This window comes from Anabrus simplex, chromosome 1 (genome assembly GCF_040414725.1).
Source record: "Anabrus simplex isolate iqAnaSimp1 chromosome 1, ASM4041472v1, whole genome shotgun sequence".
Lineage (NCBI taxonomy): Eukaryota > Metazoa > Arthropoda > Insecta > Orthoptera > Tettigoniidae > Anabrus > Anabrus simplex.
Window position 1 is genome coordinate 580328619 of NC_090265.1, and position 72089 is coordinate 580400707.

Consider the following 72089-nt stretch of genomic DNA (forward strand, 5'->3'; position numbering starts at 1 on the left):
TGTAGTACTTGTGGATAGGACCATTAATGGTATACATTTTTGAAAAATCAATTGAATGTTAGGCCTTCCCATAAACTACAATTCCTCTCAGCGTGAATAACATTATTTTTAGCCTGGATTATAGGGTCCTATTCCCCGACTTTACATACCGATTTTCATTAAATTCTCTTCAGCTATTTGATGCGCCTACATACATACAGACAGACAGACACATAGGGTTGACGGACAATTAAACAATGCATTTCCTTTTTACTGTGAGCATGACAGATACAGAAATACCACTCATTATTAATTATGTGCAATGTACAAACAAAACTATTACTTTATACAAAAAGACAATGCCGGAACTTCACTGAAGAAACGATATCTTCGGTCGCCAATTTTAAATTCCTACCTGGAAACTATATTTTATGGAATGAGAAGGTACTCGGATATTTTTCTGCAGTGTGAAGGTGGTGAGAGATCTTAGCCGCCCTCACACACGCGGATTATACCGAGAGTCGGTACATTTTATCGTCCCCACAATCCTTTTGGTTGCGCATTTGGATATTAAGATTTCAGTCATCACCGGGACTCGGTTGTAGTCTCGATTCGAATTCAAGAACACATATGATGGCACATATTCATTTATCGGAAGCGAAATTAGGGATTGGATTATTTACAAAGAAATATGTTCGACAAATTTTCAAATAATTCAAATAATTGACAGGGAATCTTCCAACTGGGTAAGAGTCCGCATATCAGTGTTGATTGATTGATTGATTGATTGATTGATTGATTGATTGATTGATTGATTGATTGATTGATTGATTGATTGATTGATTGATTGATTGATTGATTGATTGATTGATTGATTGATTGATTGATTGATTGATTGACAGTTAAAAATCCCCGACCATGCGGAGAATTGCTGTACTGCGCCGCTGACCATTCACCGAAGTAGTCAGACGTTGTGTTCAGCAATTGATTTATTGAAGTCTAGTTCCTCGATTCTATCGTGAAACAGGATTACTTACACCTCCATAGTGTGACTGTAGCACTATTATCTGCCTTCCTCGTGGTCCGTGTTCGATTCACGGTACTGTGAGAAATAATTAAATGTTGGCAGAAAATCTGGTATGTGGTTAATTAGGCACCTGCATCTCACCTCCATAACGGGTGCCCTCGAAAAATCCTGCACCACGTCGGAACACGGATATGAATTTACATTTGCATCTGGAAAAGGTTCGTATGTTACAAGAACGTCCTTTCGTAGCAAAATTATCTAGCATAGAACACAAAAAAAAATCTGAAAAGGCTTTCTGAGAACTTCTACTTCTCAGGGAAATTGAACTGACGCCTACAATTCTACTCTACAACAACATGATGAACGTGTGGGTTTTGTCCGTGCGATGTTGGAATATTACTTGATCACATTCTAACCTCATGTTTTGTTAGTAACAGCAGCACGTGACACGGCTCACCCATGCGAGCCCACATGCGAGAAGAAACCTGTAAACAAGTCAAGTGCACAAATGTTAGTAAGCGATTGGATAAAAAATATACTGTCCTTTTGTTAACGAGACAAAGAGAAGCTACATCACTCTGTTTCAACAATTTCTGTGTATAGTCTTACATAACTCTATTTGATGTTCAAGATTTACAGAGCTAGGAACTTTTTTAATTGAGATATTACGAAATTTTAAAGAAAATGAAATACCTGGAAAAATATAATTTCTACTAGATATACACGCCACTACTGGTTTGAACGTAACTGCGCAGTAAATATAACATGGTTCTTTCAGGAGCTATGCCATATTTTTAAATTAGTACTTTTCTGATAAGGTGCACATCTGATTATATTTCATCAAATTTACGTTTTGTTAAAGACCACACTACAGTAAATTTATCTAGATAAAAATTAGTTTAATAAAGGAATTTTGTTGAGTGTGAGTTGGGCACGCAGTTAGGGTCATGTAGGTTACATTAGGGAGATCGTGGGTTCAAACCCCGCTGTCGGCAGCCCCGGATAGGTTTTCCGTAGTTTCTCGTTTTCGCATCAAATAAAATCTGAAGTTGTACGTTAATTAAGGCTACGGCTGCTGCCTTCCCAACCGTACCCCTTTCCATCCTTGCGTCACCGAAGACCTTCGGTGTGTTAGCGTGATGTGAAACCACTAGCAAAAGAGGAATTATGAAAGAGTGAGAGAGGAAAGGGAGTGCGTCCGTCAGCCTTATTTTCTTCAATTCGCAATTAGAATGCTGATTGGATACACAAAGCCTCCTATCAGATGCCATGGAAGGAGCGAGCTGGGAAAGTGAGAAGTGACATACTTTCCCATTCTTCTCCTCACATACGCACGTTATCTGCAGTCACTTAAGTGCGGCCAGTATTCAGTATTCGGGAGATAGTGGGTTCGAACCCTACTGTTGAGAGCCCTGAAGATGGGTTTCCGTAGTTTCCCATTTTCACACCAGGAAAATTATGGGACTGTACCTTAATTAAGGCCACAGCCGTTTCCTTCCCACTCCTAGCCTTTTCCTGTCCCATCGTCGCCATAAGACATATCTGTGTCGGTGCGAACGTGTGTAGTTTAAAAATGAGCTTTCGAATAGAAGAAGTATGGCACATTTTCAATTATTACAACTATTTTAATGACAAGTATAATCCTTTAATCAGTACCCGTGTAATATTTTAATTACACAGCCAGGGTTTAATGTATTTTAAGTGAAATTTGGTAATATAGAGTGGAAAGGTTCTTTGATATGTTATGTTGATATTGTATAATTAACTGATGAATGGACTGGAAAAGTCCCGAAACATGTACCTAAAATAAATGTGTAAATAATAATTAATTGTTACATATGTGAGTATTGATAATGCGGACCATTGTATATATATAACATAGTTTTCAATCAACAAATTTCATTAATTTCTACGATTATAGGTCCGATGAACTTCAAATGTATGAAATTAAATAGCAATATTAATAACGAGTGGAAAAATATCATTGATTAAATAGTACATAATCAATGTCTGGCCTGATAGAGAAGAACACGTACGATTTACAGGGTTAGTCATTTCTACGAAAATCCAGAGGATCCCGCAGACTACACATTCAGATAGAAATGAATTAATCATAGGTCAGTAAGTCATGTTGAACTACGTGCAAACTCAATGAGGTTTCGATCTTAACTGTAGTGGAGGCTGACAATTTGAACAACTACTGGGTCTCTCATATTATCTCAGACCGTCCAGCGGCGTTTTTGCTCTCCGAGACTTAAGCGGCAGTCCGGGAGGCGCGCGCATACTTATTGACCTTGCAAGAAGCATGCACATGTTCGACCTAGCAGTCGCCAGTCTGAATCTTAGCTGTTAACATGGTGAAACAGTTATTTTCGTATATAAAACTTATTTTAAGTTCGAGTCAGCTCGACGGGTACGCAATGCATTTGTTCAGCAATTTCCTGGTGAAGTGCCACCTTCGCGAGCACAGATTCACATAGTTCTAAATAAATGGATTGCGAATAAATTTGAAACTAGAGGTAAGTGCTCAATCAGAAAACCTTCGCGCAAAAGAACAGTTTTAACATTGTTTAAAATCTGCTCATCATCATCATCATCATCATCATCATCATCATCATCATCATCTGTTTACCCTCCAGGTTCGGCTTTTCCCTCGGACTCAGAGAGGGAACCCACCTCTACCGCCTCAAGGGCAGTGTCCTGGAGCTTCAGACTCTTGGTCGGGGATACAACTGGGGAGTATGACCAGTAACTCGCCCAGGCGGCCTCACCTGCTATGGTGAACAGAGGCCTTGTAGGGCGATGGGAAGATTGGAAGGGATAGGCAAGGATGAGGGAAGGAAGCGGCCGTGGTCTTAAGTTAGGTACCATCCCGGCATTCGCCTGGAGGAGAAGTGGGAAACCACAGAAAACCACTTCGAGGATGGCTGAGGTGGGAATCGAACCCACCTCTACTCAGTTGACCTCCCGAGGCTGAGTGGACCCCGTTCCAGCCCTCGTACCACTTTTCAAATTTCGTGGCAGAGCCGGGAATCGAACCCGGACCTCCTGGGGTGGCAGCTAATCACGCTAACCACTACACCACAGAGGCGGACTAAAATCTGCTGATACAGCCACAATAGTGAGATATTGTGAGCGGTATATTGCATCATTGAGTGATCGTTTATTCGACCCACAGCCTTTTTTTTTTTTTTGGCTGGGGGCTGGTTTCATCTTAATTCTCGTGTGAACAGTCATTCTAGGTATTGGTGTGCAGAATATCCTTTTTTGTTATTATTGCTAGTTGCTTTACGTCGCTCCGACACAGATATATCTTATGGCGACGATAGGACAGGAAAGGGCTAGGAGTGGGAAGGAAGCGGCCGTGGCCTTAATTAAGGTACAGCCCCAGAATTTGCCTGGTGTGAAAATGGGAAACCACGGAAAACCATTTTCAGGGCTGCCGACAGTGGGATTCGAACCTACTATCTCCCGAATACTGGATACTGGCTGCACTTAAGTGACTGCAGCTATCGAGCTCGGTCAGAATATCCTAATGGTGTTTATGAAGTCCCTCATTATGATAGGAAGATTGATGTATAGTGTGCTGTTAGTGCAAGACGAATAATTCGGCCTAATTTTTCGAGACAACAGTAAATGATTTTTACTTGTGGGGTAAACTGAAAGAAAAATTGTCTCCAACAAATCCTCACACATTGGAGGAACTGAAATAAAACATTACGAATGAAATAGAAACATTACAGCGGCAGAACTCACTCGCATTAGCCAGAATGTGGTTACCGGATACAATGCCTGTATAACTCAGGAAGGACGACATTCCCAGCATGTTTTATAAGGTAAGACTTCATATAAGATTGTACACACGCTTAAAGCGGGCGGCCACGCACGACATAAGCTCGGCTGAGGCAGCTGCTGTAGCGCAGAGTACAAACACCGTGCGTTCGGTCTGGTTTTATATGAGAGACCCTGTAAGTCAGTAGCAACACACAGCATAAACACAAAAACATTGTTTATTTTCCCTCACACCGGTACAGGCAGGTCATATGGTGGCGATGGGACAAGACAGGATGGCAGCGACCGTGGCCTAACATGTGCCCAATGTGAAACAATCCCTCGTGATGTAAGCCAAACTGCGTAGCCAACTCACTCGGTATTTCGAAAACACATTAAGATGATTGAAAATACTGGCGTTATAATTTTAATGAAACTGAAACTATCCCATGAAATATTCGTTTTTTAACCACCCTGAATATGCATAGCTTATCTACAAAACATGTTATGTTGTGAAATTATGTCCAGTATGACTTTGCTTACACAGACTATTCCTACACCGGCAAGTCATTGAGTCCAATTTTTGAGACTATCTGATCGTCTTGTCTCTCTTAAACTGTATGTTAAACGTGCCCATTAAATTCAATTGGTCAGCTACTTGTGAAATACTGTCTATTACTTGCTACTTGATCATTAAGTGTGAGAAAGATATGAAAGTGTACATGATCAGTAAGGACCCCTGCACATCTGTAGACAAGAGTCCACCAGAATAGACGGGATAACTTGGTGTAATTTTCACTTCATCTGCCATAATTATATTTCACGGTCGTCGGAGAGAGAAAGAGAGAGAGTGAAAGAATTCGTTTCCAGCGACCCGAAGACATCACGTGTTCTTGTCGGTTGCTGAGGACGGCCGGTCGAAATTCACTGAATGCAACCAAATTTACCTTTAAAAGAAAGTAGTGAATACGATGTAATTGCCTGTAATGTGCCTTTAATTACAATCGTCTTCATTCAGCGAGTTACAAACCCGACGGCCGTCCAAGATTGGTTTTTCATTCGGACTCAGCGAGGGATTCCGCCTCTGACGCCTCAAGAGCAGTGTCCTGGAGCGTGAGACTTTGGATCTGGGGGATACACCTGAGGAAGGGGATCAGTACCTCGCCCAAGTGGCTTCACCTGCTATGCTCAATAGAGGCTTTGCAGGGGGATGGGAAGATCGGAAGGGATAGACGAGGAAGAGGAAGGAAGCGGCCGTAGCCGTTAGTTAGGTATTATCCCGGCATTTGCCTGGAGAAGAATATTGGGAAACAACGGAATAGCACTTCGAGGGTGGTTGAGGTGGTAATGGAAACCCCTCTAGTCAGTTGACCGCTCGAGGCTAAGTGGACCCCGTTCCAGCCGTCATACCGCTTTTCAAATTTCGTGGCAGAACCGGAAATCGAGCCCGGGCCTGTGGGGGTGGCAGCTAATCATACTAACCACTACACCACAGAGGCGGACTACTTGATTATCCCCAGATAAAATTAGTTCCTGTTGGAGAGACCTAAATTTTAAATCGTCTCCTTATAAAAAATTAAACACACCCTATATTTTAGTCAGAGTGTATTGTATGACTAATCGTACCAACTTTGCGACCTTAATTACCAACGTGCCACAGTACCTTTAAAATCTCCTTTAGGCCACTTCACAAACTCTGCGAGCGGTTTAGAGTTTGGGCTGACAGTTCTCAGTTGGCGAGAAGGCATAAGGTGTTCTTTATCTTGTAGAGAATGCTGTAAAGGGCACACGGTTACGGGAAAACTACAGATTTCATTTCAGAAATGTGAATTTGTAAGTTTTCTAAAATGATAATATTGCTTCTTATTTTGCAAAATAAAGCTTTTAATACGATATCGAATATTACAAAAATTTGAGGTGTTGAAGCAAAGAACAGTATAACAAATTATGAAGTAAATAATAGTACAGCTAATATTTTTTGTGGAGCCGTAGTAGTATGTATGTTTTCCTATATCTCGAATTTTCGATAACTCGAACTATTTTCAGCCTTCGCAGACACTTCGAGATATCGAAGTTCGACTGTATATTCATATATTCAATGCTTTAGTAAAATATATTTGTGGAGTACGAAATTCTCCTCGTGCTGTCATTCTACATTATATTAAAAATCATTTTCAATAATAATAATAATAATAATAATAATAATAATAATAATAAAACTGTACCTGCATATGGAAAGGATTCGGTATCAAGAATGTTAGGTAATTTTAAAATAGAACTGTCCGTATATTTATTCAGTGCATACGCAGGATCGATCTATATCATCCTCAGCAAACTTCTCCAAGTTGCTTAATTATGTTTCAGCAACCTATATTATAACGCGATCGTTCATTTTAGGGCAAAATGATTATCGTCATTAGGATATGCTAATTGACTATTCCGTGGTTTGGGTTACGAGCTTGCATTCGTGAGACAGTGGATTCGAACCCCATTGTCTGCAGCCCTGAAAGTGGGTTCTCCGTCATTTCCCATTTTCACAACATGCAAATGCTAGGGTTGTACCTTAATCGAGGCCACGGCCCCTCCTATCCACTCCTAGCCATTTCCTATCCCGTCATTACCATAAATCTATCTCTGTAGCCCATAGCACAGCCGTTCTAAGCCTATCCTTAAACAAAAATAAATATGCAGGTATCAAATGTCCTTGGGACATATCTAGAAGTATGAGGATACATAAAATAGTATCAACGTACATCTTGAACTACTTCTGTATTTGAATACGTCGCGATGATAGTGGCAATATAATGCGAAATGCTTTGAAAATTAATTAGTCTAGACCAAGTTAGTTCGAAGATTAGCTGTTTAAATCCGTCAGCTTAATATTATTGGTAATAGCTGTGTTTGATGCGTTTGATGTGTTTTGATGCGTGAATGTGACAATACGTTAGAGATAGACTGTGATCAAAGGCAAGAGGGATAATTTTCTTCTCACTTTTTGTCTGACACGATATTGACAGAGATTACCAGATGTTTCAGCACTTGATGTCACTGAAGAACAGTTTATAAAAACTCATCTTCCTCTTCCGCGCTCTTCTCTCAACCTGGTTGGGTCGTGCATGCGAACTGCATCGCACGTGTGGACTCGGCCCTTTTTACGACTAAATGCTTCTGCTAACTCCAAACCTATGTGGAGGGACATATTCACTATTGAGTGTTTCTGCGGTGGTTGGTAGTAGGCTATGATGTGTTGTGTATTCCCAGCTGGGAATCGAATTCGGAATACTCTGAACCAAATATGTCGACGCTGGCCACTACCCGAGAAACCGTACAATTAAAAATGATGAGCACTGAATACTTGTACACGTTCTTGTGTATATAGATCGACTTAACTGTACGGGAGTGAAAGCTGGATAGAACCAGGTTGTCGTATTCGTAAGGAGTAATTCGTCGCTGTTCGGGCAAAAGGTCACATCTGCCAACGCTCTTCCTGTCCATTATTTTCCTTAAGACTGGTCACGCCTCACCCCCATATATAGATATGCAGTCCATCAGAACAATTATTTTCGTCGTGTTAATTTTCGTATGCTCATGTGCAAAGGAAAGTGAATCTAAAGTACATTATACTGTAGGAGTGTGTAAATAAGCCGGCCCCGTGGTGTAGGGGTAGCGTGCCTGCCTCTCACCCGGAGGCCCCGGGTTCGATTCCCGGCCAGGTCAGGGATTTTTACCTGGACCTGAGGGCTGGTTCGAGGTCCACTCAGCCTACGTGATTAGAATTGAGGAGCTATCTGACGGTGAGATAGCGGCCCCGGTCTAGAAAGCCAAGAATAACGACCGAGAGGATTCGTCGTGCTGACCACACGACACCTCGTAATCTGCAGGCCTCCGGGCTGAGCAGCGGTCGCTTGGTAGGCCAAGGCCCTTCAAGGGCTGTAGTGCCATGGGGTTTGGTTTGGTTTTAGTGTGTAAATAAGTCATCCAAACATACATTCCTAGAGTGCGGTACGGTAAGGTTCATTTTCTTTTACACGTAAGCATGTCCGACTCGTTAGCTGGATGGTCAGAGTCCTGGCCTTTGGTTCAGAGGGTTCCGGGTTCGATTCCCAGCCGAGTCGGGGATTTTAACCTTCATTGATTAATTCCAATGGCCCGGGGGCTGGGTGTTTGTGCCGTCTCCAACATCCCTGCAACTCACACACCACACATAATACTATCCTCCAGTACAATAACACACAGTTACCTACGCATGGCAGATGCCGCCCACCCTCATTGGAGGGTCTGCTTTACAAGGGCTGCACTCGGCTAGAAATAGCATAGGAAAATGAACACAACGAATATTGTTCTGATGGACAAAATATACATATGTGGCTGAGAGGTATGACCAGTCTAAAGGAAAATAATAGAGAGATCATTGGGACATATGTCCTTTTGTCCGAATAGCGTCGAACTAACAGACGTGAAGACAACTAGAACAATTGTTGGTGAACGTCCCGTAGATGGAATAAATGACAAGAGAGCTCTGTTGGCTAAGGTAAGCTGATGCTGCGTGTCGGCATAACATAGAGTCCTCAATATCGAAAGTGGATTCCAGTTCAGCACCCTTAATCTGAATGTACATACATCGTTACAAAATGCAATTCCGCCGGGCGAGTTGGCCGTGCGGTTAGAGGCACGTGACTGTGAGTTTGAATCCGAGAGATAGTGGGTTCGAATCACACTGTCGGCAGCCCTGGAGATGGTTTTCCGTGGTTCCCATTTTCACACCAGACAAATGCTGGGGCTACCCTTTAATTAATGCCACGGCCGCTTCCTTCCCACTCCTAGGCCTTTCCTATCCTATCGTCGCCATAAAACCTATCTGTGTCGGTGCAACGTAAAGCCACAAGCAAAACATGCAAATTCTCTGCTTTTTCCTGTGGCACATTGACTAGATTGACAGTGGAATAACAGATCTCTTTCTCGGTCAGGCGTTTGCTAATATTACGTTCCCACATCGACACTGAAATTCGCTCTCTGGGTTGTTTGGAATTTGCCTGAGGCTGTGAGAAGAGCGCTAAGTCAACATAAAACACGCAAAAAGGAAGTCGATTGGGAACGTTCAGATCATTAAATTCTTGAAGGGGAACTTCTACATTAAATTAAAAACTTCATATTGAGTAATAATAAGACTGGGCTCCAAATATCGTATGAAGAAACATAGTAGATGGGAAATCTCTAAAGACTACATTCGGAAAAAATATTCAAGTGAATAAGTTCAAGTACCGGTACCTAGGAGAAGTAATTCAGCCATCAGGCACGAATCATGAAGAAAATTAGGAGAGGATCTCTAAATTACAGAAGCCCTATAGACTCACCTGGAACAGATATGCTATAAGAAAAACCCCATAACCAGGAACCGCAAAATTAAAACATTACAACTCAGTTATCAAACCTGAAGCACTATACGCCTAGGAAACCTTGATCATTGGAGGCAGATCACTTATTAAAGACAGAGAGAACCAGGAGAGGAAAATATTAAGGAAAATCTTCGGTCCAGTCTCCCCAGAAGGAATGTGAATGAAACGGAGGTATCGGGAGATTTATAAGCATTCTGAAAAGATCACCGGCACCATCAGGAAAAGGCGATTAATGTTCTATGGCCACATTCTCAGAATGATCAATGAGACCCTCATCCAAAGGATTCTCAACCTTGCTCTCTCAACGAAAGTCAAGAACAACTGGCTTAGTGCAATATAAAAAGACCTTCAGGAAATGAGCATCCCTCTGGAAATTATTCACATCAATTCCAGTTCCAAAAGCAGTCAACAACTATAATTTTTCTGAGAAAATGAATACCAGGACAAATAAATCATGGACTGAAGAACGGAAGAAAATGTTTCTGTGCCCAGGTGAAAAGATTTTGCAAGAAGAAAAAATCAGCACCAGCTAAATAAGTTCTATTGAGCTCCACAGATTGGCATAACGCTGTAAAAATTATAAAAAATATCATATGGAATATAAGCCTAAAACAGACGGCATTCGGAAAAAGAAGATTAATTTTTATGGCCTCATAACACGTATGAGCTCGCAGAGACTGACCTACCGGATCATTTCCTAATTGGTGAACAAGAAAACTAAGGGACACTGGTTCACCGAAGTGGAAAAATACCTCCGAGAAATAGGGATCTCACATGAAAACATCCAGGAACGTGTTTGTCTCCAGAAAATTACTTCAAACATACCGACATTTCCAAGAAAAGCCAACGTTGAAAACAGGCAAGAAGTGGACTGATAAAATAAATGAGGCTCACAGAAAGCGAATGCGGGAGTACTGGGGAAGAATTAAAGCTCAAGGATGCAAACAGTTGAAGTAAAGTGGGCCACAGCAGGCCGAAACGGATACTACTATTTACGTCTCACCGACTGAGGTACGTCTTATGGCGACGATGGGATAGGAAAAACCTAGGAGTGGGAAGAAAGCAGCCGTGGCCTTAATTAATGTACAGCCCCAGCATCTGCCTGGTGTAAAAATAGGGAAACCACGGAAAACCATATTCAGGGCTGTCGATAGTGGGTTTCGAACCCACTATCTTCCGAATACAATCTCACAGCTGCGCGACCCTAGCCGTACGGCCAACTCCTGCGGTACTACTACTACTAATACTAAATTGTCTACGTTCTTTCAATTGCTGTAGGTTTTAGGGCACATCAGCCTGTCGTAATATGTTTCCCGCAAGAGTTCTACAATGTTCTGGTAGGTAACGAAACGGAGTTGTTGCACAGTAATGACCTTTTTATTAAGGATCTATATCACTATACTAGGGAACAGAAGTAGACGACTAGTCAACTATACCATGAAGTCAAAAAGAGAGGAAGTTTGTAGGAATGGCAAGTTTTGTCGCCTGATCTACATATCTAACAATTTTCACCATCGATCTCTACAAAATCGTTGTAACATCACTTGGAGCTTCTGAAATACATATTCACTGTGAAGGATAAAAGTACTCACTGAGGAACATAAACGACTAACCACTATGTAGGCAATTTTCACACGGCACTGTCAACAAATGTAATACGTGGCGTCTTGGCGGAATGGTCTGTGTAGCACTCTTCAGTTCAGAGGACTCTTGGCTGGATTCCCAGACGGATCGACTTTTAGCCATGTCAAGTTAATTTCTCCGACTCGGAGACTGAATATTTCTGTCCGTATAAAACACAATTCTTCATTTACTAACATCAACCGTACTAAAACACGTACTAGCGCAATACATTGCTGGACACATTAAGTTACCGTCACCGAGCTCGATAACTGAAGTCGCTTAAGTGTGGCCAGTATCCAGTAATCGGGAGATAGTGGGTTCGAGTCCCACTGTCGGCAATCCTGAAGATGGTTTTCCGTGGTTTCCCATTTTCACACCAGGCAAATGCCGGGGCTGTACCTTAAGGCCATGGCCGCTTCCTTCCACTTCCTAGGCCATTCCTCTCCCATCGTCGCCATAAGACATATCTGTGTCGGTGCGACGTAAAACAAAATAGCAAAAAAAGAAAAGAGCGTCAAGAACATCCGGTTCCATACGTGTGACGCAGACTGCACCTGGAACCGCGTCGCAGTGTATTAAAAAAGGAAGGAAACAAAAAAAAAGGAACTTGTCCCTTTGCGAAAGATAATGATCATGAATATGTCAGTAAATGAAACTCAAATATTGACAACGAACGATTTATTTGCATCATTTCACAGAGCATCCTTGGCGAACAAGGCCTACGGTAACGACTAATGTGACGTCAGTTCCTTCACATACGAGGGCCAGCCAGAAATTAAGAGTCCCTATTTACAAAAAAAAAAAAAAAAAAGACAAGATAGTCACATGAAAAATATATTGGCACTCGATACAGCAATGTTGGAGCTATTTTTCGACATAATAACCACCACAATTGAGACACTTGTCATATCGTGCGATCAACTTTTGTGTGCCGGTGTCGTAGAAGTCTGTCGTCTGGGAATAGAACCAGCGTGTGTCATTCACCTTCACCTCTTCGTCCGTATGAAAATGCAGGAATTTCTTTAGGTGCAAGAAATGATGAAACTCACCGGGAGCAAGATCAGGACTATACGGTGGAGACAATGATATGCAACCATTTTGCTACAGAGAAACTGTTTATATTTTTCAGTTCCCCGCCGCCCATTATGGGTAGTTATAAAACCCATATATAGTTTCGTTCCATCACGTCCCTTTTTTAAAACAGCTTTTTTTGAAATTCATGCTCATGTCTAAATAGTAAAATTGATATGCATCTTTGCATCAATTATACTATCATTATTGCGTTAAATCTGGTACGGTAATTTAGAAATAATGAAATCATTAAAATTTAATAAAACAACTGAAATTATAATTTATGAACAAATTGTCCTATAATTAGTTTTTCCTTGCTTAATATTGCAAGGACACTCGAAAAAAACTCAATTCGTTTCTGCATTTGTATGCATGCCATTTCTTGCAACTTAATTGTGTTTCTGTTTAGTGCGCCATGTATCCAGCGTAGTAAACCAGTGTAATTCCACATTTAAAATGGGAATTTCCGGATAAAAGTGAAGCAAAACTTAAAGCTGGTGTGTTTCATAGACCAAGAGATACTGCGACCTAATGAGGGATACACATTCAGTCATCAATGAATGAAACACAAAAATCTGCATGACGTCCATTTAGAAGCTCGACAGAAAACTTCCTAGGTAACAGGAAATCTGATAATTACAAGGAAATTACCAAGGAGATGTTAGCTAACTTCAAATCTCTACGTTGTAACATGAGTGTGAAACTTCATATTCTACACAACCATACTGACTACTTTCCCAAAAATCTTGGTACAGTTAATGAGGAGCAGAGTGAAAAAAAGTAATCAGGATATTAACACTATAGAAGTAAGATACCAAGGCAAGTGGAATGAAGCAATGTTAGCGGATTATTGCTGGAGGTTACAGACAAGTATATCTAAAACTCACAGCAGAGCATCAAAAGGGCGCAACATTTCGACTGACAAATTGAACATCTGAATGGCTGTAAGTGCTTTTTGTTAATATACTTCAATGTTTCATATTTAATTTTATATTGCGGTTTAAAAAATGATATAATTAATTTGATGTTATTGAAATTCTTGTTCAAATTTTTGAAGTTTTCGTTCTTATGTCAAAATATTACATAAAACGGAGCACGATAGCGAAAATCTGAATACAGACTTGGATTCCACATCTCTCAATACCTAAACAGTCATTTCAGGTATATTGTCTTATTCAATTGTACGTATTTTTTAAATGATGAACTTTGCCGATGAGATGTTTTTCGATTTTATTTTCAAAATCACGAAAAAAACTAACGTGATACAGAAAATATGAACAAAGATATGGATTGAAGGTATTTTAGTTAACAAGAACCAGTAAAAGTTTCCCTTGTAGCAGAAAAATAATGCATATCAGTGTGACCAAACACTCCTGCAGAACGGATGCCATATCTGGGCGAGCATTACCATGGATCAGCTCAACACCTCCACTGAGCATTCCGCGCCTCTTGTTTTGAATGGCCCAATGCAATTTCTGTAGAAACTTTATCACAGACCGAATCTCGCAAGCGCCGGGAGAAATAATACGGGCCATTGCTGCTGCGCTACTGACACTAGGCGGGAATTGTCCGTCCGGTATATGACTGCTACGTCATAGATCTGTCACGCATGCTCATATTTCCTGGTTAAATACGTTTAATTTACAAGAAAAGTTTGTCACGTTACACATATTTTGGGATGACCCACAGCCTCAGCCTCAGTCCGTACTGAGTCAATATAGTAAATACCGAATAAATGTTATGTATTGAAAAATTTGTCAATCGTGCACCGGTGGGATCCGAACTCATAACCTTTCGATTTCGCGTAGGATGCTCTACCGATTGAGCTATGGTGATCTAGGTCATATTTGTTCTGTTGGAAGGGATTTGATCTAAAGTTCTAGCACTACTATTAGCACAGCTGCAGAGTGCGCGCTTATAGCCCACTGTGTGTCACTTTATTTATATTTCAAGACCCCACTGTATTTGAGAGCCTCCGTGGCTTAGGCGGCAGCGTGCCAGCCTCTCACCGGTGAGTTCCGTGGTTCAAATCCCGGTCACTCCACGTGAGATTTGTGCTGGACAAACCGGAGGCGGGACAGGTTTTTCTCCGGGTACTCAGGTCTTCTCTGTCATCTTTCATTCCAGGAACACTCTCCAATATCATTTCATTCATTAATCATTGCCCCAGAGGAGTGCAACAGGCTTAGGAAGCCGGGACAATTTCTATCCTCGCCGCTAGAAGGGGGCTTTATTCATTCCATTCTTGACCCGGTCAAATGACCGGAAACAGGCTGTGCATTTTCACTGTATTTGAATTTGACTTTAGCTTATTAGGTCGTGTTGAGTACCTATTATAGTACACGCCCAAGAGATGTTAAGTATAGAACAAAAATGACCAACCTGATACCAGTGGGATCTGAATCCACCACTTCCGAATTCGCTTCGGATACTCTAGCGGTTGAGCTGTGGTGGCCTAGGTCATGATGTCATTTCGAACTACACCGCAACAGATGAGAATACATGTGTGTTTTATTTGACTCCAGGATTGGAAACGTGTTTAATAATGTTCACACACATTATTGGCAATACAGTCGAACTGAATTACGATCTTTCACTGTCCTCACTTGGTGAAAGAAGCCTTCTATCTTATTTTCTACTCCCTGAAATTGACGATACAAGTACCAAATACGTACTTGTCATTCGCCTATAGTTCTCCGTCCGTGTGAAAATGCAGGAATTTCTTGAGGTGCAAGAAAAGATGAACCTCACTGGGAGCAAGATCAGGACTATACGGTGGATGGCAATGATATGCAACCATCTTGCTACAGAGAAACTGTTTATATTTTTCAGGCCCCACGCTATGGACAGTTATAAAACCCATAAATAGTTTCGTTTCATCGCGTCCAATTTTTTAAAACTGATTTTTTGAAATTCATAAAAAATATGTAAATAGTAAAATTACATCAGAAGTACATCTCAAAGTCACAACAGGGCATCAAAACGACGTAACATTTCGACTGAAAAATTGAAGACAGCTAGACGAATATAACTACTACTTAAAATGAGTATTATGGAGCGAGTTTGGGTCTTGCATTTTTAGCTTGCCTTCTCGAGATTGTGTACTCGAACCCCATCATTGGCAACCTTGAATATGATTTTCCGTGCTTTCTCATTTTCACACCAGGCTGTACTATAAATAAAGCCACGGCCGCTACGTTCCCATTCTTGGCTCTTTCCCATCCTTGTGTCACCGGAAGCCTTTGGTTTGTTAGTGCGAAGTTAAATCATAAAAAAATCGTTAGTACACATTATTAGTACAGAAAAGCAGTCTTGCATGTTAATTTATTTTCTACCGAGCTCGATAGCTGCAGTCGCTTAAGTGCGGCCAGTATCCAGTATTCGGGAGATAGTAGGTTCGAACCCCACTGTCGGCAGCCCTAAAAATGGTTTTCCGTGGTTTCCCATTTTCACACCAGGCAAATGCTGGGGGTGTACCTTAATTAAGGCCACGGCCGCTTCCTTCCCACTCCTAGCCCTTTCCTGTCCCATCGTCGCTATAAGACCTATCTGTGTCAGTGCGACGTAAAGCAACTAGCAAAAAAAAAAAAAAAAAAAATTCTTTTGCGGTCTTTAACAATCAAATGAGACATTCATTTTCAGACAGAAAAATCTTTAACGAGCTATTTAGTGCAAAAAACGCAGCTTGATTGTTCGAGATATTGTGTTTCTTCATAACAATACCCTACCACTCACTGAAGTTACAGCTCAAGCTTCATTAAGACATTTGGCTGGGAGCACGTTGACCACCCACCATAGAGCCAAGTAATTATTGTGTGCTTCTGCACATGAAAGGGTGCTTTAATTTTCAGGAAGAGGACGATGTCAAAGAAGCCTTAACACAAGTTTTTAATCACAGGTGCTCTATTTTTAAAGAGGGACAATATCAAAGGAAGTAACTCATCGTGATAAATGTTTTAATAATGGACGAGAACTTTCTAAAGTGCTAATCTTGTCAGAAACCAGATTAAACGTTTAAAAATATCAGTGCTAATATCAACATACAGTATGGCCCTAAGAGTACAGTACTATTTGTCATTCCCGGTATAAGTAACTTATTATATAGCATTTAAGAACTAACTAACCGTTGAGCTACTTCAAGACTTATTCCAGAGTTTTGCTTATTTTTAGAACATTAGTGTCGCTACGACAGATTCTATGAGTTAAACAATCAAATTACCTGCAGTAATTTTAAAGCCTTCTTAAGCATGCCACTCCAGCCTATAATAATGGTGCAAAATCCTCAAACGAATTCAAAGAAATTAAGATTTAAAATTTGCCAAAAGTACGAAATTATTTGAAAATCTTATGATTTAATTCCGGTCCTCGCTGCATAGATACAGGTGACCAGAAAGAAACATTACATCCCGTTGAAACTGGCAGTGCTATGAGCAATCACTCTTACATGACAGCTGACTTATCATGCCATTTTTAGATGCTCCCGAAGACGAATAACCTATAAAAATCCATATCCTGGTAGGATTTAAAATTTCTAAATGGGAAAATAATGGCGTGTTTCCTTCGGAGGGACCTGGTGCAAATCTTTCGAGTTGACGCCGATGGGCGAGCTACGAATCTGTGAAACTGGCGCCTCACCTACAGTGAGATCGAACATTGAAAACGGTACAAATCGCAGTCCCCGAGCCAGATGAAATAACCAATGAATGCTAAAATTCCCGACCCTGCAGGAAATCGGACGCTGGACACCGTTAGACCAGAGGTCAGCATGCTTGCGAATAGCTACGGAACAGGGCTCTGGGAACAATGACATACGTAGCTGAAGGAGGCCTGGATTAAAGACAGGAAGTTACGCAAATCTGTTTTTCACTGCTTTTAGTAACCTCAAAATTATGTCTTATTTATAAATATGTTCAGAAATATTTGTTGAATCTGTCGAAGTTTCCTGGACTAGAATTGGAAATAAAGTTAACACAGTTATATTAAAATACCTAATTTGACACTTTGCTCATATAGTAATGTGGATTCTTCAGTAATGAAAAGTACACCGGAATTCAGTTTAAGGTGCAGGGAATCCAACTGATATATTCAGATAATACAAATATGCTCACTTATGTAGCCAATTCGACCTAACGGATAGGATGACTTGGTCGATAGCCCTATCACCTTCCTCATTTATAACTCAGACCTGAGGCCAGCTAGCGAAATAAGCCACAATTTGTGAACTCCGCCTTTACAAACAGTTACTATATTCTGATTTCCTGCCCATAATCAAATAAAAGGCCTATAGGGAATGGTCTGAGTACTGGAAAATGTCACAGTTTACAGGAGGAAAGCACTATACTAAAATTCAGCCCACCATACCAACGCAAATATGGTTGAAGGAATTAAAACTAACTCGCAGAAAACTTCCATCTTTAATCTGGGGCGTGGGTGCTATCCGAGTCATCTACACGGGATCAAGGTCTTCGACAGCCCTCCCTGCCCAGAAGACCTTGAGAAATAGCCGAATTCTCACGTAAGAAGTACTCCCAACAACAGAACCATCTGTACTCTACTTTGGTGAAGTTAAATACCCCACTGCCAACTTCAGTTGCCATCCTGTTATCAAACCTAACTTCACAATTATGCGCTGTACTTTGCCAATATATATCAGAATGTAGTATTCATTTATAAGATATGCTTATTTTTTCAACCATGAAATGTATGTATCGTAAATGAATGCTCATTCTGTAAATGCTTGCCGCATGGTCTTCCGAGGCCTAACGCCATTAATAATTAAAAAACATACCTCTTAATTATCAGCTACAAAAAGTCGTCTATTGAAAGCGGTCACGAGGTGATCAATCGTTGCAGTGAGAATAACAAGACAAACGGAAATTGAAATTTAAAGTATTCGTTATAACGTACTATTATCTCGATAAAGAACAAGTTAAGTAGTTGTTCGTTGTTAAGTTAATATTGTATATTATCCTTTATTGAAGATGTCCACTGTCATATATAAACACTGTTACTTTCTCTTTTTTTGCTATTGGCTTTACGTCGCACCGACACAGATAGGTCTTATGGCGACGATGGGATAGAAAAGGGCTAGGAGTGGGAACGAAGCGTCCGAGGCTTTAATTAAGGTGCAGCCCCAGCATTTTCCTGGTGTGAAAATAGTAAACCACGGAATACCATCTTCAGGGCTGCCGACAGTGGGATTCGAACGCACTATCTCTCGGATGCAATCTTCCAGCTGCGCGCCTCTAACCGCACAGCCAACTCGCCCGGTACTCTTACTATTAGACATCAGATTTGTATACAAATGCATATTTCGTTTGCCGTTAAGTAGACCTCCAAAACAAGACAAGGAAGTACGTTTGAAGGGGAAACTGGATGAATTATTAAGTTTGATAGTGCATATATAAGCATATTTGTATGCATTTCAGATTAGTGAATACATTTCCAATTTCGGATTTATTGTGTATGTTTTAGAGTTTGATTTTGCACATTTTAACATGTTTTACAAGCAGTCTTCAAGAAAATGTAAATTAATTAATGCCGTGAACACTTTCGGCGATGAAACGATTCCAAGCGATCTGGCACTTATCAATGCACACTTCCAAATCATACCATAATCAATCAAGAATTTAGAAACACGTGGAGTGCTTCTTGGCGATTCACTGTACATTATGGAGTACGTGAAGCTTGAAATGGAAAATATCCCAGGAGATCTCTGACATGTCCTTAAAGGAAATCCTGGCTACGAAATCATGGTAGCTATATACAAAATTTTGGTTAGTACTGATAATATGGATCTACTATAATGTTTAACACCCTCACTCGCTCTCGAATTCGAGTACTATCCTGTCACATCTGTAGATGTAGAGGGATCATTCTCTGCATTGAAGCGAGTTTTAACAGACATACGCCATAGATTTACACTATAAAAATGGAGAACACTGCCGTAGTGTACTGCAAAATAAGTTATGGACAGGAAAAGTAGGAACTGGAAGAGGAATGTGTATTTAATTTTGTTTCTTCATGCTTGCGCTTTTCACGTAATAATAATAATAATCGTATGGCCTTAGCTACCGTGTGCAGACATTTCAATTTGACGCCATTTGGCTGTCTGCTCGTCAATTTCGACGTTCCGTTTTACTCTAGGCCCCCACTAGATGGCAGACCGAGTAAACCGAAACTCTCTTGGGCGTCTATGGCTGAGATTTAATAAATTTTGTCGGGTAGACACCAAATGTGTCACCAGAGATCTTTTACATGCCGACATCGTAAGACATGGAGTGTCGAATGGACTTTTTCCGCCCTTCAAAAATCCGACTACCTCTGCCGGGTTTGAACCCGCTATCTTGGGATCCGGAGGCCGACACTCTACCGCTGATCCACAGAGGCAGCTGCTTTTCACGTTTTTTACGACCTTACTAATTGATTTATCATGTGTATTAATACACTATATCTTATCTAGGAGACGTGCGCATATTGTTTGAGCAGTGAACACTGATACACTGATACTTCTCAAAAAATATGCACGGATTGTTTGTACTTGTAGAACAGCCACAGCTGTTAGCAGTATGGCTTTTTTGTTTCCCATTCACTTGTTTATTCATTACAATGATTTTATGTACTGGTGAGGGTGAATTCCACGACTCTAGTAAAGGAATCTTACGTTGGCATTTCATACAAGTGTTTAAAATCAGAAAATACGTGCATAATTAAATGCATATTTCACCATTTTTGCAGATAGTTGCATTCTTATATTGGTGATTTATACAGCATATAAATCCGATGTCAAGTTATTATTAAGGATAATTGAGGAATGTATGTTCAAAAGGCGCTATTTTCATCCTAAGAAAGGTGTGGGAAAACCCAAGGAAACGTATAATACAAGGCACATGGAATGTGCCCATGATCGGGTATTGTGCTACTTTCAAGGAATTGCACCTTTCTAGTCTGGATTGCTCAATGCACTCGGTAGTATTCAACTACTGCCATGAATGTGGACAAAATACTGAACATATTTTTGAAGTGGAAATAGTATCTTTTGAACTAGCACTCCTAAATTATTAAGGTTAATTTTTAAGGATTGTGTACATCATCATAATTATCTTTTCTAAGTTCTTATTCTCATTTTTAAATCATAGTACTGTATTGCTTAGTAGCTATAAGATGTCTCGTTTGTAGTCAATTTAATTTAATTGTGTGTGTGTTTTTGAGTCATCAGTCCATAGACTGGTTTGATGCAGCTTTCCATGCCACCCTATCCTGTGCTAACCTTTTCATTTCTACGTAACTATTGCATCCTACATCTGCTCTAATCTGCTTGTCATATTCATACCTTGGTCTACCCCTACCGTTCTTACCACCTACATTTCCTTCAAAAACCAACTGAAGAAGTCCTGGGTGTCTTAAGATGTGTCCTATCATTCTATCTCTTCTTCTCGTCAAAGTTAGCCAAATCGATCTCCTCTCACCAATTCGATTCAGTATATCTTTATTCGTGATTCGATCTATCCATCTCACCTTCAGCATTCTTCTGTAACACCACATTTCAAAAGCTTCTATTCTCTTTCTTTCTGACCTAATTATCGTCCATGTTTCACTTCTATACAATGCCACGCTCCACACTGAAGTCTTCAAAAACATCTTTCTAATTCCGATATCAATGTTTGAAGTGAGCAAATTTCTTTTCTTAGGAAAGTTCTTCCTTTCTTGTGCTAGTCTGCATTTTATGTCCTCCTTACTTCTGCCATCGTTAGTTATTTTACTACCCAAGTAACAATATTCATCTACTTCCTTTAAGACTTCATTTCCTAATCTAATATTTCCTACATCACCTGCCTTCGTTCGACTGCACTCCATTACTTTTGTTTTGGACTTATTTATTTTCATCTTGTACTCCTTACCCAAGACTTCACCCATACCATTCAGCAACTTCTGGAGATCTTCTGCAGTCTCAGATAAAATAACAATATCATCAGCAAATCTCAAGGTTTTGATTTCCTCTCCTTGGACTGTGATTCCCTTTCCAAATTTCTCTTTGATTTCCTTTACTGCCTGTTCTATGTAAACACTGAAAAGGAGAGTGGACAAACTGCAGCCTTGCCTCATCCTTTCTGGATTGCTGCTTCTTTTTCAAAGCCCTCGATTCTTATCATTGCAGACTGATTTTTATACAGATTGTGGATAAATCTTCGTTCTCGGTATCTGATTCCTATCATCTTCAGAATAATAAATAGCTTGGTCCAATCAACATTATCGAATGCCTTTTCTAGATCTACGAATGCCATGTACGTGGGCTTGTCCTTCTTGATTCGATCCTCTAAGATCAGACGTAAAGTCAGGATTGCTTCACGTGTTCCTACATTTCTTCTGAAGCCAAATTGATCTTCTCCCAACTCAGCTTCAACTTGTTTTTCCATTCTTCTGTAAATAATATGTGTTAGAATTTTGCAGGCATGAGATACTAAACTAATGGTGCGGTAGTTTTCACACCTGTCAGCACCGGCTTTCTTGGGAATAGGTATAACAACATTCTGCCGAAAATCGGATGGGACTTCTCCTGTCTCATACATCTTGCACACTAAATGAAATAACCTTGCCATGCTGGTTTCTCCTAAGGCAGTCAGTAATTCGGAGGGAATGATATCAATTCCAGGTGCCTTCTTCCTATTTAGGCCAATCACAGCTCGGTCAAACTCTGACCTCAGAATTGAGTCTCCCATTTCATCAGCATCAACAGCCTCTTCATGTTCCAGAACCAAATTATCTACATCTTTAACTTGATACAACTGTAGGATATGTTCCTGCCATCTTTCTGCTTTGTCTTCTTTCCCTAGAAGTGGCTTTCCATCTGAACTCTTAATATTCATACACCTAGATTTCCTTTCTCCAAAGGTTTCCTTGATTTTCCTGTATGCAGCATCTACCTTTCCCAGGACCTTACATCCTTCTACATCCTTGCACTTCTCCTTCAGCCATTCTTCCTTAGCTACCTTGCACTTTCTATCCACTTGATTCTTTAATCGCCTGTATTCTTTTCTGCCCTCTTCATTTCTAGCATTCTTGTATTTTCGTCGTTCATCAATCAGGTCTAGAATCTCCTGAGTTATCCACTGATTCTTAGTTGATATTTTCTTCCTTCCTAACATTTCTTCAGCAGCCCTACTGACTTAATTGTGTAATGTAAGTATTGTATTTTTGTTTAGATTGAAGGAAAGCCTAATGACATTTACAGACGAAATAAATCTGTTCTATTATATTCTAACGAATATAGATTAAAGGTACCTACTGTACATCTTGTAGTGTGTTGTGCTCATTTAATTATACCTTAGTGGTAGTATCTTTAGTACCTTCCGCTGTAGAATCATCTTGTATTTGTTTCTTTGAATCTTTGTCAAAAATGAAATAAATCTCTTCAAGATGAAATTAATTAATTCAGGAAAAATAATATTCAGTATACGCCACATTGCTTACTTTTATGGTATCCTGAAACGCCGAGGTGCCAATTTTTTCCGCAGGAGTTCTCTTATGTAGCATTAACCCTCCAGTACTCGCGCGGGGTATTAAATTACCCCAACCTTTGGAAAACGGCCGCCGATTTTTTTCTGTCATGTACTGTACACTGGGCTATTGTGTACCTTTCAAGGACGCTGTGTGGCGCCTCCTGAGCTGCCCATCATAAATCTTCGTGTGTCAGTACGTTTCCGGCAGTGACACAAAGTTCACTGGGATAACATATTGCCCCATTCGAGCACTGGCTGAAGTAAGTTGGCAGACTCATATTTTGTTAATTTTCAATCTTGCGTGTGTGTTTATTCTGAGAACGGCTTGCTACTTTAGAATAGGCGGTAAATGTGAGCCGTGATATAGCCGGGAACATTAGCAAGGACCAGGAACGAATTCGTCAACTCTTTCTGAATTATGTGACGAAGATTTAGTGGATTCAGATGACGACGGTGAAGAGGGCAACACAGAAACATCAGAGCATGATTTACTCTCAGAACAGGATGTTAGTGACTTCCCTGAAGAGGACTGTGCCAATGCATCAGGGAGTGAAAATGACGACGCTTCAAACAGGCCCTGCCAAAACTGCATACATGGACGTGATGGTGTGACTATATAGTGCCTCCTAAAACATTTGTACTCGTGCTCACACCGAAGTTTCATCGTACTTTCCTGGGTCTAGGCTGAAAACACGTGGCGTTACGGATCTAATTACATTATTTAATGTTTTTAATTGATGAAAGCTCATTTGCAATGGAACTGCGGAAACCTAGGATAACCGTTAGAGCAGACCAAATGAGTTTGTCTCGCAGTATCAGATTGAAAGCCTTGAAAATGAGTTCAAATGGTAAGGAAGAAATTCCCCAGATCTCTCTGACTCCACCCTTGAAGAGAAAAACGCCAGGATCATCCGGACGATGTTCTGTATGTCCTAGAAGTCGGGTCTAGAAAAGCGGAAACTCTTGTGTGCTATGTGAAAAGTATATGTGGCGAGATCATTTAAGTACCGGGTATGATGACTGCCTCAACAAGAAAATCGATAGTGACTAAAAGAGTCTAAACGTCAGTGTTCAAATACGTAGTAATGAAGTGCGATTGATTTTCATATTTCTAGTTTTTAAGAGTACAGGAACTTGAGTGTTATTATGAACGAGATTTTCTGCTTTGGAGTTATACAAGCGATCTATTTTCTGCTTGTTGTATATATTAATGGCAATGATAGGTGTTATATTAATTTTGTTCTATTCATTTATAGGGCCCTTAGTCAGGTGGGTCATGAAAAGAGCATAATTTCATTTTTAAGTTACAGTAAATGTACATGAAAGAAAGGGGTAATATTTTACCCCGCGCGAGCACTAGCGTGTCAAAACTCCGCGCGATTACTGGAGGGTTAAATCTAACTACTCGAATCTGGTGTAATTAAGCACCTTCAAATACCGCGGAACTGAGCAACTTGGGCTCAGAAGGCCAGAGCTGTACTGTCTGAGCCACTTGGCTCAGGTGATTTTAAGGCACTCTGTTCAGCTCTGGAGTTCCCCGTACTATGAGCCTTGAAGATAGGGACACCTATTCGATTTATAAGCAGCTAAACTTTCCTCAGTAGAGTGCACCAGGCAAGGTGGTTGCAAGGGGAATTAACAGATCTTTTTCTGTCTCATGAAAAATCAGGCTTACAGGTATATACTGTATTTAGGTCAGATAACTCATTATAGTGTTAATTGTAGTTGTAATTGAAGTGGAGATGCTACTGATTCCTGTTGGGCGGAACATCAGAGTTAGTAGTTCCTGTGAACATAAGAGGAAAAATTCCTTTCTCGGAAGGTCTACAAAAGAGGATAAAATGAGCTACACCTACTTATCTAAATTAATAACATCGACTTAGAAAGAGCACAAGAGTCTCCCAAGGAAGGCGGGCAGATACGTGGAAGCAATTTTCCCGTGGTTTCCATGCAATTTTAGAAGCTTGATCCCGGGAGAATATTCTCATAATACTCACTCATTGGTGTACTTACCTACAGTAGATGGTGAAAGGAAGGGATTAAGACTAAGATGTGTACAGTATTTTTAGTGAGCTGTGGCACTTATATTACTGAGGTATTCGCCTTTGGCGATATATGAGGCGTACACGTGGAAAATACGCATAAGTAAGATTTTTCTCGGTGCCGACAATAGCCATGTTGACGTATTTCTTAGAGTTTATTATTATTATTATTGCTGTCGTTGTACTCCTTCCGTAGCGTAACGGTTAGCAATATTATCTGCCTATCCTCGGGGTCCAGGTCAGATTCCTGGTACTGCCATAAATTTTAGAAGGGCAGAAGAGCTGGTATGTGGTTAAAATGATACATGCTGCTCACTTCCATTGGGGGTGTGCCTGAAAAGAGTTGCACCACCTTGGAGCGAGGACACGAATTTACTTCTTCCGATCCGGCACCTTGGCTCAATGGCCAGCATAGTGTTCTTCGGTTCTATTCCCGGCTGGATTGGAGATTTCAACCTTAAATGGTTAATTCTCCTGCAATTCACACACCACACACTAATGTCGTGCATTGTTCGAACTTGAGATGGGTAACCAAGACAGAACATGATGTGCCTAGCTGCATATGCAACCAGTATCACATGAAAGTGGAGCGTGTGAGCTAAAATGCCCGAGTTTGCTCCAGTTCGTTCGACAGGGCATGTTCGAAGCGAAGCTTGCTGACTAGGAAGGATGGCCTTGCTTGCTTTACTGACGTTGCAAGCAATGCAGGTTTTCCAGATATACAGAATCCCTTCTTTACACAGAGCAAAACCATGGAATTTGGAGGTATAAGGCGAAGGAATGGTTGAGTTACCCTTAGTTTTGAGCTGAAGTTCACCATGTCACGTGAATCGACGGACAACGTTATGGCTAAAATTCAAAGCAGTGAATATAAACTAATCAAGAGACATGGGCTCAGTTCTGATATTTGGAAGAAGTTCCTGCTTGTGGTCACTGCAGATAGTCAGCAGACACGGTATGTTTCCTGTGAAATGTGCATTGCACCGTTAATATATAAATCCAGTACAACTCATTAAAAAAACAACACGTTCGCAAATTTAATGCTGGCTTTTCTCGCCAAGTATTGCCCGGCATTACAAAGCAAACCATAACTAGCGCGTGTGTTTTCATGTGTGCCAAAGATTTTCGACCGTTTAACACTGCTACCGGAAAAGGCTTAAAAGAATTAGGGCAAGAACTGTTTAATATCGGTGCTAGTTTTGTAAAAGCAGATATTGTTGATGTATTACTGCATCCTTCCACCATCAGTAGAAAAGCCCAAGCAAAGGCAGATGAAATACGAAGCGAAATAATGCCGCTGATTATTTCTGCTATGCACGACAAATGTTGCTCGGCTACTGAAATGAAATGTCGTATGGCTTTTACTGCCGGGATATCCCAGGACGGGTTCGGCTCGCCAGGTGCAGGTCTTTCTATTCGACGCCCGTAGGCGACCTGCACGTCTTAATGAGGATGAAACGATGATGAATACAACACATACACCCAGACCCCGTGCCGTAGGAATAAACCAATTAAGGTTAAAATCCCCGACCCGGCCGGGAATCGAACCCGGGACCCTCTGAACCGGAAGCCAGTATGCTGACCGTTCAGCCAACGAGTCGGACGCTCAGCTACTGTTTATATGTCGAATGACCAATACAACCAAACCCATTATCAGTAATGTGCTTTTAACTTAAAAAATTCCAAATACAAAGAAAAAAATGCAAGTACAAGTGAGGAAGCTCACGAAAGAATGTCCGAGTTACACATTCTTCAGTGTGATTGTGAAGACATAGATCAGAGTTCAAACATAAAGAAAGCTTTCGAAGAACATATAGGTCAGCCTTGTGCTGCTCACTGCATAAATACAACACTTGCGCACGTATTCGATGAAACGAGATTTCTTGTGGAAGATGCTCCAGTATCTGCAAACACAATAAACGCCGCAAAGGCAGTAGTGAGGTATCTGAAAAAAGCGGCCTTGCTGCCCAGCTTCAAACAACGGTACAGCAAGAAGTAATGACGAGGTGAAATAGTCTCTATACGATGTTACAGTCTGTTTTTAAGCAGTATAATCAAATTGTTGCACTGTTGCGAAACCATAATGCCTTCCAAACGTCAGATGGCTTCAGTAATGAGGTTGCAGAAGAGATGGTAGCTTTCCTTAAACCATTCAAGGAAGCAGCCGATGATCTGGAACATGACAGCACCAAAAATTCACTTAGTACTCTTGTGGTTCCATAAACTGTGGCAGCACTGCTCAGTCAGTGAATCAGACAGTGAGTTATTTGTTAATGATTGACTTCTTCATTTTCTGTCACTTTAGTAATATGCATATACTCATTACATTAATATTATGTTGAACCTTGATTTTACTTTCAGGAAATCCGTAAAATAAAAACAGAGCTCACAAGCTATTAAGTTAAAAGGTACAGGTCTCAACTGTACACAAAATAGTCACATTTCTATGCCCTCCGTTTCACCACCCGAAAATGTTAGAAGAAAATGAAAGGAAGGGCGTAATGGACGAAGTCAGACGTATCTGTATAACATCCGATATATCAGGTTCGTAATGCAATGTGCAGTGTGTAATTACTTAAGTGATTGTATTAAAACGTTCGGCTCGTTGGATAAATAGTTAGCGTGCTGGCCTTTGGCCATAGGGGTCCCGGGTTCGATTCCCGGCAGGGTCGGGAATTTAATCCATCATTGGTTAATTCCGCTAGCACGGGGACTGGGTAGATGTGTCGTCTTCATCATTCATTTCATCCTCATCACGACGCGCAGGTCTCCTACGGGAGTCAAATAGAAAGACCTGCACCTGGCGACCCGAACTTGTCCTCGGACACTCCCGGCACTAAAAGCTATACGCCATTTCACTTTTTGTATTTAAACGTCCATCAAACATCTCGTTAAGTTTCTTTATTTCTAATTTTATATTTCTCTCTCTGTAGATCCTTCACGTCGCACCGTGCGTGCATCGACCAGCCTACAACAGCCTCCGAAGAAAAAGAAAAAATCTGTGAATGAATAAGTGACAGCTCAGTTACTGGCGACGAAGTAGGGATGTACTGCAATATGAATGCTGATGAAGATGATGACGACCTACTGCGATGATAGAAGCAACACGAAACCAGTCTGCCTACTCTGTCAATAATTGCCAGACGTACGTTGTGCATCCCAGGAACCAGTGCAAATAGCGAAGAAAAAAATTAGTAAAGGTGGAATGCTTTTAACGAGTCGTAGGAGTCAACTAGACCCAGACCAAGTCAATGACTTGTTATTAATTCATAACAATCAGAAGAATAAATAATTAGTTTGCAATTAATTCCCAGTTCGGAGCTAGAGTTTGTGCACCAGCTATAGAAAACCTTGAGAAAAGAGGAATTTTTAAATTACTTTGGAGGTTTATATTTAACTCTATGTGTTATAATGACTTAACTTGAACAGTGCATATAAAATGTCTTTGGTATAGTTAGTAGTGAAATATATAGCTTGTGTATTAATAATGTATATTTAGTTTCCGTATAAAAGCAGTAAAGTATGCTAGCCAGGAGGAATACACGTGGCAGCACGTGAAATTCATTAACCATTTCTCCGACAGGAGCGATATTTACTACATTATTTTCCAGTATTGCTAACCTATATATACGAGGCTGCCCGAGTTCAGTATGTTGTAGAATCACAGTCTAAATACCAGTTTATCTATGGACAGTTACATGCCCAGTCATAAGTCCACCACTGAAGCAAAAGCGAAGGTTTCGATAGATAAAGGTGCGCGAGACGAACAGCAGAGTACGGCTAAACAAGAACGAGGGGTAGCGAGCACTTCCACCTGTGCCTGAGACAGCGCGTGAAGGAGCGAGTATGAAGGGGGAACTTCGAACGAACCGAGCTCGCCTCACCTGTGAGAAGCGAGCCTCGGTCAATGCCATACTCGCCGTATATGAACCGAGCATGGAGCGTGTTTTACACGACAATACCACACACACACAGCACTACCTTACACCACAATAACATACAAGTGAGCAAGTGGCCGTGCGATTTGGGTCAGGTAGCTGTGAGCTTGCATTCGGGAGATGGTGGGTTCGAATCCCACTGTTGGCAGCGCTGAAGATGGTTTACCATGGTTTTCTATTTTCACACCATGGAAATGCCGTGACTGTACTTTGATTAAGGCCATGGCCGCTTCCTTTCCACTACTATCCCTTTCCTATCCCATCGTTTCCATAAGACAGGTCTGAGTAAGTGCGACGGAGGCCGACGACACTTCCACTAAATCTAAATTCTACGTTTACTGGGTCTGTTCCTCAATTAAGGCAGCGGCCATTACCTTCCCAATCCTAGTCTTTTCCCATCCTTCCGCCACCAAAACCATTCGAGTGTTATTGAGGCGTTGAAACACTAGCAAAAAAAAAACTTTCACATTATTCGTATAAGGCTGGATTTTCTGTCTTTTTATGAAAATACATAACATTTTTTCTGAACTTCCTGTGATGAAATAATTCTACATGTATGAGGGAAATAAAGAAATTTCTACACAGAAATTATCTGACTTCCGAGCACCGAATAATTAGAAACATTTTCTTTTTCCAACGCTTTCCCCATACCTGTGAGTTGTGGTCCTGTTTTACGGCCGGATGCCCTTCCTGACGCCAACCCTACATAGATTATGTAACCACTATTGCGTGTTTCTCTTGTGATTGGTAGTGTGGTGTGTTTCATGAATATGAAAGTGTTCGGACGAACGCAAACACCCAGTCCTCAATCAGATGAATAAATCAAATGCGATTAAAATCCCCGATTCGACCTGGAAACGAACCCGGGACTCTCTGAGCCGAAGGCTTCAATGTTGACCATTCAATCAAGGAGTCGGACAATTAGAATATACTGTATTTTCAAAATCATTACCAAATTAAACTGGGCATTGGAGTTCGCTTGTTTCTTCACCATCTACCTGATACTTGTTTTGCTGTCGACTGTTCACGCGTTTTGGAAGCAGAATTTGGCACCTGTCATTTCAGATAGCTCCACCGTATTATTTCCGAGTAAAGCACATTTATAACGTTTAGAAGGATGAAAACCCTCAGTAGGTCCAGAAATATAAATTAGAGATGGCATAGAAGTAAAGATCGCATGTATAATCTACTAGTGATTTCTATAATAATTGTAAAATATGCATTGTAAGACACGTCCTTAATGAACTACAGGAAGTTCATTTTGATATCAATTCCTTGATAACTTTAGAATATTTCTGTATTTAAATTAAAGCTATGTGATTAACTTCGTAAGGATACCATTAAATATGGTTCTGAAGACCGTCAGCCCCAAGTCTGTAGGTATTTTACAAACTAACTTCGCATTGCCGATTCACTCATCTATCTTACTCAACATGCATAACTTTGCATATATCACATACACAGCTCACCGAAGTAATAAAGGGAAATACAACGTGTTTTAAGAGGAAAGCTAAGCACTGAGGAAACAACGGATTAGGAGAATGCTACGAACATATTTTGGAAGGGAAAAATACAAGAGAAAAAGAAGGCAATAAATGGAGAAAGGAGAAGAGTGAAGAGAAAGTAGTAGAGTAGCGGAATGAAAAGTAAACGTCATCATAGTCCAGCATTACTGCCATCTGTAGGGAGAAAGCAGAACTTACATTTCCAGCACTGAGTAACTGAGCCCGATAAACGAAAATGTAATAAAACAAGGCACAGTGACTCAGGTGGTGGTGGGGGGGGGGGGGGAAGGAGGGCAAATAACACGAACTGTTGGCTCAGCCTGTCAAATGACTGTTAAAAAAAAAAAGGTATTTCTGTCTCCCTCTCCATCGCTCTATATCACTGGTCACTGTTCATATCGAGTATGGTTTTCATTATTTCTGCCTAGAATAGAAGTAGGTGCCCTGGGATTCGCAAAAAATGTGATGACATCATTTCTAACGGCAGTGCCTCACAGAACATGCACAGTATATTGACAAATGTTAGACTTACCATGATCCAGAAGGGTATAAGAATTACAGCTTTTGCATTCCCATCGTCCAATGTGCACTCTCTTATTTAGGTTCGTCGATTTCAATGTTCCAGTTCATCACCATGTCATGTCATTAAAGGTAATATTATGGTCAAAATCTTGTTTCGGACAAATTGTAAACCTGATTGTGTTAGAAGTTGTACAATCCCCCTCTAATTACTAATTATTTTAAAAGACATCAAACTACTGGAATATGGCCCTAAGGTGGAGCTCTTCAATGCGTTAGTAAACCTATCTCCAGACGAGATCCTCTTCCACTTAAGAACTCTAATGTGCCATTTGTCTCCTACTTCTTCAGAGTTTCCCCAGTTCTTTGTCACACTTCCATGCCAAACGTTGTCTTCCACGTTTTGGGAAATTTCTCAATTCTTGGTCATACTTTTTGCCAAACATCGTCTTCTACTGCTTCACAGATTTCTCATTTCCTGCTCAGTTATATGCCAAAGATCTCCTTCCAAGTTTTCACAATTTTATCATTTCCCCCGTCATTTCGGCTTCCTTAAAGTTTTCCATTTCCCGTTGATACATAATGTCAACCGTTTTCTTCGATTTCCTTACAGTTTTCGCAATTCCTAGTAATGCTCATTTCTTTCTCTTTCTTATTTACAACCAATGTCGTTCTATTCTTCTCGCTTCCTGTTTTCTCTGTCTGCCTACATACCAACCGATTGTTCCTACATCCTGTCCTTCATTCGGATCACATGGGGGACGAGCATTTAGTCAACTATACTATTCAATCGCCCCGTGAACTCATGGTAAGACGATAGAAATTTTCGTTCTCTGCTCAAAGATAACTGGTTTCATCATGGCTGAATCGTTGAATTATTACGGATTGAAAATCTATGGCTCAGCATGTGCACACATAGACAAATCCACCATTGGAATTCATGGTGTCAGTTGCTTCTCGTTTATCTTCCCACACATGAGAACAGCCTAGCGCTCCTAGGAACGTCCCTTGAAAGACGGATGTAAGTTTGTTACTAAGTGTACATCTCATAAATTATTAAAATAACTTGACTATAACCGAATGTCCTGTAGCGACGCCGGCCCGGCGCCCGTTACCTTGAGCCCGGCGCCAGTTGTCCCTCAGAGTAGGCCACCAGCCCGACATTGCTGCTGGAGTAGCGCCAAGACGCCACTTTACTGCTCACATTAATCTTTGGCGCCAGTTACAATCACATTTCAACACACTATTCCTCAAACAAGGAAGTCAATTTCTCTCTCCTTTCAGAGTGAGAGAACTTCGATTACAATGAACTTACATTAATGGCTTTATGAACCTTGGCAAGTTTTTGTTCTTAGCACATATTAACGTTCATCCCTCTGGTTATATCTGGTCGAGTTAAGTCACTGGGTGTTATCTTGGTTGTCCACAGAGTCCATCTTCCACACTAAAGACAGATGGCTATCATGCATAGAGTGTCCCTTCTGAATATTGGAACTGGTACAGTAACTAGTTTTCGCTCCTTTTGTGGATGTAATGGGCATGATAGCAGAGTGGAATAGCCAGTAGATTATCATAAAAGGGGCTGTTGTTCAAATACCGTCCAATGGGCGTGATATTTTAATGCCGTAACCATTTCTTAGTAGGTAAATCAGGGGTCGCCATACTACGAAAAACGTTAAATTAAGCAATTTTCTCAATTGTGCCGAAAGTTGAAGGGCTAAAGGCCCCGAAAAGCTTTCAAATTCTGAGTCTTGAATAGCTCTATCAAAATAAAAAATCAAATTTCTAAAATCAATTCTGGCCTAAATGCAGTTCCTGAAAAAATATCCTACGCTTGTTTCCTTACTATTTTTTAAAATTCAAATCCTAGCCAAATTAACTTATTTACATAATTCTTTCAGTAGTGTGTTCCTTGGTTCAATACCCTTAGAGTTTTTTTTTTTCAGATTTTGTTTTAAATGTCCACACCGAATGTAGTTATAATGGCTTAAGTGAAACTCTGCATTGACTCACATTAGCGCTCTTAGTGGTAGAAAAAAGGCAAACTGCTAATGTAATCGAACGGATACCGATGATTAAGAAAAGGATTGTAATTTAATGGAATTATTTTTTAAAATGTCGTGTGGCTATTTCTAGTCGGGTGCAGCCCATGTAAGGCAGACCCTCCGATGAGGGTGGGCAGCATCTGCCATGTGTAGGTAACTGCGTGTTATTGTGGTGGAGGAGATTGTTATGTGTGGTGTGTGAGCTGCAGGGATGTTGGGGACGGCAAAACACCCAGCCCCCAAGCCACTGGGATTAACCAATGAATAAATATATTCTCTATTTTATTTACCTAAAATGTGTAGCTGATATCCCTAGGAAGATTTCAACATTCAATTGCTTGGCTGAAGAGCTAGATCTGTGTATTTTTGAAATAGAGTGTCTTATTTTCATCCTTTTCACGTCCCACGGACTAAGAGTGGGCCTACAGCAGCGATGAGATAGGATAGGGCTAAAATTGAGAAGGAACTTACCATGGCGTTAGTTACGGTACAGATCCATAATTTACCTGATGTGAATATGAAAAACCATAGAGATCCATCTTCAAAGCTGCCAATAGTGGGGTTCGAATCTATCTACTCCCGAACACAAGCTAACTGATAAATGAATCGAACCACGTTACCACCTTGCCAGTCATGTCCCTGTGGTTCGGATTTCACGTTACAGTGAAGCTGAAGATCCCATAAGAGTGACTACGGTATCCACGGTCGCGTAAAACTACTAGCTTGCTTTATTTTCGTGGATGGGAACTTCTATATTTTTTTCTATTGATTTATCGTCACCCAAAAACATTGAAGATTTCTGGGGACACAAGGATGGAAAAGGACTACGATTGGATAGGAATCGACCGTGGCCTTATTTAAGGTAGAGCCTCAGCATTTTCTTGATGAAAATGGAAAACCATGGAAAACCATCTTCAGGCTGGATGAGAGCTAATTCCAGTACTGGTGAAGGTATGAGTGTCTAGCAGTACTGCAGTACTCAAGGAACATCGTGTATATTCTTGTTTATCGCACGTTTTATTTTCTTATTTGCACGTGCATTATTTATTTCGAAGGCTATGTGCGGAGGAAATATAATCAACTATGCAAAAGCAACAGAAATTCAAGAAAAGCGCAACTGTTGGTAATTTGGTATTTTGAACTCGAATGCGATTGTGTGACAGATCAAGCAGCATGTATAGTCATCTCGGGCCCAGAGACATGCGTGAATCGAACGAGGCATACTCAGCACCAAAGAAAGCATCCAACCTGCTTAGTCTCGAAGCTTCAGTTAGTTGCTGAATGTTAGCATAGGAGTTAGGACAGTGGAAAGTTGCTTTCTTCAGTTCACCCCATAAATGTTCATGTCTGCAGAACATGTCGGCCACACCATGTGTCTTAAAGAACAGATTAACCGCCGTGGCTGGATGGGTACGAGTATTACCTTCCAATACTGGCAGCAAATCCTGTAACTGTAGGTTAGATGATTTTGTCACTGCAAGGTAGTAGAGGGGGGGGGGGTGGGTGATATTCCGTCCCCGCACCTAATTTCGCTCCCGAGGGATTTTCAGTCTGCACGGTTGGTACCTAATGTGTGCACCACGTTTAGTTTCCGTGTACAAGGAGAATTTATTTTCCATGCTGAGCTGAGTTAGTGCAGGAGCCTGTTATTCCTAGAGTGAGCACTGATATACAGGCCTCCATTTCAGTCGTAGGTTTTAGTTCCTTATGTGTAATCGCTACAGTGAGGTGGTTGGCATAACTTACTGTAGCGGCCATTACAATAAATCAGGGAATGTTCGTTAATTTCGTCCACCTTAATTTAATTTTTATTTATCAAGTTGATTATTATTATTATCAGATTGGAAACCACAAGCAGGGCGATAAGGAGGCTATGAAAACGGGTAGGAAGGCAGTGAGGGACGAGATAATGGGTTATAAACGTACAAGTAAAGCGTTTAACATACCGCGAATGGCGCTGAAAGACTGTGTTAAAAAGAATACCAAGAAAACATTTTTCATAAATGGCCTTCAACTAATTCTTTATAGGGAAAGGGTTTGATAAGGTTAGAAAGGAAGAATATATTAAAATTAACTGTACTTTTCATAAATTTGGTGGGGGACGAAATTACGAACACATTTTCGTAGTTTAGTTTTTGTAGTGTTTATGAATGACTAACTTACGTTATAACAGTTTCATTGTAACTTGCCCGTAGGTGGAGAATATATTCAGTAATATATACACCAATTTCTAGCCTTGTCCATAATATTCCTGAATTTCTATAAGACGAAATATGTTAAGGGGGCGAATATGTGCCCCCAGCCTTATATCGTACCAGTCTTTGTACAGATGTAGGCCTACCTTGCCCAAACATGATTCCTCCCCAAACCCTGAGGGAACCCTCTTTCTGCTGATGGCGCTGCAAGAGGAACGGCTAATTTCATCTCTCGTTGGATCATCTCCAGTAATACTCCTGTTGTATGGGTGCAAGATCATGTTGACCTCATCAGAATAAAGAGTACGCTCCCACTGCTTCTGATCTCATGGGCTCACATGAGCTGTCCTGTGATATGGCCTCACAAGGGAAGGGCGCGTACCAGGGATTCGCCGATCTCACCCAAATTTTACATGCACGTTAAAATGAGCCAAGAACAGCACAATGGTCAAAATACTTCTTTCGGAAATTAATTTTTGCGACCTCCAGAAAGCGTTAAAGTTCGTATGTTTGAAATGGCGCGCTCAGCTACGCAGTACTGCACCGCATACTGGGCTCACTGTTTTGTGATATGGTCTAACAAGGGAAGAGGAGCCTTTGGCACAGCCCTCCTTGATATCAGTCCTTCGTCGTGCGGTCAATTTTTCACTGTCTGATCTAACATGTTCATTTCTGTAGTCCTCCTAAGGTCTTGGTCGAAAGAGGTGCAGTGGTTGCAGTGGGCCTACGACGCGACGTGCTGAAAGCAACACGTACTGATCCACCCTGGGTGTCTCTTGCATGGATGTTCCATCCGTTTTCGATCAGCAATTGTTTAAGCCTCCCTGAACATTTTCCAAACTTCGGAAATATCACTCCGATTCACTCCAACACGATCGGCGACATCCTCCTTCTTGCGGCACTGTCAAAATTCGAATGCTGTCATTAGCAGAAGTGGGTACACTTGCTATGTTTACCTCATTACTACAGATGTTGTTTATACAACACCGACCTAGCAAGTGATTTTGTTAATACGTTGAAATGTAGCGTATGTGCGTCGTTGTATATGATTCATTTTTGCTTGCGTTTACTGGTCTGCACACTGACTGGGCTTTGTTCCTCTGTAACGGCACACAGATTGAGATTCGGGGTTGCGTGTTCGGGTTATTGGTTCGTAACCTGTTGCTTTCAAACGTGGTGTAATAATGGATGAAAGTGGCAATGGAAAATCTACTGGTCTTTCAAATTCCAACATTACAAAGTAAATGAAAACGGCAAATCAATGTGAAAGCGATGAAAATTGTGCTATGAAAATGTACCGAGACTCCATTTATTATTGTCTTCAGTTCCTTGAAAATCCTGCACTTTGTTCAAAGCCTGGTTTTAGGATTTAACGTTAGTGCTATACACGCAGCGAGTGACTACAATAATATTCACGTCAAAAACAGTTACTTAAGGGTATTCTGGTAACAATTTAACATTATTTGCGGTGAAATAATATGTTGTTTTAATAACACGCACATGTGCGTCCACCGGCGCCTGAGGTGATATATCGTTCTTCAGTGCCGAACCTGAACTCGATTTAGCGTCACTATGTGTCTCACACATTGGCCTCCAGTTCGTAAACATGCTTGACGTACTGCGACAGATACCGTGTGAAACGGTAATCTTCAAACGAAGAGAGCCTGAGAAATGTGCTTACTGTAAATACCTCCTGCTTCGTTTCACCAACCTTTAACTTACAGTCTTTTCTAGTAGACGGCATATAGGTGACTTGCATATCTGTAAGGATGGAGCCATATCTATGATAACGGAACATACAGACCTACAGTAGCCCCAGAACCAAAAGAATTAACCAATTAAGGTTAAAATCCCTGCCCTGGCCTGGAATTGAACCCGCGATAATCTGGAACAAAGGCTAGAACGCTAAATATTTAGCCATGGTGCCGGACATCAATCTGGTGGGGAGGTCCGTATTAACAATATGACTGGCTTCAAACCGGTATTGCTTTACATAACTACAATTCCATACCTTCACTGTCAACTTATATAACCTATTATTCGTGGTGATGCAAATTCCATTTTCCTTGAATCCTCAAAGATCTCCATCATTATACAGAATGCGGAAGGAGTCGTTAAATGAACGAATTTTTTTCTACCACACTGATGAAATTAATATTGAAGTATCGATCGTCTTTCATGATTGAGTTTGGAGAGTATTATGGAAATAGATGAGAAGTCCTCGCGACTAGCCATTAACCCAGATATAATACTCGTAATATTCTTGCACATTTGTTTACATTGATTTGATCCGGAGGTGTATGCAACGTAATAGCCACTTTCCACTCTACGCGCCACATCTTTTCTTTTTTCTTACAAGTTGCTTTACGTCGCATCGACACAGATAGCTTTTATGGCGACGATGGGACAGGAAAGAGCTGAGAGTGGGAAGAAACTGGTCGAGGTCTTAATTAAGGTACAGCCACAGCATTTGCCTAGTGTGAAAATTGGAGATCACGGAAAACCATCTTCAGGGCTGCCGACAGTGGGATTCGAACCCACTATCTTCCGAATGCAAGCTCACACCCGCGCGACCCTAACCGCGCGACCAACTCGCTCGGTACGCACTGTATCATTTGTCATGGCACTTCGGAGGTACTCGTCCTTGCAGCTACATTCACATCGCCAAATTGATCGATGAATTTTGACTTCGGGGATCCGCCTATAGACAACACAATTCATTGTTGTACTTACTAAATGTAAGGAGCAGGTGAAGTGTTGTTTCAGGTGTCTTTATTTATAATTAATTGTAAGTAGGATTCGGAAGGAAGAAACCGTTTATTTTTATGAGGTCTGTCCAAATCTCGTCTGGCGTTTCAGGAAAGTAACCATGGTAAACTAATGCCATGATGGCTGATAGTGGTATTGTTCCGTCGCATTTACTTCGATATGTTTCCGAATCTGAGCGCATTTCCTTTCAGAAGCGTAGGCGAGCGGATGTTAAAATAAGGGTGAACTGGGTGGGAAATTACTGTGCTACGACAGCAGTAAATATAGTTTGTAAAAGGATTGGTGTTAATGTTTCTTACTTGTAAGGCAATACTCTATACAAATTCAGTGTTGTGGAAGCCCACACATTCCTTCTCTCCCGCTTCACCTAATGACATAGGCTTACTTCATATTTTGAACTCCTACCTTGCACATTGTTCCATTATGAAGAACGAGAAACGTGGAGACGATTTCGTGTCCTCTACTCGAACATTTCTCACAAATATTTCAAATAACAGGTGTATGCAAAAGTATTTTCCGGTTTTACTAAGAGATGGCGCCAGCAAACAGCACGCAGCATATGAATTTGACACAAATGCCAGTTTGTTTGCCTGATGTTAACCTACCAACACCTAGCTCGATAGCTGCAGTCGCTTAAGTGCGGCCAGTGTCCAGTATTCGGGAGATAGTAGGTTCGAACCCCACTGTCGGCAGCCTTGAAAATGGTTTTCCGTGGTTTCCCATTTTCACACCAGGTAAATGCTGGGGCTGTACCTTAATTAAGGCCACGGCCGCTTCCTTCCAACTCCTAGCCCTTCCCTGTCCCATCGTCGCCATAAGACCTATCTGTGTCGGAGCGATGTAAAGCAAATATCATAAAAATGAATTCTCCATACCCCTCACGTCATGCATAATAGAATACTAATATCAGCCTTATTGTCCCTCGATGACACCTTGGTTAGATACGGGACGTCCATCCTGGTTTTAGTGTTGACTCATGTCCATGTTGATAGGTGCAGATTCCATCTGCTGGCTGCGAATTCTGCTACAAAACTCCATAGTCCTAGGCACTGGAAATATTCAGTATCTATGGCACAGATTCACACACAGTTAATACCCGTTCCGTTCGTCTGCGTCACCGCGCACTAATCGACCCGATATTTGGTTCGATGTCCCGGAACCAAATATATATTATTACAGGGTATTTTTAATCGTATCACCCAATTTATTGATCAAAAATCGTCAAAATAATTCCATCTCGCACTTAATTATTTCTTTATTTTTAGTTCTATTCATACAACACGCGAATTAAGTCGTTTCGACTATTCTCTGCATTTAAAATGTTCGGAAATAAAGGACATTTTGGTCCGATACCGACACACATCTGTCCCTCGTAAGATAAAAACACAGACTGCCCTGGGGTGACGCTTCCCGAGCCGTATATTAGCTGAGAAGTTTCTCCTCTCAAATTTCCTAAACACTCTATTCTCGGTGTATTTGAGGCGCAATAGTGCGATAACCAGGTGGCCAGTGATCTTATAGTATGGTTAAGACACCCTCGGACGAAATATGATCGCATAATTCCCTGTAATGACTAAATAACTGGCTTCGAATTTCGACTCGCTCATGGGGTTCACCTGTCAAGTGGGCGCTACAACCTTTAACACATGGCCTCTGTAACTTTCCACTGTTACGTTATCACATATTCCTTTTCTAACAGAAGATTTTTACCATGAAGGACGTCACACACTCTATAAATACATTCATAAATCACGAACAGCTTTCTTGAATCGTAAAATGCAGTATTATTGAAATTGTTAATTCCGTTAATATAGAAAACGAAGTTGATCATGCCGTTTTGAAGATGGTGCCCAGATTACGAAGCTAAAAATTGTACCTCTCCTACTCACCAACGACTAGTGGTGGGGGTAACTTTTACCTCCTTTCCATCCAGGGATTCTCTAGCTCTGCTTGGGAGAAATACATTCTAGCCACGCACGTGGTGTTCCAAGCTTCGAGATCCCGCGTGCTCGCTCCCGGACAAAGAAATATGCGTCCACTTGATCACTAGTCCTTAGTTCATGTGCCCGTCGGGTAGAGTATGAAGAAGTGTGTATGGCGACAAACATAAACACCATGTTCCTGAACCAGAGAAATTATCCAGAAAGGGTCAAAATCCCCAACTTGACCAGAAATCGGCCCTAATACCCTTAATCCCGAAGGCTACGACGTTAACAATTCAGCCAGGGAGCCACGAAATATACATTTTTTTACTATTTGCTATACGTCGCACCGACACATATAGGTCTTACGGCGACGATAGGATAGGAAAGGCCTAGGAATAGAAAGGAAGCGGCTGTAGCCTTAAATACGGTACAGCCCCAGCATTTTCCTGGTGTGGTAATGGGCAACCATAGAAAAGCACCTTAGGGCTGCCGACAGTGGGGTTCGAACCCACTATCTCCCGGTTGCAAGTTCACAGCTGTGCGCCCCAAACTACACGGCCAACTTGCCCGGTAGGAAATGATTATTTATTTATTTATTTATTTATTTATTTATTTATTTATTTATTTATTTATTTATTTATTTATTTATTTATTTATTTATTTATTTATTTATTTATTTATTTATTTATTTATATTTGATTATCCTCTCGTATTCTTTCATTTTGCGATCAACATAATATTATTTTCCTTCTAGTCTCGACTTCTAAGTACACTTGATTTGTGATTTCGAAAATAGTTTATTCCAAAGGATACGTGAAATTGCTATGGGATTAAATTTCTTCTAGAAGTTGGTCAGGCAAATTTTATTGGGATAGTCTGCACATTTGTTACTGAGTTTTGTAAGGAATTGTTATGTAACAGTCTCAACAAGGATAACATTGGCATTGTAATATCGACTTGCTGTGAAGAGTGTGCTCACGAACTTGAGAAGCCGGTCATGTGACAACAAGCTGCTAATGTCGCGGGCAGTGGTGATCGCCGCCAATCATATTACTCCCACCAGCTGCTGAGTGACATAATGTACAAGTTGTTAGCTGTGTCGCCGTTGGCAGTGACGGGGACGCTGTTACATCAACACGGCCAATCAACATCAATCTTGTGCTCGTGCAAATTACTTGAAATTACTCTTGCTTATTATAAATTGAATAGCCTATCACATTTCTGGAATTACAGTGGCAGGCACCATAGCTCGATATAAACTAGGCGACTGTCTCTCTTTCCTAATTCAGCGATTTGGAAAATAGATGATTCCATGGGATACGCGAAAACCGAGCGAGTGGCCGCGTGGTTTGGCTCACGTACCTATCAGTTTGTATTCGGAAGATAGTGAGTTCGAACCCCACTGCCGGCAGCCTTTTTCTTTTTTGCTAGTTGTTTTACGTCGCACCGACACAGATAGATCTTATGGCGACGATGGGACAGGAAAGGGCTAGGAGTGGGAAGGAAGCGGCCGTGGCCTTAATTAAGGTACAGCCCCAGCATTTGCCTGGTGCGAAAATGGGAAACCACGGAAAACCATTTTCAGGGCTGCCGACAATGGGGTTTGAACCTACTATCTCCCGAATACTGGATATTGGCCGCACTTAAGCGACTGCAGCTATCGAGCTCGGTCGGCAGCCTTTAAGATGGCTTTCTGTGGCTTCTCATTTTCTTACCAGGCACATGTTGGGGCTGTACTTTAATTAAGGCCACGATCGCTTCATTCTATCTCCTAGCCCTTTCCTATCCCATCACCGCCATAAGATCTTTTTTTTGCTATTGGCTTAACGTCGCACCGACACAGATAGGCCTTATGGCGACGATGGGACAGGAAAGGGCTAGGACTTAGAAGGAAGCGGCCGTGGTCTTAATTACGGTACAGCCCCAGCATTTGCCTGGTGTGAAAATGGGAAACCACGGAAAACCATCTTCAGGGCTGCCGACAGTGGGGTTCGAACCCACTATCTCCCGAATACTGGATACTGGCCGCACTTAAGCGACTGCAGCTATCGAGCTCGGTGCCATAAGATCTATCTGTGTCGGTGTGACAAAAACGAAATTATAAAAAAGGATAGGTGAAACTGTTTATTTGTTTTGTTTTTTGTTTGTTTGTTTGTTTGTTTGTTTGTTTGTTTGTTTGTTTGTCCATACCCTGTCCCGTTCCTCTACGGGGTCGGGTATGAGGTGAGATGAATTTGTCGTGGCGAGTTCTTATGACCGGATGCCCCTTCCTGACGTTAACCTCATCAGAGGAGTTGATGATATGAAATGAATGACGTGATATATGATAGTAGGAAGGAAGAGGGTGAAACCCAGTGCCGGTACATAACCTACTCCTGTCGAATAACATCAAAGGATCCGCTCAAGGCTTAATGTCCCCATCCGACGGACGAATCACCATCAACAGTACCCTCACTCCATATGAGCACTGCGGAGAGGTTTGAAATTTAATCCAGACTTTTGGCACGTAATATAATGATTAGAAATTATATACCACCACCTACCCTACCCTACCGGCAAACATTCTTATGGTGACATTTCTTTGACCAACGGGACTCGAACGGGTTAACCACGGTGTCAGATAATTTACACTTCAACGCCTTAATGACGGGCTGGATATGTAAAAATGTTATTGGACTAAATTTCTTCAATATTTCTTTTAATCTTCCAACTCGTTGTGTAAAGCACTTTAATAATTACATCCCTAGACATCAAATGGAGAGTGAATCGTAACCTACAGCTCAATGTGGCTATAGGTTAAACAAAACTCCTGTAAACGATTGATCTCACATCCCTCCCAGTGATAAAAATTCTAGACACAGATATCCCTTACAGTGTCACTTTTAACAAGGTAGGTCTAATTTTAGACAAACCCTTATCCTGGCCTGATCATGCGTCAAATGCGATCAGAAAAGTTGTGTCATCCATGCATATGTTGAAACGAACGACTGATTTACCCCACCTTTCTTGCAAAAGCTATGTGTTCAAAGTCTAATATTCTCTACCATTGACTATGGTTCAGTCGTATGCATGGTGAACCCGAACGTCACCGACAAATTTTCGGAGGTTTATCTGAGTATAGCCCTACTGATATCAGGGACTCTTTTCTCTGGTAGCTCGTTATAGAGTAATTCGATTTCGTTTGGTTTGTTGCCTCAGTTAGCTTTGCATCTGTATTGCACTGAAAATAAAAGTAGTTTAATGGTTTTTTTACGTCTATCCCAAATCCCTTCCTAAATGATAGACGCCGGGGTGTCGTAATTGTGTCTCGCAGGAGTTCTTTAACTTGCCGGAATCTAACGACATGGAGTAGTTGTCTTTAAAATTCCCTTTAAATGCCTATTACAGGTATTTTCACAGAAACCGGAATGACTGGGGTAACCAAGCGATAAATCATAATTTGCATTATTAGTCTGTTACTAGCAACCGAAGACCATGGGTTCCTGACACCAGAACCCTCAGTACGTGTCCCTGAACAACCTCCGAAAGTTTGTCGGTAGAGTTCGGGTCCACTCTGTAAAGTGACTTCCCTGAAACTTTGAATATCAAGGGTGCAACACGCATGTGTTCGTTACATTTCAAATATACCGAGCTCGATAGCTGCAGTCGCTTAAGTGCGGTCAGTATCCAGTATTCGGGAGATAGTGGGCTCGAACCCCACTTTCGGCAGCCCTGAAGATAGTTTTCCGTGGTTTCCCATTTTCACACCAGGCAAATGCTGGGGCTGTACCTTAATTAAGGCCACGGCCGCTTCCTTCCCACTCCTAGCCCTTTCCTGTCCCATCGTCGCCATAAGACCTATCTGTGTCGGTGCGACGTAAAGCAACTTGCAAAAAAAGAAAAAAAAACATTTCAAATGCTGGGCGTGATAAACACAAAACTCCCTGTTACATACAGCTGCAATGGCTCAAACGTCAAGATATCTCAGTAGCTGTTGCTACGTGCAAAATTCTGGAAACGATGTCTCTATTCTACCTTTATAATAAATTTAGGCCTATGGAGCCAGTATCTAACAGAGACAAACCGGGTGCGTTAGCCGTGCAATTAGGGGCGCGTAGCGTCAGCTTACATCCAGAAGATAGAGGGTTCGAACCCCACTGTCGGCAGCCCTGAAGATGTTTTCTTGTGGTCTCCCATTTTCACACCTGATAAATTCTGGAGCTGTACTTTAATTAAGGCCACGGTTACTTCCTTCCAAAATCTATCCTTATCCTATCCCATAGTCGCAATACGACCTCTGTTGGTTTGACATAAAAACAATACGAAAAGAAAAGATAGTCAGCTCGACTGGCGACCTTGTGCTAGGCGTTATACTGACATTTGTTGTGGTGCTACATTACGTAAGATGAGGAACTCCGTCTTAATTTCCTGCACGAGTTACTGAGGTCATCATCTGAAAATGAGGCCTTACATAAACTAATCGCTCGCTTCCAAGTGTAGTTCAACCTACAAAGTGGGTCCCAGAATATTCCTACCAAGAATCATGTGTTAAAATCGGCAAGTTATTTTTATTCTGTTCCTATGTAGGTCAGTACATTTAATTTTAGTGAACGTATTTCTTAAAATAACTTCCAAAACGAAACTTTTCTATCATCGCTTCGGAGAAGTCTTATTGAAGTTATCAAATAGTTTAGATCAAGAGTTCTGTCTTGAAGACCTATTTTAAGCCCAATTTCAAGACCATTTATAATCCTTGGAATTCGATTCAAGTAATCGAAGATACAGTTCAGGTGGAAATAGTGTTTCGAGAGTATTCTGTTGAGGATGGTTGTAAATTCGCATTCCTCTAGTACTAAAGGAAATATTTGTTATTTTAATAACTTATTTATTATTTTCACTGACTTGTCTCCGTCTCATTCTTCACATTGACAATGTGAAAGTGTCATAAGTACGAATGGTTCTGACTGATATGCGATAGCTATCGTGATTCGATAAGGAAAACAAGTCCACTCTTTACATGTCTTGAGTGCCTGAGTTTCCTGTGACGGTCAGTAGTTAAACGGTGCGGATCTAATCAAACTTCCGAATAACTCAATAAACATCAAAATAAGTTTAATTTTTAAGTTTGTTTTAAAGTTTACTAGATAAATATAAATATAAATATAAATATAAATATAAATATAAATATAAATATAAATATAAATATAAATATAAATATAAATATAAATATAAATATAAATATAAATATAAATATAAATATAAATATAAATATAAATATAAATATAAATATAAATATAAATAAATAAGTCAGATTACTCGTCTTGATATGCCTGTCATAGTCAATTGTTTTGCCTGCTGTTGTCAATAGTTTAATGAACATTTAATACTGGTACATAATAACACTGATTCATTTGTAATGCAATTTATTTATTTATTTATTTATTTATTTATTTATTTATTTATTTATTTATTTATTTATTTATTTATTTATTTATTTATTCATTCATTTATTTATTTATTTATTTCGACTTTTTCCAACTGGAGATAGCATTTGAGGAAAAGGTATATAAAAATATAATATATTAAATGTAATTGTGAGGTGGTTAAGACGTTTGAGATATTGTGTGTTGTTGCATTGAAAAGTGTGGGAGATTCGGTTCTTCAGGATTTAGACGGGATATTTTAAGACAGTCACTGCGATTTCCTTTATTAATGTCTGATTGAAATTAAATGATTTGCAGAACTGGACGAAAAAGTCAGGAATGGTTTCTCTTCGATATCATCCAGCCGGTATTCTTGTTGATAGAGGATGGGAAGGTCGGTTCATACGTTGTTTTCTTTTCTTCATGTACCTCATTGGGTTGTGTTTTGGATGTCTCGAATCTGATTGTCGCATCTATTATAAATCCATTTCGGTGGTCTTTGAAGGCTATCATGTCAATTTGACAATATTCACTGTACTTCGACCATTCTGGCGTATCTGAATCTTAACATTTTCAAACGATCTTGCCCGAGATAGTACAAAAAGCAATTGGGTGTGACTGAATACTGATACGGGTAAGTAGACACCCGCTTTTTCAAGAGTTTGTCTCTGCGGGGTAGTCGACTTGATACCTTCCCCTCGACTGCGTACATCGACTGTATTCTCTCAACAATATAAGTTATTAGGAACGTTCTGCCATCTGTTGAGTATATTTAGAATCTGGGGAAGGTCAGAGAATCAAAGAGTATCTAGCAGAAAATATAGTATTCATCCGTGAACAGAGAAAGTGTTTACACTCTGGCTTGACAGGTAGTAATCAAACATGGCTACATGCAATTACATTACTAAGGATGAAAATTACATATATCGGAATATTAATAAAAGTGTTGAATCGCTTAGCAACCTGTTAAATACAGAATGCATTGCGGACTAAGACAAGCCTTCGACCTGCAATTGTAATTATTGGAGTGGTCATTTAGTGATTTGATTTTAGGATTACTCAAAGTTGTTGTCTGAAATTAAGGGACTATCAATGTCTGATGGTTCACTGGCAGATAATTCCGGAGAGAATAAAAATTGAATGAAGCAAATCGGTCGAGTAGAACGGCTGGACGGTGTGGAAAAAGCAGTTTTAGTAAACTTTTTAATATATTGTTTTTTGTTGTGTGCATTTTTGTTCCCATTCTTCACCAGATGATACAGTCGAATACTCGTGTACACAGTGTTTAATATCCACCTTTAAGAATTTATATTACCAAATACACGATGTTTGAATGAAAATTACCGTCACGTAGGGGTAACAATTTTTGCCTGTTACTTGGAGAGCCTGGATTACCCTGGCTTGTCTTAGCATTTTAATCCTGCAATGGACACCGGAACGAGGTTCACAACTAAGGATCTGTTGATATGTGGGGCTTTGGACCCGGTCAATGGAGATTTAAGTAGTTTGGCTGAGGAGGTCGTTACACTGACTATGTGACACTGCAATTGTCTGATGACTATTACGAAGGGTAATTTCAATTTTTAAAGTTGTGAACTACGTAATTAAATTGCATGTTTGAAAGAAGTCACCTTCCGGGCGAAACTATCTTTACACCGTTCTGTTTTCAGACCAATTTTTCTGTATGGAATTGAAAGCTGGTTGGATTCAGAATATCTTATTCATTAGAAGTAATGGAGATGAAAGCAGCGAGAATGATCTCTGGTACAAACAGATGGGAATAATGGTACTGGCAATAAGGAGTAAAAACTAAGTTAAGGATGAACTCGATTAATGAAGCTGTGCGCATAAAGCGGCTTCGGTTTTGGGGTCATGTGAGGCGAATGGAGAAGGATAGGTTATCTAGGAGAATAATGGACTTTGTGATGGAGTGTAAGAAAATTAGAGGAAGGCCAAGACGACGGTGATTAGACTCTATTTTTAATGATTTAAAGATAACAGATATGGAACTAAACGAGGCTACTGAGCTATTTACAAATAGAGGATTGTGGAGACGTTTAGTAAATTCATAGAGCTTGCAGATTGAACGCTGGAAGGCACAACAGTATGTATGTATGTATGTATGTATGTATGTATGTATGTATGTATGTACGTATGTATGTATGTATGTATGTATGTATGTATGTATGTATGTATGTATGGATGGATGGATGGATGGATGGATGGATGGATGGATCGATGGATGGATGTATGTATGGATGGATGTATGTATGCACAGTAATTGAATCCATGAACAGCCGAACAGTTGAAGATTTGTTGGTTGTCAGGGTGCTGCACAAACAAAGGTTGAGAAAGTAAATGAGAGATACTAATGTGTGTTAAAATATGGTGGTGATGATGATGATGATTGATTGATTGATTTCCAGGGCTTAACTTCTAGGTCATCAGCCCCGTGCTATTTAAGTTGTCGGTGTGTTAACATTTAAGCTGTTATTATTATTATTATTATTATTATTATTATTATTATTATTATTATTATTATTATTATTATTATTAAGGATAAGAATATCCATGGAAAAAATGTTAAGAAGAGGCTGAAATGTCAGAATTTAAATGGAGTTTTTTTGGTAAAGACGAATTAAATGCTTTATGTGCAGTTTCGTGTGCACAAGGGAGGTTGGCGGGAGGCTTCAATATAAATGAATTAAGTGAGGCTTGAACTATGAGTGTGCTGGAGGATGGAAAATATGAGTTGGACTAAAAAAAGTGTCAGATGAGGAGATACAAAAAAATAAATGACGAACAGAGAAATAACCCACAGACGGTAAGAAATAACACAGAAACGGTTGTCACTACTCGAATGCTTCTGGATGCTATGGAGGGGATGGTGAAACGATAAGGAAAGAGAGCACGATTTTCATGCAACAAGAAAGTAGAAGGAAGAACCTGCTGTTTGGGTTCTTGTCTGAACCACCACCATACTTCTCTTCATCTACAAACAACACACCATTCTACCAATTACTACAGAAACACGCAACAGGTTTTTTTTGCTACTTGTTTAACGAAGGATTTCGGTAAAAGAAGGGAAGGAAAAAGCTAGGATTGGAAATGTAGCGGCGGTGACGTAGTGTGAAAGTGGGGAAAAAATTGGAAAATAATCTTCAGTGCTGCCGACTGTTGGATCCGAACCGGCTAACTCACAGCTGCGCGACCATCACAACACGGCCAACTCGCTCGGTAACACGCAATAGTGAGTACATCCCACCAAATATGGTTAGCGACAGGGAGGGCATCCAGCCGTAAAACCGGACCAAGTCTACATGATGTGCCAGCCCCAATAAACTGGAAGAAGTCCATGAATAAGAAGAATAAGGAGAATACGTGCCGATGGAAAGATCAGCAGAGAACAGAGATCAATGAAAGCCAACACAATTTGAAGACATCTCTGTAGGCAGAACGCCATACTTACATTGTTAAACACATACACAAGAACAAAGGTGGAACATTGATATTTGTGGAAATATATTAGTGGTCAGTGGAGTTTGCTTGTGAAGGTTGCAGGGTTGCTGAGGCTGCACTAAAAATGAAATTACGACAGTAAAAGTACTGCAATCAACATATAGAAAAGTAAACGAATTTAAAATGTGCAACATTCACATACGCGAGGACATCATCATAATGTCCAGTTCCAGGGATAAATGGTTAGCGTGCTGGCCTTTGGTCTCAGGGGTCCCGGGTTTGATTCCCGGTAGTTTTGGGAACCATAATTGGTTAATTTTGCTGACACGGGGGCTGGGTGGATGTGTCGTCATCATCATCATTTCATCCTCATCACGACGCGCATGTCGGCTACAGCCGTCAAATAAAGAAAACCTGCATCTGGCGAGGCGAACTTGTCCTCGGACACTCCCGGCACTAAAAGCCATACGCCATTTCATCATCATAATCATGACTAGTCCATAAATATTGTCTATTATGGGATCTTAAACGGCAGAAGCGATCAATTCTAGAATGGTTTCTATTAATAATGAAGCTTTTCTTTTTCAATGTCGACTCAGTTAATGTTACTTAGCTTTTCGTTGTCGAATACTGTAAAATACTTGTAATTATGTTTTTCAGGTGGCTTTACGTAGCACCGACACAGGTCTTATGGCGACCATGGGATAGGAAAGGACTAGGTGTGGTAAGGAAGCAGCCGTGGCCTTAATTTAAGGTACATCACCAGCATTTGCCTGGGCCGATGACCTTCGATGTTAGTCCCCTTAAAATAACAAGCATCAACATTTGCCTGGTTCGAAATCTCTCGGATGCAAGTTTGAATAATTGTTCAATTTTATGGGTATTTTTTTTTTTGGTAGTGTTTTAAGTGTTACTCGTATATGCGCATTTGATTGACGAAAGTGCACATAAGTTATACAAAAAGCAAAGTCATCTCCGTACAGGCCATGAAGGCCCTTGGAGGGGTGGAAGGTAATGGCTTCCACTATCCGTAACCTCGGCACTTGATGGGGTAGAGTGGTTAGCTCTACGCCCGACCGCCTTTGCCCCCTGGTACTCATTTTGGTATAGGCCGAATGAACCTCAGGACCATGAGCACCTCCGGAAGTGGAAGTCTTGTTTCTTGAATTTTACGACTTCCTGACGGGAATTCGAACCCACGTCCTTCCGGGCGAACCGAGCACGCCTTTACTGACTCGGCTAGGCGGCCCCTACATAAGTTTTACAGTGTGAGCAAAATAAAGCTGACCGGGAACTGACCCATTTTAATGAACAGGAAAATTGCCCATCACATGACATGCTGGAAAGCATGATTTCGATGCACCAATCTGTTGCTGTCACATGTCTGCGCGTGCGCCTCTCCCGCACCTTCCGAGCACGTCGCTGTGTCATTACGTGAGACTGAGTGAGAGGGGCCGACGTGTTTATTGACCAGTTGAATGCAACACAAAATGGTTCTCACAATAAAACAGCGCGTGTTCATTGTCGAGTGTTTTGCCAAGCACGATTCGTGGAAAACCTGCGCTGATTTTTTTTTTTTTTTTTTTTTTTTTTACGACTGGAAGTGATTTGGTAAAACCTCCAGCAAAGTCTGTAATGCAGAACTTAGTGGCAAAATGAAATGGAACGGGTTCTGTTGTGAATACAAACCGTAACTCTCCAAAAAGAATTCGAACACCAGAAAACATTGCTCGAGTGAAGGAAAATCTGGAACGAAATCCCAACGCCGTTTATCTGCGCAAGAGGAAACTAAGAGATCATCGTGTCGAAACGTTATCAAAAAGACCCTGCATCTGTATCCTTACAAATTTACTGTAAAGCATCCAGACGAACCTTCGCGTGTTGAGTTCTGACGGTGGTTTCTCAGCGAAGTGGATCAGGAATGTTGGATCCTCAGGTTTTCATTTCTTCAGATCAGGCCATTTCCAGCATCTTCTGTGATATTCATTAACAGGGGTTAATTTTGCATGAGTCCAATTGTAAATATTTTCTGGGCCAGTTTTATTTTTCCCACCCGGTGTAATTGTTCAACTTTACAGGTATTTTCAGTGTTCTAAGAGTTATATTATGTTCGTGTTCGACTGACTGAAATGCGTATAAGTTATAGTACACAAGCCTAGAAATGTAAGCTAAACTGCAATGCTCACACAGTCAATCTACTTAAGTTTCTTGTTGTTGTAGAACTTGGTGGTCATTTCATTTTCTGATGTCCCCATTCCATTCTAACGTCTCCTGTCGTCCATGTTATTCGAAATGTTGTGGGCCGCCTTGGATGATACGTCGCTATATCGACCGATCAGACGCTGAATCCTACCAGATGCAGATGTCACTTTGAAACTTATTCACATTATTAGCAATGCAGTATCTTCTGTAGTTAAGGTTGTGAAGATCATAAAGCAAAACGTGTGTGATCAGTAGGTCTAACTTCCACAGGCTGGCGACACAAAAGATAACCAAAAATCCGGAAACTTGTGCATTTCATGCGACGAGAAACCACGCATTATTATTATTATTATTATTATTATTATTATTATTATTATTATTATTATTATTATTATGACTTTGCTGGCGAGACCTAGTATTTACAGTGCACTAGGTCTTCTTATACGGGCCATATCAAATTTGTTACTTTAATTGATCTGTCTCAGTCTCATCCTAGACTTTGACGATATGAACATGACTGACGTATGAACGAAACTAGTAACGCCATGCTTTTGCAACTAGTACGTATATTTTCTGGCACGTAAAAGAACTCGTGCGGGACAAAGTTTCGGCACCTCAGTGTCTCCGAAAATCGTCAAAAAAGTAGTTAGTAGGACGTAAAGCCAAAATTATTACATTATTATTATTATTATTATTATTATTATTATTATTATTATTATTATTATTATTATTATTATTATTATCTGAATGAGAAGGGCAGTCATTGTTCTGTATTCTGTTTTCTCTTAAACAAATACTATGGCGCTTCAGTCTTGATGCGCCTTGGCCTACCAAGCGACCCCTACTCAACTCGAAGACCTGCAAACTACGGGGTGCGCGTGGTCAGCGCGGCGAATCCTCCGGGCCCATGTTTTTGGCTTTCAAGGCTATATAGCTCCTCAATACAAATTCTCACGTAGGCTGAGTGGACCTCGAACTAGCCCTTAGATGCAGGTAGAATATCCTGACCTTTCCTTCTTTCCTTTCTTCTCGGCCTTTTTCCCAGTTACGTGAGGTCGATGCTGATGTGGATTGAGCCCAAGTTTTACGGCCGGATTCTCTTCCTGGCATCAATCTTGCGTGGAGGGATGTTTTCACTCTTACGTATTCCTGTGGTGGTCGATAGAGTGATATTTTGTTTGTAAAAGAAAATGTGTACTAAGATGATCTCAGATAGCCAGCTCTCAAGATAGAAGAAGTAACCAAATGCGGGTAATATCCCCAGTCCCGCCTGGAATCGAACCCTGGTCCCTATGAACCGAATGCCATTGTGCTATGCATTCAATCAAGGTAGCCGGACTGGTAAAGATCCCTGACCTAGACTAATATAGAATGCGGGGCCTTTGATTAACAAACAAGTTCTCAAAATCTAGACCGCGAGACCAGCAATTTTTAACGTACCTAGTAAATTAATACTTGGCACCTACGTATCAAAATACAAAAACTATTTTCTGTTTCCCTCCTTGGTATATTTCGATCTCGAGCTGGTATTTCGTTCTCTCCTGTCACCTTTAACCCTTGAGTTCTGTGTGTTCGTTCAGGTGCCCTGTTTCCCTCGAGCTTCATTTCATTTGTTTGTATAATGTACTCCACTCTTCATTTACTCAATGGTACTGTTTCTTAAATAAACCTTTGAGCTATGTGCGTTTTGCTTTCAAGCTGCATGAGAGACGCGGTAGAGTGAGGAACCTCTTTTAAAGAGGTAAAGTAACGTTCAAGTGAAGGCTAAATGTCGACTCTTGGGGCTAGAAAATTACACTTCTGTAATATACATGACGCGTGATAGCTAACTTACACCACCATTCGGGTCACACCAATTTGAATCCTGTCCAGTCCAGTACACTTGGGTTTTTGAAATATAACGTTATCTCCTCGAAATTCAGAGAACACTTCTGGTGCTGTGACTGTGATCTACTTAATAACAAGTCATCTAAAGCTCCAGCCTTACTTCCTTCTATCCTTATAAACTTTATATAAACAGCAACTTGCAATTTATTTTTCTTCTGTTTCTTCTTCTTCTAGGGGCTGCTTGGCTGAGGCGGTAAAGGCGTGCTCGGTTCGCCCGGAAGGAAGTGGGTTCGAATCTCTGTCAGGAAGTCGTAAAATTTTAGAAACGAGATTTCCACTTCCGGAGGCGCATATGGCCCTAAGGTTCACTCAGCCTACACCAAAAATGAGTACCAGGTTAATTCCTGGGGGCAAACGCGGCCGAGGTTAACAATGATGGAATCCTTTACCTTCCACTCCTCCAAGGGCCTTCATGGCCTGTACGGAGGTGACTTTGCCTTTGCCTTCTTCTTCTGCTACTGCTACGTCTCTTTGCATAACCTGGTGAGGTTGTGGGTGCGATCTTCGTCATGCATGTGGAGGAAAGTGTTCTCTATTACCTTTTACTCTGGTTCTTGGTAGCTTGCTCTTAATACGTGAATAGGAGTGTATTGATACCCAAGAAAAATGCGCAGTCCCCCAGGAATGAACCAAACGCAGCTAAATTCCCCGACCCAGCCGGGAATCGAAAGCCACTGCGCTAGTAAATTAGTCATGGAGAAGAACACGTGCAGTAACTTGGCACTAGATCGCAAAACGCTCTAATTTATTTACAATATCCATTCTTGTCTCGTGTTACCAGAATAAGAGTATTAAATAGTAATGACATCGGCCACTGTAAGTCGAAAGAAGGCTTCAAAGCTTAAATTCGCTCAATAATGCTAGACTTCATTCGATAGAAATTCCATGAACAGGTTTTAACAGCCTACTCTCTATCTCGAAAACTACTGGCTCGTGGAATGATTTTAAGGCTAGATTGAAGAATAGAACGGGTTCACTCAGCTTCGTGAGACCAACTAGTGATGGTGATTATAATTAAAAGAGAAAGTGCAACTAAGCAAACATCTCCTCTTAACTATTCGTCTTCTTTTTCGGTCTTCTCCCCAATTTATTGGTATTACCACTTGGTATTGATTTAGCCCAATTTTATGAGTGGATGCTCTTCATGATTCCAACCCTATGTAGAGGGTTGTAGTGGTTGTGGTGGTTTGTAGTGTGATGTGCTGTGCGTGTACAAAGAGAAGTGTATTAAGGTGAACACAAACACCCACTTCCTGAACCAGTTAAAATCCTTGGTCCGGTCGGCAATCAAACCTGGTTCCCTCTGAAGCGAAGACCTTTATACTGACCATTCTGCCAAGGAATCCCTACTTAACTCTAATCAGAGAAAAATTGGAAGCTTTAAGGTCCTTCGAAGAATGAGGCATCGGTAAAAGAAGGGAAAGGGCCACAACGGGTTTGAATATGAATATGAATTACCTTGCAGACCTATACCTATCGATCGGGATCACAAGAGAACAAGATTTGACCAAAGGAGAGTGTATAGGAGAGGTGAGACAGGAAGTAAAGGGAAGATATACCAGGTTCAGCTAAGTGTCCGTGGCCACCAATAGAAGCTCCCAGGTTGAAAGTCACTGGGATTTATCCGTTTTTGTCGCAACTGATAACAGGCAGAATATACTTTTAGTAAGGAACTGTCTGATATGGGACATAGTGAATCGGTCACGAAAGCCAAGTAATACAGCTGAGAATATCGTAACACTGACCACTTACCACTCCAATAACTGGGGGCCAAATGGCTGGGCAGAAGTCGTCTCTGTAGGCCATGCAGACGCAAGTGCTGAATTGTATAGGCTGTATGGTTTTCGAGGTTTTAGGGACGTGAGCAGACCAATGCAGGTACTTGATATTTTGAAAAATTCCGTAGGTCGAATTAACGTTTGATTCTAAGATGACGAGAAGAGCATATTAGCCGGGTGGCATATTTACTCCCTTCTTGCCAGGGTGACCGTGATTCGAATCCCGGTAAATGCTTATTGGAGTTTTGAAATCAAAATTCACGTTCCTGTGGTATGGATTCAACGTGAACCGGGATGTACCGTGGCTGTGATCGATGTCAGTTATCGCGTATAACTACAGGCTTGCTCGATTTTTTCCTGAGATGGGAGGCCGTTACAAATTCGAAAGTCCAAAATACAAATTAATGTTCCTTGATTTCTAATTAGAATAGAATACTCCCATCCCTCAGCTTTGGATGATGTATTGTAATCCAAAATGTGTTTTAAGATATGCGTTCTTTTCCCTATTCATTAAAAACAATTAAACTTATTTACTCTTTCAATCCAGTTTCCAAATTTTAGGTTTTTTTTCTTTAAAGTTTATTATTTATTTTGTCCTAGACTTTAACAGAGTTACATAGTCCAGGACAAACATGTATCTTACCCTCCCTGACTTGTATTAGTGCTTACTCATCAGTCTTTATAGAGTGATTTCTAATTACGTGCCAACGGCCGTAGTCGTGTTGAAACACCGGATCCCGTGAGATCTCCGAAGTTAAGCAACATTGGGCGTGGTCAGGAGTTGGATGGGTTACCACGCGCTGTTTGGGGGGGTAAGGGAATGGAGGAGTGGAAAGGAACTGGCCACCCTACCGCACGTAAACTCCGGGTCAGGAACACCTCTGCGGAGGTTCGGACCTGCCTTTGGGCAGAATAACCCTTACCTTACCTTCTAATTACGTCTGAGTCCAATAAATTATTCACTTCTCTTTTTATTTTACTTCAATGGTATTTCCTGAAAATATAATTAAGTTCTTTGGCTTTACATAGTACAAGAAGTGAATTCGTACTTGCGGGACAGCCCTGTCTAAGCTGGTACTGGGTGTTGTTCTTGAACATAGCACGAAATATCCTATCTCCGGCTACTTATTGTCCTGTGATAGCAGGTACGAAATGTGTGTGTTGTGACAACACTGTAGCGGAGTACAATGATCGCTTTTCATGCGGACGCAAGTGGGAACAGTATTGACTACACTAATGACGTAGGTACTCGTCACGGTAAATTAATGACGTAAGGAGGCGGTGGGTGCTAAAGAGCTCCCAGACACGGTGTGTGTGTGTACACGTAATATGACTGAATCACTCCAAATATCCGGCTCCATGGCTAAATAGTTAGCGTGCTGGCATTTGGTCACAGAGTTCCCGGGTTCGATTCCCGGCAGGGTCGGGAATTTTAACCATCATTGGTTAATTTTCCTGGCACGGGGGCTGGGTGTATGTGTTGTCTTCATCATCATTTCATCCTCATCACGACGCGCAGGTTGCCTACGGGTCTCAAATCAAAAGACTTGCACCTGGTGAGCCGAACACGTCCTGCGATCTCCCGGCACTAAAAGCCATACGCCATTGCATTTCATCACTCCAAATCTGCGGCTTACTCAAGAAAGTGTAACTCTTAGTACAGCAGTTGCAAGGAAATGAGAGCGTAATCTTGAAATGTTAGCGTGAATAAATTTTGTTATTATGACCCAAAGGATTGTAAAGCCAAGCAAAGACGTCCACTACTCGAAAACTCGCATTTTGCCCGACAGCCTTTGCCCCAAAGAATTAAATTGAGACTACCTTTTTGCAAAGACTGGGGAGAAACTAGTGGAAATTACGGAGGGCCACTTCTAATATGATCAGAGCAGATCTGGCTGAATGGTCAGCATTTTGGTTTTCGGGTTGCGTAGTTCTGGTTTTATTCCTTGCCGAATCATAAGATATGAACTGTAAATGGTTAATTTCTGTGGCTCGGGAGGTGAGATGTTCTAACTCTAAAATTCTTGCAACTCGTGCACCAGATATCATACACTTCCTTTCCCAACTAACACGCAGCTTACTTACCACAGAAGACGTCATCCACCCTCCTGACAGGGGCTGCCTTGCAAGGACATCAGTCCGTAATGCCCACATGCAAGAATTTTTTCTGTAGAAAAGCCAGCACAAACGCAGATACCTACCGGGGACGTTATGTTATATTCGTATGTACAGAAATAGATTTGGCTGATTTTAATTTACAATTATTTTATTTCGTATTTTAAATGTATATTTTTAATAAAACCGAGTAAATTATAGTGCAAGGCTGTACGACTATGTCGAGATAACGAATTTGCACGGATAACAAGAATAAAACCTATCATGGAAGTCGAGCTCAGAATATAGTGTTTATTTAACACCCACATGTGACAGCAGTAAAATGTTCATTATTATTTCTCGCTGCGGTTTGAGGGTTATCATATCGACAGGTTGGTGTATTACACATAATAGCCGCTCGTGTAAATATAATTGAATACTGACGTCTCTTAAAATATTCACAACCTACCCACAAAAGCACACACATACTTGTATTTTTGTGAGCTATCAAGAGCTCTGGACTCGATAACTGTGTGTTTAGTTCTCTCAATGACGCTGGAACGACTGATGAGCAAACATTGCATCAGAGTAAAAAATATTGCCTAGTGGTAGTATTTAATGAAGTATGAAGTACTGTAGAATAAAACCGCCATGCATTCAAATAATAATAATAATAATAATAATAATAATAATAATAATAATAATAATAATAATAATAATAATAATAATAATAATAATAATAATAATAATAATAATAATAATTGTACCAGGAGGTACACCTCTACGTCGCACGTTTAAATCTTGCGCCAATTGGAACTCCTCTACTGGAGAAACACTCAACTTAAACGGGACCTACTTAAACCTTTCCTCTTAAGATGTCACGGTGTGAATTTCGACTTGTTTTTGTTTACTATTTATCTAGAATGTCCAAACTTCTCCCATAGATGTCACTGCCGAAAAACTATGATCATGCACCCTGGTGCGAAGTGAAGGAACTTTATTTGAAGAAATTTTGTATTCATAAATTTGTTCTTCACTAAATTTCGTTCATTCATTTGTGGGTTGGCGATATTTATCTTTCTTTCCGCCAGTTTCGAATTTAGCCAATCCAGAATTTCTGTAATTAATTTTCAGCCAATCACCGGCTTCTTCTTCGATTTGGTGTGTATCTGTGAGGTATCCAACAAAATTGAGAGGGTGTGGCTTAATTATTCTTGAAAGGTCTCGAACCTTCCCCGAGGGTTTATAAACTGCTGATTTTCACATCTCTGGGCCACTTAATCTACGTCTAACTAAGTGTGTAGTTATAAAGCAGGGGGCGGGAGGCGCCTCTTTCATCAGGCAGCAGGTCTTCAGTAAGGTAATGGCCATTTAACATCCTCATTTCTTGCTAGCTCAGCAGTTTAACCCGCGGGAAAGGTCCGAAACTTTTGCCATGTAACCTACCTTTCTGTAATGTAAATTTCTGCCGGTATATGTAAATATCTTTAATTGTAAATCGGGGATAGAGAGTGCTTTACCCTCTCGAGCTCCCCTTAATTTTGGTTTGAGGTGACTACGTTTTGGTAACTGATTTTCTTTTCTTCCCTAATGTTTAAATTTCTTTCTTATACGGGTCACCTCCATAGCTTGGGAATAGCCCCTGTGTCTTCGGCCTAGGGCCTTTTAGGTTTTAGAATGAGTATTTAGGAGGGCAAGCACACGCCTCCATTCCTGTTGTATTTCGGGCCATTTACTTAACCTGTTCTTTCTCTGCTTAGGCCCAGTAGGTTGGATACAAGATACCCCCGTTTCATTTTTGTAAGTGTGCCTTGATGGCGAGTAAGTGGATAATCTGTTATTGCCTTGAATAGGCGTGGAAGACTGAGAGCGTGTCAGCTCTTTTCCTGTGTTGTAAAAGTGCCTCAGGGAGGCTTGATATTCCAATTCTGAGTTAGCACTCCATGTATTAAGGGTTTTCTGCCCTTTTGAACAAATTGTTGCTGGGTTAAAGTTGAACTAGGAGCTCAGAATTGTAAAATTAGGGCTTGCTAACCCAAGAAGTTTTAAAGGTTGAAATCTTGGATCCTTATAAGTCTTGGTTCTAAATTGCCATACCGTTGTTATTGTTGTTAAAGTTTTGTTATTCTTGTTTGTTAAAACTTAGAAAATATAACCTTGTTAAAGTTTTATATTAACTTTGATTTGGTAGTTAGACCCATTCACCCCGGCACCTTATTTCACCTTTGCTGTTCCACAGATACCCCGGAATAATAATAATAATAATAATAATAATAATAATAATAATAATAATAATAATAATAATAATAATAATAATAATAAGTCGTTGTGTGAATTGGCTATACATCCGGGTCGTTTCCCGGTTCTCAACATACTGGGTTTGATCCTAGCTCATGTCGGTGACATTTCAGCGCATTTAGATGCGACTACCGAATGCCACTGGTTTTCGGACTTTCAAGAATTACTGTGGGACAAAATTGCAAAACTCAGCACCTTCTTAAATGTATAGTGGATTGGAGGAATGGTGAAAGAAAGTTAATATTATGAGAATAACGGCAAAAATAGTAAGAAGAATCATTGTATCTAAAATAATTATAGTATATTTATAAGAATGGTGATTTCCGAGGTAGAAATGTAATGTTTCATTTTGCCACGAGCTCTCAGTGTCCGGAATTTGAAGATCAAGCCTCTCACCACGGTAGTTGTAAGGCGGCAGTGTGTTGAGGCTGACACTGTGCCAGTAATGGCTGCGTGTTTCGGTTCCACGCACTAGAGAGAACATGATAGGATTTTTAACAATGCTGTAATAAAAATAATAACAATTCGCGAATTGGTCATGCGGTTAGGGTCGTGTAGCTGTGATCTGGCATTCTGCAGATGGTGGAGTCGAATCCCACTGTCGGCAGCCATGAATAAGGTTTTCCATGGTTTTCTATTTTCACACCAGGCAAATGCTGGGATTGTACCTTAATTAAGGCCATGGCCCTTCCCTATTCTTGCATAGCTGAAAACCTTTGATGTTTCAATAATAATAATAATAATAATAATAATAATAATAATGGCTTTATTTTTGTGTGGAATTTGAACAGTGTGTATGGGTTACGTTTGGTGTAATAATAAATGTAAGCGCGTGTCCTCATCCCGATTTGATGCGAGGACGGCAGCTACAGTAATAACACTAACCGCTGGACTACGGAGGCGGACTGCTGTAATAATAATAAACGATATAGTCCTTAACACGGGAAAACGGAACACAAAGATGAATACTACCATCGGGCTGAGCCAGAATCGAACCCACCGAGCGGGGCTAAGAAGGCTAAAGCTTAACAACTCAGTCTAACCGCTTCATGTTTCTTCTTAACAGAACAGATACGGTAAAGAATGTCACTGTTTTATTTATGTGCTGTTTGTATTCTCTGTCATTCTACAGCTAGTCACTGACGGAGAAGGCCAAACAAGAATACGTAATCATATTGTCAGCAGACTGGGGGTAATGGACCGCTACTCCGAGGTTGACCACCTGAGTGGGAGCGTACAGTACTTAGCGTACGGGTCCACTTACAAGCGGTAAATTTGCTAAGTCCAATTTGATTCACTTCTGCTGATCTCGTAAGAAGCTACGTTTAAACATGGCAAAATGGTTGCTCAGACATTCAGATGTTCTAATAATTTGGTATAAAGTTCTTTCTTTCTTTCTTTCATTCTTTCTTTCTTTCTTTCTTTCTTTCTTTCTTTCTTTCTTAATCCGTTTACCCCTCAGGGTTGGTTCCTCCCTCGGACTCAGAGAGGGATCTCACCTCTACCACCTCAAAGGCAGTGTCCTGGAACGTGATACTTTATACTTTGTGTCTGGGGACAGAATTAGGGAGGAGGACCAGTACTTCGCCCAGGCCGCCCCACCTGCTATGCTGAATTGGGGCCTTGTGGAGGAGGGGGGAGGCGGGCATTGGAAGATCGGAAGGGATAGGCAAGGAAGAGGGAAGGAAATGGCCGTGGCCTTAAGTTAGGTACCATTACAGCATTTACCTGGAGAAGAAGTTGTAGCGGTGTAGGGGTAGCGTGCCTGCCTCTTATGCGGATGCCCCGGGTTCGATTCCAGGTCAGGTCAAAGAATTTTACTCTTGAGGGTTGGTTCGAGGTCCACTCTGCCTATGCTGTCTGACGGTAAGATAGTGGCTCCGATCTAGAAAGCCAAGGATAACGGTCGAGAGGTTTCGTCATGCTGACCACACAACATCTCGTAATCTGCAGGCGTCCGAGCTGAGCAGAAGTCGTTTTGTAGGCCCTGACCCTTCGCGGTACTTGTGTCATAGGTTTTAGTTTGGTTCGGTGGAGTTTGTAGTATTATCTCTCTCGATGCGAGATATGATAATTTCATTTCAGATGGTTGTCAGTCAGCATACATAAGTATTTAATTTCAGTTCCTTTTTATACCACTTCGTAACTACAATCCTGAGCAATTGCTCAAGTTTAATTTTTAAGTAGTCTGGGTGTTGCAATATGTTATTGTGTAAAAAGACAATGCAATTTATACTATCTCCATTCATATTTGGAAAGGAACTATTGAGTCACTTGTTTCTTCTTCTTATTCTTCTTCTTATTCTTCTTCTTCTTCTTCTTCTTCTTATTATTATTATTAAATATTTGTTAAAGGTTTGTTGCCAAAGTACGTCCTTGATAACCATTACTGGGCCATCAGAGCATAGAAAATTTTTCCATCTCCATGTAAATCATCACAAAGGTCATCTATGTACAGTAGGAATAAAACTGGTCCAAGTACTGTTCCCTGTGCACTTCTCTTTCAACAGCTTTTGGATATCCTGTGTTATAATTCTGTGTCCTCTGTAGTGTGAAACTGGCATCGGTAAGTGGAATAATTTAGTACCTAATCAGCAAATGTGGTGACGTATCCCCACGATGGTCCACACCGTTTTGGAAAACTGACCAAGGCACGATGTGATGAATGAGATGATATAAAAGAACGAGAAACACCTTTCAGTTCAGGCTTCACGTTCTCCACATTGTCCAGCAAATCACGAAGAAGCAGCCAACGTGTTTCTAACTTGGCGACTGATCCTGGTATGATTTTGAATTGTGTCTTGATAAATGCCTGGGCTTTGACTCCCATGGGTAACCTGCACGTCTGAGTTGTGTTTCTGATGATGATGATGAGGAGGAGGAGGAAGGAAGTGGTGGTCTTGATGCACTCGGAGGACATCGTGCTCGTCAAGGAGTAAATAACTGTGATGATACGTATTTCAGCATCCATTTCAAGGAATTATGATTGTTTTTATTTAAATCGAGTTTCCACGAGTAACTGGTACCATAATAGGTAGGTCTTACTGAAATGCAACAAGTGTAATATGACTTCAATCTCCTGGGTGCGAGGTCACTTTACGGACTGACCACCGATACCGCAGAGAGAGTACTATTAATGGGAGCCACTGTAACACATGCAGCATTGAGGTAGCTGATGGGCGTGCTGCTTGGCTTGTTAAATACATCAAAGACCATTTAGTTAAGCTCCCTCAAAGTTACTCCATGCCGTTTAACTGCTAATCTGCACGATGATTAAAAGTGATACCGTTAACTGAATTCCCTCTCCCTTCCTCACGTAAATAGCAAGCTATGTAGTGTAGAAGTGTGCACCTCGTCTTCGAAGTCCCAATACTACTCAGGAAAGAAGTGTTAGTTGCAATGAATTCAATTTTGTTTATCTACATAGCCTCCGCTCTTCCTGCACGCGGAGTAATGGTGAAAGAGAACGCTCTAGCGACAAGAACGGCCTTGGGTGTTCATAAACAAAACAAAACAAACACTTGGCACTACATCCCCGATGGGCCTTGGCCTACCAAGCGACCGCTGCTTATCCCGAAAGCCTGCAGTTTGTGAGGTAACGCATCCTCTCCGCCGTTTTTCTTTGTCTTCTAAACCGGGGTTGCCATCTTAGCGTCAGATAGCTGCTCAATTGTAAGCAAGAGACGTCGGAGTTATATGCTGTATAAATCACCAATAAAAGTATGTAACTATGCTGCAATAAGTGGTGAAATATGAATTTAAGTACGCATTTATTTTAATGCTATTGAATACTTGTATGAAATGTAAACGTTACGTTCCTTTACTAGACTCATGCGATTCTCCGACTCCCATATATAAAATAATTATAACCGAGCTCGATAGCTGCAGTCGCTTAAGTGCGGCCAGTATCCAGTATTCGGGAGATAGTAGTTTCGAACCTCACTGTCGGCAGCCCTGAAAATGGTTTTCCGTGGTTTCCCATTTTCATACCAGGCAAATGCTGGGGCTGTACCTTAATTAAGGCCACGGTCGCTTCCTTCCTACTCCTAGCCCTTCCCTGTCCCATCGTCGCCATAAGAACTATCTGTGTCGGTGCGACGTAAAGCAACTAGCAAAAAAAAAACTATAATGAATAACCAACTGAATGAAAAAAAAATCACACAACTTAACTCGAAGAAACACGCTCATTATACACACACTTCTCTTTCATTTCACTCTGCACATTCTACTTTTCCCGTCCATAATTTGCTTTGCTGTTTGCTCCAAGTTTTCTGGTATAAATCTGTGGCGTTTGTCTTAAAACTTGCTTCAGTGCGGAAAATTATTTCTCTTTGTCTACGGATGTGACAGGATAGTACTTGAATTCAGGAGCGAGAGCTGGTGTTAAACATTCTAGTAGATCTACATTATCAGCTAAATATTTGTTTATAACTACCATGAGGTCATACCGTGGATTTCTTTTAAGAACATGTCGGATGTTTCCTAGAATACCATCCAGTACACGCTTCACGTTCTCCATAATGTCCAGCGCAGCACGAAGACGCAACCTAGGTGATTCTAACTTCATGATTGATTCTGGTATGACATGGAATGTGTCTTGATAAGTTCCAGGTCTCTTTGAACCGTTTCATTGCCTAAAGAGTTCACGCCATTAATTACTTTACATTTTCCTGTAGACTGCTTGTAAAACATGTTAAAATATGCAAAATAAAAGTCGAAAACGTACACAATAAATCCGAAATTTGAAATGTATGCACTAATCTCAAATATATGCAGATATGCATATCTTCTTACTATATATAAAAAAGGATGTATGTGTGTGTGTAAATGACACATCTCCTCTTAAAACACTGGAGCAATAACAACCAAACTTGGTACACTTATGACTTACTATCTGGAAACGAGCACTGTGGGGGTAAACCAACCGTAGCACCCTAAGTGGGGGGGGGGGTCAGGTGGTAGGCTATAAAAATAATAGAAAATAGTGTCGAATCCACAGTTTTCGGTGTCGCTGAGATGAAAAGTGCCACTCCCGATTTTTAAAAAATCAACGTTCATCTCACTTTTGAGTGGGGGGATTGAGATATAAAAAAATCGTAAATAGTGTCGAATCCATAGCTTTCGTGGACGCTGAGAGGAATAGTAACACACCCGAATTTTTTAAACTCAGAGTTTAGCCCCCTTTAGGGCGGGGGGAGTGGGGGGTGATACATAGAAATAATCGAAAATAATGTCGAATCCATAGTTTTCTGAATCGCTGAGATGAATAGTGACATTCCGGATTTTTTAAAGTCAAGTTCAGCCGCCTTTGGAATAGGCAGTGAGATACGGTGAAATTATCCAAAACGATCCAGATAATGGACGTATGTATCAGAGTGGCAGTCAACCAAAATTGTTGCAAGTATGACTTACTACCTGGAAAATATACTGTGAGAGTAAGACGCCCTAGAATCACAAGGGAAGGGGTGAAATATAATTCATGTTAATAAATGGAAGTCAGTTTGTAGCGATCAAATTAAAGTATAAAAGTGAAAACAGACGTGAATTAATGAGACACTTCCACGCACCTTAGAAACTTAAAACTTGGTACTAGACAAGCTGATGAATTCAGGATCCCTAGAAAAATAGAAAATTCTGAAAATTCTCTGAGGGGGACACGCTGGAAGTTTCAAATTTGCATAAGAACGCAGTCGGATATATTTATCCAAAACGATAACCTATAAGTTTCACGGGCTTAAAAGTTTCCTGAAAGTATTAATTTTTAACCCCCTCCCCCATATCAACATGGCGGTACAATCTGCCAGACGAGCTTGAAAATTGAAATTTGGCAAAATAGCTTTTAGCCTGTAACCGACGGAAAAATTAAGAGATATTTAAAAATGTTATTTGTTACTCCCTAAAAATATCGAAATATGGAGAATATTTTAATGACCGTGCAGACCTTCCTTTCGAGGTATTTGGTGGCTAAACGGTAAGTCGTATCCGAAAACAGATGGCACAATCTCCGTTCAAATTTGGAGTGATCTACAACTTTGGTCCTATGAGTTTTTGTCGTATCTATATCCCTTGTACGTTATATTGGGCTGTACTTCTGGATTGTAACTAAATTTTGCACTTTGTACACGTATAATTTATAGTTTGGATCACTTATAAAAAATAGGATCATCAAATTCTACACGAATATCGGCCCACCCAGTAGCCATATGTGAGCCAAATTCTATGTTTGAAGCTGTCAAAAGTATTTGAAAAGTAAATCACTCTGTGAAAATCTTACACAAATTTCACCATATTCAACGTTTCTAAAACAACAGGACCAGCCATTTAGTTCGCTAACTGAGGCCAGAGGCGTCTTATCGTACAATCCGTTTCTCTACCCTATATGATGCACCGTTTAGCAGCAGTTATTCTGTAAATGAAGGTGAACATGCATATACTTCCGTATGTGGTTCTACATTTATTCATTGAAGTCGATTTGTAGCAAACTAGAAAGGGTGTGTCTGCTATTGTAATTAATGCTTTACAAATCGATAGTGATTGTTAGCAGGAGGGCGTATGCTATTGTAATCAGCACTCCCCACATCGACTTTGACTGGTAATAGGAATGGAGTCCTCCTCCAACTCTTGTGCACCATCGTAATGAAGGCAAGATAACGTGCAGTTTTTTTTTTTTTTTCGAAAATCCTTTACCCGAGTCTGTTTGTCAGTAGGCAAGGGTTCCACCATTATAAACAAATTTGCCCATCTAAAATGTTACTGACGTTACACATAGTGGCCTGCTATTATAATGGAAACTCACCAACTCGGTGTGACTGGCAGTAAGCTGACTGGTATTAGGAAAATTGGTCTGTCATTATAATGATAAGAACACAACTCAAATTTGACTGGCAGTAGGAAGGTGCCTGCCGTTATAATAACAATTCCTTAACTGTAATCTGTCTGAAAGTAGGAAATGGGGCCTACTATTGTAATGAAAACTCCCCAAATCGATAGTGGCCGCACAGTAGGCAATGGAACCTGCCGTTAAATTAAAAGTCCCAACTCCTTTGTGAATTGCAGTAGGCAAAAGGACCTGCCGTTAAAGGACCTGCCGTTATCATTACAATTCCGCAACTCATTGAGAGAACGTCTGTGGACCTCCCTAGCTGTTCCTCGGATAACGCCAAGAGATATGCCATTTAAAAAGTCTTATTCATTTCTTGTACAGTAATTTACTCTGATATCCGTATACAACGTAGAATAGGGGGTTATATACAAAATTAATTGAAAATTGTGTCGAATATATAGTTTTCTGGTTCGCTGAGATGAATAGTGATACTCCGGATTTTTTAGAAGTGCAAGCTCAGCACCCTTCGTGATGGGGGCCGAGGGATAGTGATATATAAAAATAGTCGAAAATAAGTGTCGAATCCATTGATTTCGATATCGCTGAGATGAATAGTTACACTCCGGAAGATTTTAAAGTCAAACTTCAGCCCCCTTTGTGGTGGGGGGCGAGGGGTTCGTGATATATACAAATACTCGAAAATAGTGTCGAATCCATACTTTTCGGGGTTGCTGAGATGAATAGTGACAATCCGGATATTCTCAAAGTACAAGTTCTGGGTGGGAGGCGTACAAATATTACCTACTATCTGGAAAAAGTACTGTGGGTGCAGGACGCCGCTAGAACTCCTAGGAAAGGGGGTGAAATATAATATATATTAATAAATGGAAGTGGGTTTGATCTCTATATACTGCACTGTATATATATATAAATTAAGGTATAAAAATTAAAATAGACGTGAATTAATGAGGCACTCTCAGGCATCTAAGAAAAAAACTTGGTACCAGAGAAGCTGATGACTTCAGGATCCCTAGAAAAAACGAAAATTTTCAAAATACCCTGAGGGGGCCTCATTGGGAGTCTCAAATTTGGGGTTCAGCATAAGAACGCAGTCGGATATATTTATCCAAAACGATAACCTATCGATTTCATGGGCTTAAAAGTTTCCTGAGAATCCTAATTTTTAACCCCCCTCACCCAAATCAATATGGCGGCACAATCTGCCAGACGGGCATGAAAATTGAAATTTGGCAAAAATTTTAGCCTGTAACCGACAGAAAAATTACAAGGCGTTTAAATGTTTCATATTTTACCCTCCAAAAATATTGAAATATGCAGATCATTTCAATGACGGTTCAGACCTTCCCTTCGAAGTATTTGGTGGCTAAACGGTAAGTCGTATCACAAAATGGACAGCACAATCTTTGTTCAACTTGGAGTGATCTACAACTTTGTTCCTTAGTGCGATGAGTAAATACAAATAGTTATCACTTACTATTTTTTTGAAAGGTTCAAATACTTGCCATTCAATACGAGCTGCCACAAGGGCGAAGTTTTACTAGAAAATTAAATAATCTCTAACCTGAAATGAAACAGATCTAAATAACTGAAAAGTACATAATAGATGGTAAAATATCAATCAACATCTCAAAGAGGAATTATATATTTTTTAAATACTTCACACATAAGTAACTGGTGATATATATCTTAAATGTAAACATTCAAAAACTATCCGGGCAATGCCGGTTACTACAGCTAGTGTATATATAGTATATATATATATGTACTAATAAACTTATAAATTCAACCAATTTCACCTTCACCTTGTCAATTTTGGAGGTCTGCATATTGGCAAATAAAATATGAATTTGCATCAAATCCGATGTCTAGTAATCACGCAGGCTGAGTAGACCTGGTATTAACGCTGTGATCCAGGTAAAGAAACGTCCCCCACCTGGTCGGGAATCGAACGCGGGGCCTCCAGGTGAGAGGCGGGCACTTTACCCATAGGCAGCGGGGCCGTAAATAGGAATTCGATTATTCACATAACTTTTGCATGCAGAGTGGGGATAATATTTCTCTCTTTCTCGCGTTTTCTGCACGTGCCTGCAATCAAAGGGACTGTGGAGTCATTTAATTGTGCAGATTTTATGTATGTATTTGTGAACCAAAATGTAAAGGCCTTGGGAACGAGCTTTAATTGAAATACAGAACTACATTTTTGAAGACAACATTGTAGTTGTGCACGGAACAGAGTGTATAAAGGACGGACGACATACCGGTATAAACGTGACAGGCTGTGTGGAACTGCAGCTTAGTGCGAATAGGCTGTTAACGAATAAAAAGCGAGCTTACGACCAGGCTATACGCCACCATTGGATAAACAATCAGCTGATAATGAATCCATCAATTGAAAACAATGACTAAAACGTACCACTTTACAGTTAAAGAAGGAGATGTTCTCAGTTACAGTAGCGTAGAGATTAATGTTCAAAATTTAACTGAAAGTTATTTATATATTTCCTTTTCCTTTTCAACTACCCTGCCAATCTTTTGTCATACTCCCTAGATATAGGAACAAGGTCATATGAGTTAAGGATGAACTAAAAATGAGTTTGCCGGGCTAATAGCTCACACGGTAGAGCGCTGGCCTTCTGAGCTCAACTTGGCAGGTTCGATCCTAGCTCAGTCCGGTGATATTTGAAGGTACTCAAATACATCGGCCTCGTGTCGGTAGGTTTACTGGCACGTTAAAGAACTCCTGCGGAGCAAAATTCCGGCACCTCGGCGTCTCCGAAAACCGTTACATTAATTAGTGGGATGTGAAAAACAATAAAAGACAGAGTACGTAGAATACAAACATAATAAAGAGAAACATTTAGAAACAAAGTTTGGGAAAGTCAAGAGTTCAGATAAATTTAAACATCTTGGTGAATGGATCCAGCCGAATGGGCTTGACAAAGAAGCGAATAAGGAAAGGGACAGAAAGATGGTGTTAGCCTATAGTTTAGTACAGAATAGATACAACAGAAGAACGATATCTTACAGGGCAAAGATCAGATACTATACCACGGTTAACAGTCAGAATGTCTGATACTGAATAAGATAGGGAAATGGATGAGCTAGAGAAGAAAGTAAAGAAAAATCGTGAGAAAGATCTTAGGACCCGAAAAAGTGGAAGGATGGTGGTACATGGGGGAAGAGGACAAATGAAGATCTATACAGGCAGACAGAGAAGATCACAGGTAAGAGGAGACTGAAGTTTTGTGGACAGCTCACAAGAATGAACGAGAGTCGACTAAGAAAGGAAATATTTAGCTACATTATAGAATTAAAAGCAACTATAAATGGGTGGAAAAAACAAGAAAGATCTTGGAGGAAGTTGACATCAATCCGAAGGAAATATTTAAGAGAGACATGTTTCGAGTTAAAATGGATAAATTCAAGGGACTCTAGAAAAAACAAAATGAAAAGTCCAAGAGGAGAGGAAAAGCACTAACCAGCAACTCAATTGTTTACCGTGGTCCAATGTACGCCTAAATCGAAGAATGAAGAAAATTATTATTAAAAATGAGTTTGCATTCTAACCTATTACAGCCTGAAAATCAGGTCTCAACTAATTACCTCATGAGAGGTTTCACCTCAAACCTCTATTCACTGATACTATTATTTCATTCCAGAGTACAGGTAATCCGATCTTAGTGTACGAGTTATCACAGTACCTTCCCGACCTGTTAGCCCAGTTTTTGCGTGAATGTAAATGATGTCGTCCTTATCGTCATCGTCGTCAACCACTATCAGTAAACTGCTTTACGAAGGCCTCTTCTATAGTTCACTACCCTTGGCGAGCTGTAACCATTAACCATTTAGTCCCCGTAAATGTTCTGATCTCGTCGACCCATCTCATGTAACATCCGCTTCTAGGTCGAGATGATCCACTGTAGGACCTCATGGGTCCACCTTTCGTCTGTTAGACGCAACCGTGGTGACATCTTTCACAGATATATGTGATCAGATTCAAAGATTGGTCTTTCTGTCTCCTCGGGCAATACCCCGACATAAACACTTCTCATTGCTCTCTGGCCTACTCTAAGCTTTTGTAAATTCTTTGAACTTTTGCTCAAGTCTCACAACACTGGACACACTGGTCGAGCACTTAGACATTGTCATATCGGTCGCAATATTACTTTAACTTTTTTCTGATCCCTTATATGCCAATAAATCAAGGACTGGGTTTTTGTATCTGTTTCGATATACGGATTTTCATTTACACACTACAGCCGGTGTCAGTGGCACAGGCGGTTAAAGTCCAGGCTGACAGGTTCAATCTCGGTCCAGTTTGGTGATATCTGAACGTTCTCAATACCCCAATTTCGTGTCTGTAGATTTACCTGCACATGATAGAACCCCCATGCGACAAAATTCTGACATCTCGGTGTCTCCGAAAACCTTAATAAAAATAGTTGATGGAACGTAAAACTAATTACGTTATTGTTATAAACCATATCACACCACACTGACAAGCACCACAGAAACACGCGATAGTAAATACATCCTTCCATACAGGATTGCTTTAGGAAGAGCATCCGGCTGTAAAACAAGTCCAAGTCCACAGGTGTGACACAGTTCACATCCACAAGCCCTACCCCCAAAGTGTTGTATAAGCAGTGGAAGAAGTTAGGTATTATTATTATTATTATTATTATTATTATTATTATTATTATTATTATTATTATTATTATTATTATTATTATTATTATTATTATTATTATTATTATTATTTACAGAAGAATGGAAAGACAAGTTGAAACTGTGTTGAGAAAAGATCAATGGGACTTCATAAGAAATGCAGGAACACGTGAATCAATCCTGACTTAACATCTGATCTTAGAGGATAGAATTTTACTAAGAAAGACAAACTCACACACATGGCATTCGTAGATCTAGGAAATGCTTTAGATAATGCTGATTGGACCAAGCTAGATGAGATTCTGAAGGTGATCGGAATCATATACTGTGAACGAAGAATTAGCTACAGTTGTATAAAAATCAGTCTGCAGTAATAAGAATCGAGGGCTTTGGAAAAGAAACAGAAATCCAGAAAAGATTGAAGCAAGGTTGCAGTTTGTCTCCTTTATTTTTCAGTGTTAACATAGAACAGACGGTAAAAGAAATCAAAGAATAATTTAAGGGAATCTCAATCCAAGGAGAGGAAATCAAAACCCTGAGATTTGCCGATGACACTGTTATTTTGTTTGAAACTGCAGATGATGTGGAAAAATCGTTGAATGGTATGTCAGAGTCTTGGGGAAGGAGTACAAGATGTAGATAAATAAGTCCAAAACAAAAGTAATTGATTGCAGTGAAACGAAGTCAGGTGATGCAGGAAATATTAGATTAAGAAATGAAGACTTAAAGGAAGTAGCCTAGATGCATGTTGTTACTTGGGTAGGTAAATAACTAACGGTGGCAGAAGTAACGAAGGCTTTCCAAGAAAATAAATTTGTTTACTTTCAACTTTGATATAGGGATTAGAAAGATGTTTTTGAAGACGTTCGTGTGGAGTGCGGCATTGTATGGAAGTGAAACATGGACCATAACTAGCTCAGAAGGAGCTTTAGAAATGTGGTGTTACAGAAGAATGCTGAATGTCAGATGGGTAGATCGAATCATGAAACTGAATCGAATTGGTGAGAAGAGATCGATTTGGCTACATTTGACGAAAATAAGGTAGAGAATGATAGGACACATCTTAAGACACCCAGTATTTGTTCAGTTGGTTTTTGAGGGAAGTGCTGGAAATAAGAACGGTAGGGGTAGACCAAGGTATGAATATGACAAA